This window comes from Perca fluviatilis, chromosome 18 (assembly GCF_010015445.1).
Source record: "Perca fluviatilis chromosome 18, GENO_Pfluv_1.0, whole genome shotgun sequence".
NCBI lineage: Eukaryota > Metazoa > Chordata > Actinopteri > Perciformes > Percidae > Perca > Perca fluviatilis.
The window spans coordinates 16,655,645-16,719,973 of record NC_053129.1 but is presented as its reverse complement, the minus strand read 5'-3'; the positions used below and the strand labels follow the sequence as shown (position 1 = coordinate 16,719,973).

At 40.6% G+C, this 64,329-nt stretch overlaps 1 protein-coding gene and 1 long non-coding RNA gene across 4 annotated transcripts; one reads left to right on the top strand and one right to left on the bottom strand.

Annotated features, from left to right (window-relative positions):
• The first annotated feature begins 3,656 nt into the window (after positions 1-3,656).
• Positions 3,657-8,939, top strand: LOC120547094. Its single transcript, XR_005637030.1, has 3 exons — positions 3,657-3,730; positions 5,460-5,519; positions 8,496-8,939. It is a non-coding gene; the product is annotated as an uncharacterized LOC120547094 (long non-coding RNA).
• Positions 8,940-33,895: 24,956 nt separating this feature from the next.
• vegfab (vascular endothelial growth factor Ab) lies at positions 33,896-48,388 on the bottom strand. 3 transcript variants are annotated; one of them, XM_039781919.1, is made up of 8 exons: positions 47,694-48,385; positions 45,762-45,804; positions 44,477-44,673; positions 43,760-43,836; positions 41,034-41,066; positions 37,853-37,927; positions 36,116-36,259; positions 33,896-35,701 (listed from the first exon to the last, which is right to left on the bottom strand). In XM_039781919.1, the coding sequence occupies exons 1-8, from the start codon at positions 47,745-47,747 to the stop codon at positions 35,680-35,682; spliced, it is 645 nt and encodes a 214-aa protein (XP_039637853.1). In that variant the 5' UTR covers positions 47,748-48,385; the 3' UTR covers positions 33,896-35,679. The 3 variants fall into 3 exon arrangements, with proteins under 3 accessions (XP_039637853.1, XP_039637855.1, XP_039637854.1); XM_039781921.1 differs by lacking the exon at positions 37,853-37,927 and having other exon boundaries at positions 47,694-48,383; XM_039781920.1 differs by lacking the exons at positions 33,896-35,701; positions 36,116-36,259 and having other exon boundaries at positions 36,693-37,927; positions 47,694-48,388.
• Positions 48,389-64,329: the final 15,941 nt, after the last annotated feature.

Below are 64,329 nucleotides of genomic sequence, written 5' to 3'. Positions count from 1 at the left end.
CTGATTATGTATTCTTATGACGAAGATACATAATGATTTTGTACAGAACTTAACTCACAGATTAGTTTGCATAATGTAAAGAGAATAAAGACAGAGGGAAAACTTAAGCGTTTACCCAACAGGAACAAAGGTACACATCCATATTTAGCCAGTAGATGTCAGCGCTGCTCTTCAGGCTTCATGGACGTAACAACACAGGTCTTCCACTCCCATACGCTGCCAAAAAATGCAACTGCTGAAGAACCACAAGGACAGTCAGCCGATTCGGCTCAGTCCTTTATCTCTCTGTAATGATTTCCTCTCCTCTGGCATCACCTTCTCCCATTTTCACATGCACAACAATATATTAACTCTTTCTATGCTTGAGTTTGTCCTTCATTCCCCTTCCCCTCCTTTTCTTTTTTGTATACATCCTACCTCCTCATCTTCATTCCTACCCTCTTTGTGTCATTGTGATAAATCCTGTGCATGGTATCGCCTCTGACTTTGGCCTGAAAGCCCCGTGTTGGTTTACACACAGTCTCAAGATATAGGGCCTACAGTCATACAGTCGCATGTGCGTATGACATGAGGTAACACACAGACACACACGCACACGCACACGCACACACACACACGCACACACGCACACACACATTTCAGGCCCGATCAGCTGTGTGTGTGTGTGTGTGTGTGTGTGTGGGAAAGATTATTTTTGCCTTCCTTTCTTTCCCTTTCAGTCGTCTCAGATATCCATTGGCTGGCCGAACACGACGCATCTCTCACTGTCAAGGTCCCCGCCGCTAGGGAACATGACGTGGGAGAGGAGTGAGGGAGTTATGATAGAGAAAAAGAGAGAACAGTGCGAGGATTTGAGAAAAAGAGGCAGTGGGGGCTGTCAAAAGTCTATTAGAAGGTGCAAATGAGCAAAGGAAGGGGGGAGTGTGAGAGATGAAAGAGAGTGGAACGAGTAAGGGAGGGGGGTGAGACGAGGAGTGAAAGCGTTCCTGCCGATGCTCACGTAGGCCCACAGCTGCAGAGAGGCACAGTTGCCACTCTCGTCTTTGTGCCCCCCCCCCCCACAACACCAGCACCCCTCATTCAAATCAGGGGTTGATCCCCCCCTTCCTTCGGGCCAACACACACGTAGTTGTCACGCTGTTAGTCACACTCTCTGCCTCGCGCCTCTAAAATCCAACCCAGAAGAAAGGGGCACTGGGGTGGGTAGGAGGCAGACAGAACTTTGCATATAGGTCAGAATATTTACATGCTCTCAAAGGAGGCCATACACTCTTAACAGCTCTATGGTGCTGCCACAGAAAAAGAAAAGTAATTGATCTTTTGTGTCTGGCTTGGTATGTAACATTTACATTCCTGTTTGGCATTGTCACTAAATTTTTGTAGAACAATGTCTCACATGCAGATACATGAGTCTTGAAGCCTGTGAGAATGTTGACAGCACAATTTCTGCATGCTCAGACATACACAAAACACTGGTGTGCCCTTCAGCTCTTCCCGATGACATCATCACTCCCTCCTGGTGCTGCCTGTCTAGTTGCCGAGTCATGACATCACAATCTCAGTATCCGATCCAAAGCCTACACAGCAATCTCATCCCACTGTAATGTTCTCTTCCTCTTTCACCCCCACAGCTGTTCAATCCATGAAATAAATAGCATTAATTCTTCTCACATGATTTTTCTTTGCCAACAGACATCCTATAGAAAACACTAGACATGTATGGAATGGAGCAGTAACCACAGAGCCAGTGACATTGAGAAAAATGATTTAAGGTGAACTGTGTAACAGATATATAATGTGTTAAAACCTTTTTTATGCCTTATGCTGATATACATTGAGACACTGAGACACTGCACTCTATGTTTAAAAAGCGAAAGGGAATTTCACCACTGGATCAATAAAGTCTCATCTTTATCCACTTTAAAACATCACAGATTATTCATAATATTTTGTATAATTAATATGAATATGCAAAGTAACTAAAGCTATAAAAAATAGATAAGTAAAACGTACAATAGGCAAGTAGGAGAAAATTAAAATACTCAATTAAAAGTACTTACAGTTGTATTGAAGTAGCCTACGGCATTGTTGTAAAATGTTTGTTTAAAGCACTTGAATAAGAAATTCATGTTGTTTAGTTTAAAACAGTCTTAAGGAAATTATCAATTATAGTGTGATTAAAACTCACTATTTACATTATTTACAGTACTTGATTTCCAGCTATGTGAAAAGGTACACAACCTTATTTGTTTAACAGTAATTTTGTTTTACTGCGAACCATCACAGGAAGTGCTTTTATTTTGAAGTAGACTACACGGAAGTTGTCGGTTGTGTACCTAGTGATGTGACAACCGGCTCTTTTACGCGAGTCGGTTCAACCGGACGGTTGTTGGTTGGCGAACCGAGTCTATAGATTCGGTGAACGGTTCACGTGCCTGCGGCTGCGGCACCCGGCTACTCCCGGTCTCGGCAGTAGCCGGGTGCCCGCCCGGTCTGCTCGTGACAGCCTGTAACATTCACTTCTCTAACATTTAACTTAACATAACTAAGATAGCATGTGTATTTGTGATGCACTTCCCAATCAATAATGTGTGAATTTCCGAACACAGTCACCTAAGATGCATCAGAAACAAGGCTTGGTTAATAACTCCAACTTGCCGAGAACCGTTAGACAAACCGTTTGCTTATATACTCGAGCGGTTGTTAACGGTTACATTCGGTCTCGGCAGTAGCCGGGTGCCCGCCCGGTCTGCTCGTGACAGCCTGTAACATTCACTTCTCTAACATTTAACTTTAATATCTATCAAGATAACATTACATGTATTTGTATGTGATATAGGCCTAATACATTCCCCTTGGTAATGTAGCATATGAATTTCCATCAACACAATTCTAAAATGCACGAGATAAAGGCTTCTGCTATCGGTTGATAAGTCAAACTTGCCGAGAACCTAGACACCCGTTTGATTACATAGACTCATGCAGTAGCCTACCCTCGGTTACGGTCCTTACGGTCTCCTTGTGACAGCCTAGCCTAGCTACCATGTAGCAACATTCACTTCTCTAACATTTAACTTAACATAACTACCAAGATAACATGACGTGTATTTGTATGTGATGTACTGTACTTCCCCATCGATAATGTGTAAATTGCCGTGAACACAATCCTCTAAGATGCACCAGAAACAAGGCTCGGTTAATAACTCAAACTTGCCGAGAACCAAGACACCGCTTGATTACATTAGAGTCGGTTGCACGGTAACATTAGAGTCTAGCGGGCCGACCGGTTGCACGGTTACATTAGACTCGAGCGGCCGACCGGTTGCACGGTTACATTAGACTCGAGCGGCCGACCGGTTGCACGGTTACATTAGAGTCTAGCGGCCGACCGGTTGCACGGTTACATCATGGGTTACATAGCTCATTTCCTGATTGATTCTACCACCACCACTCCAGTCCAGTGGAGGCGCTAATGAGCTAGATTACAACACACACAGTAGCAGAAGAATACCAGCTACACAACGGCCAACTGCCGAATGAAGTAAAAGAAAAAAACAGGAGTGAGTCGGTTCATTGACGTATGGCACTCGATTCTCCCGGCTCAGTGACACGAGTCGGGTTAATTAACCGGCTCTTCGGTCAGTTCGTAACACTATGTGTACCTTGTGTACTCTTGCTAGCTTACTGAGATGCAACGTGATGCAACAAATACTGTCTATGGATGCAACATGTCCGTCAAGCTAAGTTGCTCACTTTCTTGTTTGTAAAACTGCAACTGTAATAATTATTACCGTTCATGACAGAAACATATTGAACAGTAAATGGTCACAGTAAAAGACAAGAGTTTTTGGTCGTCAAGCCATTCCACTACAGGCTCTCCACGGCTGATAAACTGCAATGATTTACGTGTAAACAAGCCTAAACATTAATTCCCGACATGTTTAAATCTGTCAGCGGCTCGGACACACTGCTGTCCACACCACGTACCGTCACCTGTTGGGACACAGATGTTATGAAATAATACTCACGGCTTCTTTTCCTGTGAACAAATGCTTCGCGGTGTTAGGAAATTCTTAAAAAATGTTGCGTTAAAATGCGTTGTAACTCGCGTTACTGAGATTGTAACGGGTAATAATATTACCGAAATGTAATTAGTAATGCGTTATATTACTGCGTTACAGCAAAAAGGAATACATTACTGTAATTGCGTTACTTTTGTAACGCGTTACTCCCAACACTGGTAATATGTGATTTAAAGGCAGTGTTAAGGCCGGGACACATATAGCCGACGGGCGACCGTTGACAGAAAACCCCGTCGATATGATCAGTCGCGTCTCCGAGGTCCAAAAAACTGCCACAGAACAGACCAAAAAGACGAGAGGAGACGAGACGTAATACATCTCCATAACAGCAGGCGGCGCTAATCTGTAATGTTGCCCAAGAAATGAAAATCGGCAGCTGATTGGACGAACGCGTCACATGGGTTTGTTTTCTCTTTTCGGATATTGAGAGCCAGACTGTCATAGCGGCCGTTCAGAATACGATCTCATATTGTACTAAAATAGTTCACTGAAACGTGTTTCTGAAAACATTTTAAGCGAGAAATAGGCCATGCAGTTGCTGAATCTGTCTTCATTTCAGCTCAACAAAGGTCAGTTTAAAAGATTTTCCTCAGTCACCTCATTGCGCTCGTCATTTCCGGGTGAGTCCCGATTTCCCTGCCGCCGACCGAACATGTCAGGTCGGCCAAAATGAACGCCGACAGCCCCCCAGACGGACGACGGCACGGGACACATTGAACAGATTTGAGTCACTGACCTCGCCAGACTGTCCCACGGCCGATAATCGGGTTAATGTGTCCCGGGCCTTAGCTTAACCACATCAAATCACGTGAACTCCTGTAGAGTCAGAGGCTGCAGAGACGGCAGTTACTGCTACTCTGCTAAGCTATGTTTTAGTAGTTTTATCTAGCCTACTGTTCTTTTCTACATTCTTTATGATTAGATTTAGCGATACTGCCTTATTCATGTAGCAAGGACTAAGACGTTAGAGCACCACAATGGGTTTTTAAACAGTACAATTGGGTACATTATAGCTATGGCTATCTAACTAGCTAGCCTTATAGCCAGAGTGCAGTCACTGCAGTTTGGTTTTTACCTCTGTTTTCTACTTCTTGCAAATTCTAAATGCTGTTTCATTGTAATGGCATAATAACTTATATATGGTAAAACAGATGTGGAATATTGGTGAAATATTCTGGTCACGCAAATGTAGTTACTGTTTTTTGGCTTGGTAGGGCAGAACTAATAACTGCACCATTTTAATAGGATATTTTATTGCTTTAACCAACATAAAAGCAGATGAGACAGAAAACAGACCATCCTGCTTTTTCTCTTCAACATTACTGTTTAGAAGTCAGTTATATTTGCATTACGCATTGATTTGTCATTTCCTGTTAGTGTGGATTTCCTGCAGCGGTTAAGACTGGACACATTCAGCAAACATGGAACATCTGCAAGGTATTACTTAACAGGGACTTCTCTTCTGCCCTTACCTCTCTGTCGCAGCTTTGACGTCTTTTCCTTCCTCCTTTTACTTGCTCATGCATTAGGCAAAGGCCAGACACCTCCTCCTCTGGCCACAATTGCTTACATTACACACTTTCTCTTCTGTGTGACTGTAGCCTCTTTCCGACCAAGTAGTTACAGGAATGTAGTTATAGTAACAGACCACTTCTAAACAGTTCTACTAACAACTCTCCCCCCAAATTGTTTTTTCCATTTGCATTTGCACTGGCCAAGTGGTCATAGAAACTGACCTTTTGTTAATATAACAAACAGAAATCTAACCACCACTATGCAGAAAAGGGAAAAGACCCTGCCCTGAAGTAGTAGCTGAAAGAGTTACAGGAACTGCGGCCAGAGGAACTTAATAATCCCCAAATTAGTCTAGTCGGAACACGAGAAAAAAAGGGTTCTAGGAATGTTATGTTCTAGGAACTGCAAAAATCCCTCCGGTCGTAAAGCGGCTTATGTGACCCATTAAGCAAAGGACAGTGTTCCTGCTGCGGACTCACTAGTCATGTTTCCATCAACCTATTTTTATGCGTATTTTGAAGTATCGCATTAGAAAATGTTGAAAGAAACGGCAAAATTCGAAAAAACGTCCTCAAATTCGCAAAAGGTTTTTACGCACGCTTGAGGTGGTTTTTGCCTTTTTCGAAAACGAGTTAATGCGAAAATGGGAGATGGAAACAGCTTTGCCGAATAAGTTGTGACGTAGTGAACATGTAACTCACATGACTATGGTCACGGTATCCATCGGATGGGGGAAGTATCGGGATATGGGTCCCATCCAGTGCGCTGTACACTTGTGGCACAAGGTGCGTAGTATAGTTGCAGTGCGCTATAGCCTGTGCCTCAGCCACGTCGTGTAAATTGACTAATTGGTTCAACAGCTTAAATATGGCCCTGCACACCGTGTAACGGTTGTCTTGCTGACACCAAATGTGTCTGCCGCAACCCTGTATTCTGCACAGGTGGCAAACTTGTACAATGCTACCTCTCTCCATTTAACCAAAGAACTTAGCTTCTAAACTCTTTGATTTAGCAAGCCGGATTGTAATCTACAACCATGCATAATGTCAACAACAAATTTTCTTCTTTGTGACATTTTAAAAGTTTGCTTAAAGGGGCGATAGAATGCCAACTCGAGTTTACCTTGTCATAGTTGAATTACGACAGTTCGGTGGGTAAAATAGGCATACATAGAACCTCAAAGTCCCATTGACAACCCTTTCCTATGCAAATTGCACAATTTGAAACTGCCGCTGAAAACGGGTGAATCTCAACAAAGCCAGTAGTTGACGTCAACTCAGGTGGCTGTACCTTATTTGGCTCTAGTCTGTATCTTTTTCACGCCCCAAAATTTACATACAAACCACTGGTCTGAGACCAGCTGGTGTTCTGAATGTTGGTTGCGCAGATCTTAGACACTTTATATATTGTTCGTCTGCTATTTCATTAATAAATTCCCTTCTGAGACTTTTTTATGCGACAAATCTGTAGAGCTCAAATATGGGCCGTTTTACTAACATTGATGGTAAATTAAAAATTTGGTTTGACTGTGTCGGAGTTCAGATGCTCCACAGATGCGGTTTTTCGAAGTTATAATGCTCCACAAGAAATTGCGGGCGTAACAAGCTCGCTGACTCGCTGTCTCCCCTTCTGGTCAGTGCTGCTGTATATAGGAGAAAGCAGAGAGGGGAGGGGCTGCTCCGTGTGTGTGTGTGTGTGTGTGTGTGTGTGTGTGTGTGTGCTCGTTGTAAATCAACCAATCAGTGCGCAGCTCATCTAAATATTCATGAGCATACCATATAAGGGAGAAAACCTCTCATTTCATTCAGGGCTATTTCACAGGGTTGCATTAGGGCGCATAGAACAGCACCCGGGCCATTTTCAGCCCAACCAATGTTACATACCCTATTTGGAACAGTGTGAAAAACCCTATATAATCATTCTATCACCCCTTTAAAATTCACTTGACAATAAGATGGAAACATGACTAATGTGTGATTTCTATCCAAAAGTACTGGGGCATTAAGTTGATTTGGGTCCGGACTCTGGACGTCCGCTGGAGGTTATTCTGTTCTGTTCTGGGCTGTTACAGCATAGGGTGTCCTGCTGGCTGTATGGAGATGCTGTTGTTACAGCTGGAGTTAGAATGTGTGGATATATGCTTGTGCACTAGTTAGACATTAATAGCCAGGGGATTGTGGAAATATGTGTGCATGATGGCAAATATGTGTCATGTCTCATCTGTCTCATCACTGATTGAAACCAACATGACGTCAGTGCAAAACCCTTTCATGAGCTAGCAGTTTATACCTCCAGGTTTTGATGTGTGTCACCACTAAACCTCATGTGAAATACTTCTGTGGTTGTGATTTTTATGAATGAATGTCTGGATATGTCCACCAGTGGTTGCTGTTGACTCAGTAAAACAGACGTGCCTGGTAACAGTTTCCACGGCGCTGCTGTGTACGAGGCAGGCTGCACGTTGCCGAGGCGTTGGGTTCGCATGGCAACTGGCCAGGCTGTCAGCAGCCTGTGTGGGTCAAAGTCAGAGACTGCAGCCAATAGCCTACTGCTCTCTCCCTCTCCCTCTCCCTCTCTCTCACTCTCTTTCTCTCAGGCAACACACACACACACACACACACACACACACACACACACACACACACACACACACACACTCCTCTGTCATGGTCTCATTCTTTCCCTTTAACTCTATATCTCCTTTTCCTCACTTTGCGCACACATTCACACATGCTCATCCTGGTCTCATGTTCTCCTGTATACACAAATCTCATGGATCCCACTGTGAACTGTGACCCCATTTACCTTTCTGCAGACACACTATAGGCCTACATCTGTTAGAGTGTGTGTGGTCACCCCATTCCCTCACTGTATTCCTCTGTTCCACCCTGTCTTGAGGTTTTCTGTGTCAGATCCCAAAGCCTTTCTGGGCAGCGGAACAAAACCCCATCTTCCCTTTCACTGGCTGGAGCAAAGCACAGCCAACACAGCAGCAGGATTTGGCCCGCATCGGCTTCAAGGAGAATGGTTGGAAAGGACTGGAAAGAGCAGGTGGAGTTCTTTGGCAAGTGTGTTTTGCTGGTATGCATGTGAGTGTGTGTGTGCATGTGGCAAGGGTCACACTAATAGAAACTTGTCAGATTTCCAGCAGATATTTGATATGCATTCAAATGGCAGCAACTTGGAAGGTAACATGATGCCATTTGAGCCGCTGCTGATAATGCATCTATTTTTGGGTAAAGCCCCATAATGAAAGACAGCATGATGCTCTAGATACTTTGACTGACAACATTAGTTTGCAAAAGGAGTCACGTGTGGGGGCAGCCCATAAAAATAGAGATGTGATCGGTCAACAATGCTTTATAACCTTTAGACTGGCCCGGTGAATAACAATGGGCATGATTTTTATGTGCTATTTTTTTGTGTGTCTAGCATATCCTTTTTCTGCCTAACCCTCGTAACGATTGTCATGTATTCTCTTTCAGCTTGTCTCTTGTGACCACTTTTGCCTGCCAGTCAATCTGTCATTTGTTCGTACAGTAGCACTGCCATTAACTGTCTGTTTCTAAGTAAAGGTGCCCTGAAGAGGAGGTCATAGCTTGCCCTCAGCTGTACTTTGTGTTTAGTGCTAATAAGCAAATGTTAGCAAGTTAACACTTATTACACCTGCTAAACAGTAGCATGTTAGCATGCTAATGTTGCTAAAATGCTAATCGTGTATATTTTATCGTTCATTGTGGTTTTTAAATGTTTCATAGTTGTCACATACTATACTGAAAAAGTTAACATTTTATGGAACATTGGAAAACAAAGATTATTCAAGAAAAGCTAATGCTTTTGTAGTCAAATTCTGGTAGGCTATTATAATAAAACACCCCTTAGCTGTGATATACAACATATTATGGCATGAACTATTGCTTTTATCAAGTCTGGCGTTATGAAAGTTATAGTCACATTCTGATTTAAATAGATTTGTATTAGATTTAGACGTGATAGCAGTGGTATGTGGTTATCACAGGTATGAACCAATCAGATTGCTTGATTTAAGCTATGATTGCTTAATTTAAGCTACGATTGCTTGATTTGAGCTACCCGTTTTATAACTGACTATTAACATTATGTTCCACAGTCAGGTCATTGTATAATCAGCTGTTAGGAATCTTAACAGCTTCACTGAATTTCTGAGGACACAATATTCCTGAAGCTAGAACACAGTGTTAAAACAAACACACACACACACACACACATACATACACACACACACACCACACCTCTCTTTCCACCTTTCTCTTATCAACCTACTTCTTCCCTTTTTTTTACGTAACAATCTTTGTGCCAGGTAGGTCAGTCACAGCTTGTGAATACTGTGCTGCCTGGTGAACACCCCCCAGGTCCTTAAATCCATGTCATTTGGCTCACCGCTGGCTGGAAAAGATCAAACAGCACATGTGGGGCTGACCTTCAGCCCAGCGTCCCCACCCCCTGCTGTGTCTATCTCAGCAGCCATAGTACGTCTAAACATTAACTCTGGGGAATGGGGCACAGTTTAGTCTAACGGAGCTGGTGTGTGTGTGTGTGTGTGTGTGTGTGTGTGTGTGTGTGTGTGTGTGTGTGTGTGTGTACACTTGTGTGTGTGTGGGTGGGTGAGGTTTAGGGTCTTAATCACCTGTTGTTTAAGTCTATATGAAGATGTCTGAAAGGGTACAAAAATTCTTTTAATGTTATGTTTTGCAATCAGAGTAAAGACACAGAGGCAGGAAGAAGAAGAAGAAGATGTTGCTGCCTGAAATCCATAATCTCTGTCATAATCACTTACTTGCAGTGTTGGTGAGAAACAGAGTTCAGGGGGCAGAAAGTACCTGCTGTACTGATGCAGCCCGGCCAGAGTCCTTCTGGCACTATCGGGCTGATATGCACTTGCAACCGGGAGCCCACCTGTGCAGTGGGCCTCACATCCACATGCTGCCACCTGTAGTATGGGACTTTTTCACCAGTCAGTGTGGTTCACAGTCTCGAGACTGACGTGAGCAGCTGTTCTTCCAGTCCATTATGAGCACAGTTGAAGCTTTGTGTGTGGCAAAGAAAAGAGCTACTTGTCAAAACTGTGACGTCAAAGTCCCCTGCCCTGTGTTACAGTGTCAAGAGAGATTTTGGGTCAGGTCATAGTTATGTGTGAACGTTGTCACGTACGGCATTGTAAATTACTCATGGCAGCATTATGTCAGGCAAGTGCACGTTCAGGTTTGCTTTATCTTGCTGCCTCTCATTCTTATATTGCATGCTGTTTGCCAGAAGAACTGAAAGTACACAGATGAATAATTTGCATTGAGGTATAAGCTCAGTATGTATGCACCTGCTCTACCCACTGAGCCAACCCGGCCACCACTAAAGCAATTTTTTATTGACTATGTTTTTATATTGTTTAATCATATAAATTCAGCTGGGTGTATGCGTTGATATGACCTCCAAGGTTATTTGGATTTGCCCCATGACCACTGGGGGGCGGTAGGGTATTGCCTGACCCATGATGGGGGGATCTGATCCCCAAAAACTCAGGTGCTTTCGCCTCAGAACCCACAGAGCTACACATCCGCTGACTGAATGAATGGCATTTGGAGTCACGTAAATTTTAGCTGACCTTGTCTCCAATCCACTGCACCTATGAACCACACTGGAAACTCAATCTGTTAAAGTTTACAACACTAATGCTGTTTTGGGCTCATTTATTCTTCTTTTCCCCTCCTCCATACTGTTGAAAAATCTGTGGGGATCAAAAGTGTATGGTGGTGTGAGTGAAACGATTGTTTCCTGGAAAGTCAGCAGTCTCTAGTCAGAGGGTATGTTCGGTCAAACACACAAACAGGAAAAGAGTGTCAGAGGACACAAATGAAAGGCAGAGATTTAAGAACTAGAGGACAACAGTGAAAGATCATAGTCTTCATCCTGGGAGTCCATAAATCACCTAGTTGACCCTCTGACCCTGTTGTAACACATGGACCGCTCTTCCACTTCCAGTGCTTGGTGCTCAGTCCAACAGTAGCCACAGTCCCTGATAAACCCTAATCTCTCACCTTGATATTTTATGCCACCCAACAGCTCATTCTAACCCCCTCTAGCACTTTGAAGTCCTGAAAAGAAGCCATTGTTTATTTCAGAACGGGGCGGGAAAAGAGATCTGCTGATCTGCCACTCATGTGAATGATATGGAAATTTAGGACATTGGAATTTGAGTTTGAAAATGCCCTAAAAAGGAATAATAGCTTGGATATGTACGACTTTCATGGATGTGATTTGTGGTGGCATGAATGGAAAGATTGTTGTGGCAGGATTTATTGTGGTTGTGTGTGAGAATTTAAAAACCAGGGGCTGAGAGAGAGAGATAGAGAGAGAGAGAGAGAGAGAGAGAGAGAGAGAGAGAGAGAGAAAATATGATAGATTTCATTTTTATCTGATGCTGTGTTTTCTGCTGTTACAGTCTGCTTGCTGTGTATGCATGAATACACACATACATACATGCATGTGTGCTTATAGTATGTACACATTCACGTGAAGAGCTTTGCTTTCAACACTTATGGAAAATACGGCTGAAAAAAGTCACAAGACTACCTTTGTTACTAGCCAGTGTCAAATATTTGACTTTGTCATCGCAGCCACCTGTCCCTCACACTCCCTCACATGTACGTACGTACGCACGCACGCATGCACGCACGCACGCACGCACGCACGCACGCACGCACGCACACACACTTATTATGTAGGATGACACAGCATTTAGTTACAGTATTTCCCACAAGACTTTGGTTTTGTAATACATTTCTATAATATGCGTCAGAAATAGAACGAGAAAGTCTTGAAATCATTTTCCTCGTTTCTGGAATTGACACAGCTCACCAAACCTGTATTACTGTAAAATGAGAAAGGTCTTCAATGTCTGACATTAAAAAAATAAGAAGTAGAAAACAGAAACCTATTAACAATCAATAACAAAAACTTAAAAAAAAAGAAAAGACATATCTATTAAATAGAAAACGATAACTATATGTTTACTTCTCTGGGTCTTGTGTTATTAACTAACCTACCGACATGAATCTCACCAGTTTGTTTTTTGCTACTTGAAGTTTTTGTTTTAAAGCTTTTTTAAGGGTCCAGTAGCATGAAGTAACCACAAAGTCAAAATAACATTGGATCAGGAAGGAGGCTAATAGTTTCTGTCCAATACAGATATCAAGTTCTGGCATTAATCTTGTCAAGTACTAATCTTAAATTTAGGCATACCCACAACATGCCGAACCCAAAACCTTACCCTATACCTTAACCAAAAACCAAGTCTCAACCACCAAAATGTAATAGTTTTCCTTGTGGGGACCAGCTGTTTGTCCCAAGAAGGGACGTGAGTGCCCATAATGTTGTCTTGACTTCCCTGAGTATTTTGTGGATTGTACTTATAAGAATTGGCACTTACCTCATGTAACCTTCCATTACTGTAGGCAAGAGCTGAAGCTAAACACATGATACATTAACAAACATTACACATTCAAAAGTAACTAACGTACATGACATAATTTAATATTTATATCCAACATCTTCAGTCAGCAATACATCAGATTCCAGTTACACGGACGATGACGATGATGATGATGACCACGAAAGTTTAAGGCCTGAGCCAACTCCATTACCGAGAACCTGGGTATTTTAGACAGCAGCTCTCACCACTGTAGAATGTAGATAAACACATACCATTTAAGTTCCCTGTCATAATCCTACAGTCAACAAACCTTGCCTGGCAACACTGTCCTGCTAGTTTACAATGCTAAGTCACAATTACAGTACCCGTAATTACTGGGTTACCTCTCTGTATGCATGTGTGTGTCTGTGTATGCGTGTGAGTGCGCATATATGTGTTCCTGCCTGGCTATGCCACTGTCTGCAGGAGAAAGTGGGATGAGGATGTGGGTTGAGGTAGGTGGAATCCCTAAACTGCATTACTGCATGTTTCTCCTCAAGCTATAAAAAGTATTTTAACTATAGGATGTCTCAAAAATAGTATAAAAGCTGTTGCATACAAATAAAAAAGATTAGAGATCTTATAGTGCAACTGAAAAAGCATTGCAAGGTGAAGAAATGACAGAAAGGTTTAAAGATTTCATATAGCTTACTGTAGCCCTCTTTCGAAGAAATAGTTAATGCTCCACTCACTCCATTTTTACTGCCACAACTCAGAGTTATATTTGGCCTGCGTTAATCTGCCTTTTTGTAACTGTCCTTTTCCTTTGGCCTTGCCAAGAGATGGAGAGAGAAAGTCTTACAGCCATGCTAGCAGCCATATGAGGCTGCACTTACTACAGTGATGATTGGAGCTAAATCCTAATGTTGCTAACATTTAAACAATGACAGTGCTAACATGCTGATGTTTAGCAGGTATTATGTGTATCATCTTAGTTCAGCATGCTAACATTTGCTAGTTAACACTAAACTGAAGTACAGCTGAGGCTGATGGGAATGTCCTTAGTTGTGTAGGCATAAGTGTCGGATACATTACAATTGCTAGATGAAAAGTCAGGGGATTACTAAAGTTATTATAATTAATCCTGTCGCGAATATGGATGAAAATTAATGACAATCCCTCCAATAGTTGTTGAGATATTTAAAGCTTTATTGCGTAACATTTTGATATTAATAAACATCCGTTACATTCCAGATATTGCCAAATTAGAGTTGCTACAAAGATAATTAAGACTATCAGCTCCACATAACTCTCTCTGTATTTCTCAGTATGACTATGTGCAGAAGATTGTGTCGTCCGGCGACTTTCCCGCGCCGAAGCTTGAGTGAATATTATTACCTCTTCTGAAGAGTCCATCATGTTTTTTAATCCTCTGTGTCCTCCTTGGCTAAGTAGCAACTGCATGGAGGAAGGGTGGGGCGTGTGCACAATCACGTAAGGTTTGTATCATGTGGACGCGGCAACAGTTTTATTGTCATTACTTAGATTTCCTCATGGGGGCGACAGAAACAACGCACTATAGCTCTAATTTAAAACCCCAAATGTCAACCACATGGTGGCCGTAGAGGAAAAATCAGGGGATCACAAAAGTCAGTCAGCTTCATGACCACGAATGTATTTTCAAAAATTCACTTCAACCTATCCAATAGTTGTTTAGATATTTCAAAACAACACTGTTCACAGACATAGAGCCACATCATTAGTGTGGCTAATAGGTGGGCAACTTTTCAGACTTTTTAGGCCTGAACACACTAGCCTAATTTCTGCTGCTAGGGGTCTTTCAATTAAAACAATAACAAAAGATGGACTTTGATGGCGCTGTGAAGTAGCGTGGGATCATGGGAATGGTTGTCTTCATTGTTAAACAACCACCATTCACGTCACTTTTATTCATGTTATGTAATTTTATTCTAATGAAATAGCTGCAAGTAATGCTAGCTAACGTAATGTTAACTTGCAAACTTACCATTAGATGAGTTGACTACCCATACATACTGTAGCTAACGTTATGTGGCAAATTCAATGGTGGGGTAGCCCTTGAATTTGTACCTTTGTGCTTTACAGAGACCGCTTCGGCAACAGAGCGCACAGCAACAATCTTGCTCCATCATGAGTGAGCAATAAAAACAAAAGTAAACAATAAAGTTAGTCGCCGGCTTCCTTCCTTACTCTCTGACATATCATCTGGTGTTTCCCCAGAAGTTAGAGCAACTAGAGGGAGTAAAGTAGGTAGGTAAGTAGAATTTATTTATAAAGCCCCTTTCACAGATAAAATCACAAAGTGCTTTACAATGACAAAAAACGTACAAGAGAACATAATCTATCTATAAATTGCAGGAACTGTCTGTCTGTCTGTCTGTATGTGTGTTATGCGCATATCTCTCGAACCGTTAGTCCGATGGATTTCAAACTTGACAGGTGTCTTGCTCTTGACGTTGTTTGGATTAGAAATACAAAATATATCGTTAAATATATAGGTAAAAGAAGCACACAGTGGCTTTTGCCGCTCAAGCCACTGGCCACTCCCCCTCTCACACTGAGGACCAGAGAGCAGCGGAGCTTTGGCAGCTAAAATGTGACATACACCTCAGACCCACAAAAATGTGCAAAGTTGCACTACTTTGGACTGTCTTTGAATAAACAAACGACAATTCCCGAATTTAAGGACGTTTCAGAATTCCACACATGCAAAGCACAACAAGCTACAGACAACAAGTGCAGACAGAGCGTGATGCCACTTATAGGCTGGCTAACTATCTTATAAAACTAGACGTATCTGTGTATATGTGTGTCCGTGTTGGGGGGGAAGGTAACCTGCCCATCACACGCAGGCGCCATATGCAGAACGCTTTAGAACAGCGGGGGGACTCTTTTCCTGCTATTGTATTAAATTGCCGTGAGCTGGCAAAACATCACGTAGCCTAATCTTGGAGATTATTCCTTCAGAGCACTGTGCAATGCGAGAAAATCTCAGAGTTGAACCGGGCAGACACATCAGTTTTCATCAGACTCACCCTGGGTTGGGTTAATTAAGTCTACTGCTAACTTACAACACTAATAACATTACCATTGCCAAAATACCCCCGCGAATCAAATCTCCTACTTCACCGTTAACCGTCAAGCCACTAAACCTGTATGGAAATGAACACCTCTGCTTAAGTGTTAAATGTGTTAATGATCATACAACACAAGACACTGTCTCTCTCTCTCTCTCTCTCTCTCTCTCTCTCTCTGTCTCTCTCTCTATCTCTGCGCGCTCGCACACCCCCATCGTCCGGTTCTGGTGGTTGATTAATGCAGATAGGTGCTGATTAGCTCTCATAACGGGCCAGTTGGGTAGCGCACTGCCATGAGTATATGAGGCTAATGTCTGATTACTCCACATTTTCATTGTGATATTTTTGTCATTACATTCTGAATCTGCAGTCAGGTAAATATAATGGTACGTCTTCCTCTAATGTAGAAGTAGCCTACACTGTAAGTCAGTAGTAGGCTATACAGGGGAGTTGCATATTAAGTGGTTTGGGGTCCTTCTGTAAGTAATTTTGGGGTACAATTTGGTTTTGAAGAATTCTACAAGCAGCAATACCACAGGCCAAGTAATCGCCCGTTCCAAACAGGCATATTTTCAACGGGCACTGCACTAGTACTGATAAATACAGAGAGAGTTTTGTGGAGCTGATCGTCTTAAAGCAACATTATGTAACTTTTCCCGCTTCGGTTCCCCTACATTGGAACCAGAGTGATAGAGAAAGACAGAGCGGCAAAACTCCCATTGGACTCCGTTGTACGCTTTTTGCCGCCTACTTCCGGAGTATGCAGCCTCGCATAGTTCCAAACAATCCATTCTACGGTGTTGGACATCATTCATTTCCATTGCTGGCCGTCAAGTAACTTCTGAGGTAAGTTGATTAAATAGCTACCTCTTTTGAATTGTCAACTGTCTATATTTTATCAGAGGCCCTTTATGATGCATATACTGATCTTTATTTGTATGTGCACAGGGTAATTATATATATTTTTAACATGGTAGACGACCAATTGCCTGCTAGTACATATTAAACACACCATCACACATACAAAAATACATAATAATACATAAACTGCAGACAGGTCAACCAAATGCCTGCCCAGAATGGTAGGTCTTTATCTGATTTTTTTTTAAGTCAAACAGCAGACCATAAGGGAGGAGGAAGAGCATTCCAAAGTTTTAAGTGCTCAAAAAAGGACTCAAAAGCTCGATCACAAAGTGTCTTAAGCCGGGTGCATGGAACAGACAGTAAATTGAACATATTGTACCTAAGGGAGCGACCTGAGGAATAAGGGGGAAGTAGTTCAGCTAAATATGCTGGAGCCTGATCGTGCAATGCTACTGTGGCCGACAGGGGCAAACACACTGCAACTTAAGAAAACACATGCAAATAGACAAAACACAAGAAAATTAAGAAATCATCTTCATTAATTTGACAACACGTGCAACATTTAGCAAACGCGCTGCAAATACACAACACAACCAAACACACAAACGCGCCGCAAATATAGAAACGAAATGAAAAGCACACAAACCCCGAAAACAGAAAAACGCTGCATCCAGTTTACACAACGATGATTGACAGGCGACCAAATGAAACACATCATTACCTTGAATACATTTCTCTGGGTTTGAACATTGTTGGAAACATTTGGGATAATGTACACCACACAACAAAATATACAACATAAGTTTAGTCGATTTTAGACATTTTAATGTGGAAATAGTACACAATGTATCTTTTAAAATAAAAGATTGTAGGTAAAACAGTAATGGAGAGAGCGTGGAAGAGAGTAAGAATGCAGAGGGCAAGAGAAGGATGCAGAAATTGAATTATTTCTCAACAGTGCCAGTAGGGTGGAGACATTATTTGATTTTCGATAAATCGATAAGGAGCTAAACGAGCAGACAATGACAGGACAAAAGAACAACAGTGAAACCAATAAAACATCAGTCATTGCAGGAAGTGTGTTGAAGGATACATAAACTCTGGGGTGATGTATTTTTAGTTCATCATTAGGGGTAAAGGAAGAAGGAAGAAAAAATGGTGAAGATTCAATTTCATGTTCCTGCTCTTGTCTCCATGTTCACCATGACCTTTTACTGTATATTCCCTCTTAATGTTAACACTCCCAGTGACATTCTGTGGCACACACACTCACAGAGACAAGGCTATAAATTATGTGTGTTTCTTCCTTTTTTTTTTAAATCTTGCTTATGTGCCAGGGAAAAAATGTAAATGAAAATGTGCGCATCTACACGACTGGTTTTTATGCTGGGCACGACAAAACCTGCTTTCGACTTTTAGCCCACACACGTAAATGCACAGCGGGTATGCTTTACACGCTTAAACATCTGTTATTAGACCTGCATGCAATCATCAAACAAATGCACCAGAGGCTGTTAATGGCTGGTGTAGTTGGCAGAGTTGACGCTATCGTCAATGCCACGAAACTTCTGCCTCTCCCTGTTTCGCTTTCTTCTGAAACCTGAGAAGCAACATTGACATTATCGATGTGCAGAGGAAGGAGTAATACGTGGGTTCCCGAAAAACCAAAGCAGTAACACCTGTCCGACACAAGAGTGTAGATGAACCTCTGTGCATCTGTTTGATACAGTAGCTTCCTACATGCACCATTTCCTTCTCATACTGTCAGAAACCTTGGGGAACTGCCTCCCTGTGAATCCTAGCCTGAAGTTCTACTTCATGGTGGGGTTGATAAACTGCAAGACCTGTAGCTCACCCACTTTGGCCTCCAGAAAGCACCTGGTTTGTAGTTGTGTGGTCAGCGTCCGTTAAGCTGCCAATTGGGAACACATGCCATTCCTAAGAACTCTGCGGGACTGGGGGATCTGGTGACAGCGGCTCTTGGCTTACAGATAGTCGATGCTAAAATGAGATACACTTAGGGGCAAGCGAGTGGAGGAGGGGGAGTGTGGGAGGAATGGAAGGTATGAGAGGGAGAGAGAGTGGGCAGAGGAACGAGAGAAGGGTAATGTGTTGCTGCAATGACCACGTGTCAATGAGTTCATGTTTATCCCTCCCACTCCTTGGTGAAGTAAGACGGGTTCTTGCTTTACTAAATCTACACTGGTACCTTTTCTTTATTATCTCCCCTGCATAGAAAGGGTTAAGATTAGGCTACTGGCTTTCATCTCCACTTGATTTAACATCGTTTATACAGTCTCTGTACACACTGCAGGAAGTGAAATCCCATTAGGGCTCGCTGGATTGTTGATAGGTTGATTACATTCACAGCACCTGACATGCATTCTTAATGGGAGCATGTTGTCACTAAACCTGCCTTGAAGGTACACTTCACTGTACAAGGGTAAAGCATACACATGTATACTCCCACAGGTTGAAATGAGGAGGAGCTGTTGAATACAAAACATTGACTTTAATGAATACTGTATGGATTATACACACTTTCACTCTCCAGCAGGTGTTTATATTTAAAGCAATGGTTCATTCCTTTTCAACTTTTCCGTGAATTTGATAAATATTTGATTTAGTCTTGGAAACTTGTGCGAGTGTGTGTATGTGTGTGTGTGTGTGTGTGTGTGTGTGTGTGTGTCCTCTTATCTGTCTGTCCTTGAGCTTGAGCCTGACAGACAAACAGGCAAGCCTGCAAACAGGTAGTATAGAAGCAGTCATGCTTTTTTTTTCAAATCTGCAGTATTTCTTGGATATTTCTCCCACCTGCTGTATGTACAGGAGAAATCACCACGCAGAGGAGATATGTTTCACTGTGCAAGACGGACACATCTAGCAGGCTTTCACAATAAAGGGCCAATACAACAATATGACGAGGGTGTCATGACAAAGCACTTTTCTTATACAGTAGAAGCAACACATCCTCCAAATTAAACACATAGTTTGCCATTCCCTTCAGAATGACAACACATAAGCATTTTCTGATTTCCAAAACTATAAATAAAATGTTTTTCTGATCTTACCTATGGATAAACCCTATGGTTTTGGCACAAATATAACTTGGTTAGGGAAAGATGGTGTAGTTTGGGTTAAAATTACTTAAATAAGGTTAGGGCATAATAATAATAATAATAATCACCTTGTTAGAATTGGAGTGCTGGACATATTTTGAATTTCTGTTATATTTAAGTTCTCTCCAAACGAGTTCACACAATGCTGATTAAGCCTATCGCCGGAGAATACTTGAGTGCACCGAAAGTGATGCAAGACAAAGGTTTTGCATTGCAGGTCTAGGGTTAGGAAATGGTTATGGTCATGGGTAAAACAAACCAATGTTTACTGGCAGTAGGAAACAAAAAGCGGTCTCCAACATTTTTTTGACCCATCCAACCAGATCGACTGCCTCCCTCTGCCGATTTTGTGGCTCTATAACAACGTCACATCCACTTCCTTCATTGCTCCCGCCGTCGAGAGTTATAAAAACCATTTCCATTAGAGGGCTTAACTAATATTTATGTTTTTGGGCATTTGCTGAAACAACGATAGGTCTCGCATTGCCAGATCTCCACAGCGCTGCAGTATGGTATGGCTACACCACCTATCTTTTCTGCGAAAGAGGAAAAAAACAGGCCCTGCCTTGAATGTATTTCTTTGAAACAACTCTCCTGAGCGCCCCAAAAGCGGAGATAGCGAGAGGGGAGAAGACAACATTGACAAACAACAACATCAGCCCTCCTTGGAGCGATGACAACAAAACATAAAAGCTATATTTCCATCATGTCTTCCACATTGTTTTCATTTGTTTGATGTTTGACTGGTGCTCAATTCATTGCATCATGGCATGTATAATAGCATCTGTTTATCTAAATGAACCAACTGCTAGTATTTCAACAAGTCCTCCAAACCATATGATGATAGAGGTTGTTTATTCCTACCCTCTAATACGACCCATAGGAGCGTTTTCCGTTCATATATCTGAACCACAGAAGGTAGCGGTAATGGTTTTAAACACGCCGTTAACGTTGTAAAGCGATTGCAGTTGGTTACGTTTAGGCACAAAAACTACTTGGAAATTGTGTTTATTAGTACATTTGTTTAGTTACTGCACGTGAGGCAGAATGTAATGTAGTTCCGTTTGTTCCATAAAGTAAAAAAACGATTAGCCATTTACTTACTGTATATTTTCAAACAGGACCTAGGTCTCCTGTCTGAAAGTCCTGTGTTTCTTTGACCCATCCACCACCTTCCTTCCTCTTATATGGAATTTGGCGCTCTTATAACGCATGCTTTGCTCCCACCATAATTACCGCGGCCACTACAGGACGCCACCACTATAACTGTAATATGCGTTGAGTTGCTGCTTGAACAAGGGAGGACAGTTTCTAATGATCACACATGAAAACAGGCATTCATTTGCATTCTCTTTTGCCAATTTTCTGGGAATTCATTTACAATTTGCATTAAATTTGGATAGAAACTTTCCCTGTGTCTTCACTCCCACCTAAATCACATAACAAAGGAAGTGTACCTTCTTCAGGGAGACAATTGGACCTACCTGTTTCCATCCAAATGATAGTGCCCCTAAAGATAACTGTAACTACTACTTGTTCCTCTTTGGCTGGCAGGTATCAAACATACTTTTAGTTTTCAGTTCATATCAGGGCTTAAACTGCAGGTAACCTTAGCAACATAAGTTGTGCTGCATGCTAGGTTTCCAGTTAACTCACCTGTGAAACAGATCTAATCATGGGTTAAACTGAGTCCATTCCTGTGATGCAACAGTTTACTCTGTGATGCAGCCAATTCCCCTTGTGATGTAACAGTGTGTCGAATGCTGCAATAGTTCACTTGGCGATGCAGCACAGCAGATGGACCTGTGATACAGCTTTTTGTCCTGTTCTCTCATGCAGTGGTGGTCCTTGTGATGCAAGTTTGTGTCTTGTGAGGCAGCAGTTGATGTTGTGTTGCAGCGGAGGGCCTTCTGACACAGCAGTGAGCTTTTCAAGTTAGCACAGGTTTGAGTGATGGGGTGCTGGAACGGAATTGGCAGTAGCTATCAATCCATGTATGTGAAAATCCTTAAATATGGCCCACTAAGAAGATTACACCTAATCCACTTAAGATTTTAGATTATTACCCTAATGTATAGGCAAAATACTGTATGATCACAACATGATGATGACATAATGTGACAAGGTCACACATTATGTGAGTTGTGTTAAATTGTGAATTTGAACATGACAGTTTTCATCTACTAAGTGAATACAATTACAGCTAAACACATATAGACAAACCAATTTTTATAGCTGAGCATAACCATTTAAAGTGCTCATATTATGCTTTTTGGCTTTTTCCCTTTACTGTGTCCACCGCAAAGGAACTTACCATCTCCAACAGAAAACACTGTTCACAAACTGCTCCAAACAGCTCTATTGTAGTCCAGCCTTTACTTCTGTGACAAACGTGCATCACTTTGTAATATGTTATAATACTTGCCTAGCTGCTAGCGTGGCAAGCCCTCATGCTCTGCAACTGACTAGCTAGCAGTGCTTAACTAGGTACTGTGTGCAATTCCCAACAAAGATGGAACAGAAGTGTGATGCCTCACTCGGTAGCTAAAACAGAGAGATCAATACACAGGTTGAAAAGAGGAGCTGCAGCAATGTGCATTACAACAAAAAATATAGTGTTTTTTGAAAATTAAACGATATAAACCTATTCTGGTACAACCTCTAAATATAATTAAGAACCTGAAAATAAGCATAATATGAGCACTTTAAACACACCCTATCCTTAGACTCTCAATTTGGATAAGGAAAAACTCCCTAAAGAAACCTCAGGAGGGATCAGAGTAGGGATCCGTCCTTACGTGCAATAGATGTCTTGTGTACAGGCTAACATAAATTACAATATGGACAATTAGGATTACACAATTATTGTAAACATATACTGTATACACAAACAGGCTTCAAATTACTGACTATATTGGGGTCACTCTAAAAATAGAGACCTAGACCAGATCTTGCATTTGAACATTAATGAGAATGCTACTGTACATTTTTAGACAATGATTTTACTTCTATTTTACGCTTGACCACATAACTTGAACTCACCATTTCCCTTTCCCCTGACATGCAATTTGATGGACTGGCAAGCCTCAGCGAAGTGAAAGTAATCACATGTAAATGATTTACGTGGCCAGAAATAGGCCGATTTCACAGAGAACATGCAGAGAATGTCTTAAGCTCACCTTTTACTGGCCCCTAACTGCTAATCTCTCAGAAATATCTGCTGCTCCTGGACACCGTGTCTCTGTGCTACACGTTACCAACCATTAGCCATGGCTAATTAGCAGCACGACTGGTCAGCGTGTACAATAAAACAATGAGGCATGGCTGAGAGGCATGGCTTCTAGCTGTTATACACATTATGGTGTGTCACATTTTTAAAAGCAGCCATTAATCATGGATAGCTAACGCACAAGCAGAACACTTGTCTGAAGCAGCAACCTGACTTTATTGCCCATATCATGTTGCAAATGCCTTTGTGTCCATATGTGTGTAGGTACAGGCCTTATTTTTTTAACTATTCAGTGTCATTTTTAAACCTATTTTTTTAATTAATCAAAATAAATAACAGTGGGTCTCTGAATGTCCCAAGAGTTTTCCTAATTCATTATTTGAATAACTTTATAATTTGTGGTGCATCATTGCAACTGATTATGCTATTTAAAGGTCCCATGACATGGTGCTCTTTGGATGCTTTTATATAGACCTTAGTGGTCCCCTAATACTGTATCTGAAGTCTCTTTCCTGAAATTCAGCCTTGGTGCAGAATTACAGCCACTAGAGCCAGTCCCACAGTGAGCTTTCCTTAGGATGTGCCATTTCTGTGTCTGTAGCTATTGAGGAGAGAGGGGGGGGCAAGGTTTGCTCCTTATGACCTCATAAGGAGCAAGATTCCAGATCGGCCCATTTGAGCTTTCATTTTCACAAAGGCAGAGCAGGATACTCAGGGCTCGGTTTACACCTATCACCATTTCTAGCCACAGGGGGACCATAGGCAGGCTGGGTAACGCATATTAATGTTAAAAAACCTCATAAAGTGAATTTACATGCCATGGGACCTTTAAGTTTAGCTATTACTTACATACAAGTGGATATTGTCACACAACTTTTCAATATAATAGATTAGGTCTGTTTAGTCAATTTTGCATTTGTACACTTACAGTGGCAGAAACTGGACATTTCAACCATTTATTCTTTACCTGTAGCTGCCTATTTTAATGGTTATCTCTGACATTATATTTAGCTAACTGTTTCAACTGCTTATAAATTACTTGGAATCAGCCATTTATCCATAATGGTTTATTAGTTTCAACTGTTTGTTCAATTATTTCTAGCTAATAATTTTAACCATTTATCTGTTACATTTTTAGCTTAACTATTCAGCCATTTATCCATTACTGTAATCTAACTTTTCTAACTGTTTAAAAATTATTTTTAGCTATTTCGAATGTTTAATAGTTACTTTTAGCTATATGTTTCAACCATTTACCAGTTACTTTTTGTTAAATATTTCAACCGCTTATCCATGACATTCAGCTTAAGATTTCAAGTTTTTATCCAGTAATTTTAGCTTTATTATTTCAAGTGTTTAAAAAATAGCCTACTTTTAGTTTAACATCTAACTCATTTTTAAATCCTATTTGGTTGTTCTGTTTCCTACACTGTAAACGCAGATTTAGTTGTAATTAAACTTTATTCATTATTATTCGTTATTATAACGTTATTCTTTCATGTTTTGTTAAAAACCATATTCATTACTAAATCACATTTGTTGTTTGTAATAATCAGCTTAAGTATGCAGTGCACAGATCTTAGCAAGTAGAGATAACTAAGGATGTTAAGTTTCTGTATGGGAGGGGCGGGGTCATTTGAACTGTTCTGCCTGAACCGATGCAAAGGCTCATGGGAAAAAAAATATATGTTCTGAACGATTTCTGTCCTAGTTAAAGTGTGTTTTAATAATGTTCTGTTAATATAATTTTAGTTTTGTATGGTTGATTTAGTGTTAATGTTTATCTACATTTATTGTCATACCATGACCGAAACCAGGGTGGGGACTGATGGGGTCTGGGCAGCGAGAAAAGCATTCATTATCATATTACAAACTAATAACTTTCCTGAGTGAAACCCTCCAGCGGTACAATACATTGGAAAATTACAATGTTGTATGTGTATTGTTATCCTTTCTGTTTTTATTAGAACAAAGTTAACTTAAAGTTATACTGTCATAAAGGAAAATGAAAAATATTTATGTCAACGAATTATTGCTTTAGTAGTGACAAGTAGCCCAATGTATTATATTTGTTGTGTTTCTTTGTATGTTTGAGCCTATAGTGTGTAGTTTCTGTCTCCCCCATGAGGAATTCTAAGTAATGACAACAAAACTGTCGGGGCGTCCACATGATGCAAGCCTTCCGTGATTGCGCCCCACCCCCACCCCTCCTCCATGCAGTTGCTAGTAGCCAAGGAGGACACGGAAGATTAAAAAAGCATGATGGACTCTTCAGAAGAGGAAATTATCTTCACTCAATTTTCTGTGCGCGAAAGTCGCCGGACGACACCAGCATAGCCATACTGAGAAATAAGAGAGATTTTTGTGGAGCTGAAAGTCTTTGTAGCAACTCATTTGGCAATGGCTCGAATGTAACGGATGTTCATTAATATCAAAAAGTTACACACTAAAGGTTTAACTTTACATGCTTATTTTAGACAACGTGACTAGAAAAAAAATATTTATGTTTACTAATGATTTTTTAGTAATGACTACTAATGTAAACTTGATTTGTCTACTGCATCAACTTACTGCTCTGTGTTAATACAACTTGACCTGTTAAGTCTCAACTTGTGTAAAAACTTAAATGGTTTAAGGCAACGGGTTTTCACGCAAAATTATAGTAAAGTCAACTAATTCGGGATAACAATCTTTCCATGTACTTTGGAAACTGCAAAAGTACCCCCTGGTGTACCCTGGTGTACAAGTACCCCCTTGTGTACAAGTACCCCGGGTTAGGAATCACTGTTTTAACCCAACAGTGAAATACCAGCACAGTAAGTGAACTATTGGTGAAATATTATCCAGTAAGAGTATGCGAGAGAGACAGGAGTTTGGTTCATCATGGGAAAAGTCAAGGAGACACTACACTGCGCAGCATGTTTATTGTCTTGGGCAGCGGATGCCAGTGAAATGTTCTGGTCAAAGTTTGTTGCGGTCATTCCGAGGAGAAAAAAAAGATCTCTATATCTGCCCTGAGGGACTAAGATCCAGATCTGAGTCATAGAGGAAGGAGAGAAAGAGCAAGAAGTGGGATGAAAATAGTATAAAAGTAGGGAGAGGTTGACTAAGAGAAGGCATCAACTTTGACCGAATGACTGCAGCAAAAGCTCAACTTTTGTGACGTGGCAGTATCACAAGACTGTCAAACACAACAGAAAATCTGGAAAATGCAACCTCTTCTAAGAGTTACCTTTAAAATAGATGGCACAGATATTAGGGAAAATGCCATCTAAATGAAAGATAAGAGATACACATCACATCATTTATCACTTTTATGTTTCTGTAAAGCACCTTGTGAAGGAGTCGACATGTAGGTCAAATGCTATGGAGGGTGGAGATGTTAGATTTACAGTGTGTGTGTGAGAAAGAGCTAAATGTTTACATTGTGGAGGAGTCTGCAGTACAGAATTGGCGAGTATTTATATAGGCCTGTTATGCACATTTTTCTTATTTAAAACAAAGTCAAGCAAAATGTTATTTATAGTAGAGTCATCTTCATACTTCTTCAGAAATGAGCAATGGAAAGGATGAATATAGGCTGCTTATTTGTATTGCTTCCACATTTATAAATGAACAAAAAATAGCATAGATATACACTAATTGTTGCAGCAAAATTGCATAGTTGTTATTGAATTTTAGGTTGATAACAGAAAAAAAGATGGCAGCAGAGGATGGATGTCGCTTGTTAACACTGAGTAAGATATAAGAAGTCAAACAATAACTTGCACACATGCACGCACATGCACAGTGATGCAGTCAGAACTCCCTTTTGGACTTTAGGATTATAAGAGTCAAGTTTCACTAGGAGAACATTCTTTTATCCAAAACACTCCTTATTTGCCAGCATCTCCAACCCTTTAATCTTTTGGGTGAATGAACGAGTAAATCAGTGTTGTTCTTTAACTTAATCCTAAAATGGCATGCTTTTTAATGTCGGCTTCCTCGCCTGTTTTCTGAGTGATTTGTGGTTGATCAGGAGTTTGATAGTTGTGCCAAATTTTAACACTGAGCCCTTGTGGATTCTCTAACAAGGCCGGGCCTGTCCAATACAAGAACACAACACAAATCCAGCTCCTTTCTGCCTGATCTGCAGTAATTCCCCCAGCTCACATCACTTCCTCACTCGCAGATATATACAGCAGAAGTCTTTCACAACTGCAATGCCTTCAAATTATTTTACAAAACAGCTAAGTGGCATTGTAACAACTTGGATCAATTGGATTCAAACATACTCAGTCAGAGCCCTGCTGTGTTTTTGAGCAAGACACTGAATCCCTCACTAGTATTCCTGTTTCTACACTCGATCCTCTATGAGCAGGGGCAAAGTGAAAAGATCATTTCCATAAGGAGATTGATTACATATCACAGTTGTTAGAGAGTTTATTCCAAAACATGTTAATAATAATAGTAATTTTGGGAAATATGTTTACATGGTTCTTGGCCAAGAGTAAAATGAGAAGATTGATTCCTATGGCCCACAAAATTGTCCGGCACTTAACCCCCCCCCCCACAACATGTTCTTTTTACACATTGTTTTCCGTATGGATTAAACAACCAAAGCTGAGAGACTTGAATAGGGCAGACAGAGGGAGAGGGGAAACAGTTTTAACCAAAAGAGGACTTTTATGGTGTCCAACTGATAAATAATGTCTACAATTGGCAAGGACATTAATACACACACAACACAAGCTCTCTCTCATGTATGCCTGATAATTTGTAATGCTCTGGTAATGAGTATAAGCTGGACTACACCCATGTGAGGGGTGACAGGGTGCAGCCAGGCCGGACACACCACAATAGATCTGGCCGATGTGCTACAGAAATGCAGATGTTTGAAGATATTTTGTTTTCATGCAAATCTGCTGTTAAACATAGTTTTCTTCTGCATTGAGTATTAAAGCGGTTGTGAATGGGACAGGAAAAAACTATTGCGTCTTCATGTGAGCTTCTTTCTGGACTTACCTCAGTTTCTATATCACTCCTTATCTTTTTCTTTCATTTACACACATGCAGATGAATGAGGAGACACTTTATTCCCTCTCAATCATGCTCTCCTCCATCCCATTTTTATCCTCTTTACTTCTCCCCACTCAGCTCAATTAGTCTCTTTTCCACCCTGTTCCACTGATCCCTCTTTAAACTGATTTCAGTCTTATTCTCCTTCCCTCCCTCCCTCCCTCCTTCTCCAGTTCCCAGCCTCATGACTCATGGAGGATATTTTTCAGTGTCACAATCAGTCATAAATGTGTGTGAATGTAGATCGGAAGCCTTTAAGAAGTAGTACGTGTGAGTGAGCACATAACACGCCCGACTGCACTGCGGACACCCATCGGGCGTTGGTTTTTGCAGAGTCGTTGTTTCTCACTGTATACACGTCAGCAGTGGGGAGTGATTTACCTGCCTGGGAGCACGTCCCCTGCCTCAGGTCTAATCACACCTGCTTCCATTGTTCTACGTGTTCACTCCATCCTCCTGCGTCTGCTCACAGTGTTGTAAAATCTGATCTCTTTCCGTGTCTGTTTGGACCTCAAATCTATATTACATTTCTCAGTAAGAGAGACATTGCATCAATTCTTTGTATGTCTGGATTCTAACGCTACATTAGGAAAGATACCTGTGCATTGTGACTTGAATCCTTTTTGTTTGTTAAAGAAATTCACTAAAACCTTTAATGACCCTTGTGGTGAGACAAAGCTGGGGTGTGGCATGGGAAGCAACATGCCAACTGATATGGGCAAATTGAATAATGTGAAAAAACACTTGCTTGGTCATTTCTTTTTAGCATTTTATTTTCATTTTTCTATTTTAGTGTTGCTTTAATCATTATTATCATATTTGCAATAGATTAAATAACTTAGTGTACTGAAAGTTGCTTAGTGACTAGTCTATATCCTTCGCGAAGTTCCACCAGATACATGTGTTTTCTGTTTCCTTCCGCTTTCTTTGTGTTGGAATTTTAAATTCGGTGGATTTATGAGGACTATCAGGTTGACTGGTCCTCAGATCTCTGCATGGTAAATTGAGACAACTAGCTAGACTATCTGTCCAATCTGAGTTTTCTCTCGCACAACTATTTTGCAGCGGCTCTGTGTGGAGTTTTGCACCGCCCCATGATGATTCTGATTGGTTTAAAGAAATGCCATTAAACTGGAACACGTTTTCCTCCCATCCCAGAATGCTATGTGGAGTAGCCAGACCCTCCTTCAGCACGCTTTGGAGTTTAGTGACAAACCAACAGAGAATTATCGCACAACAGTTCCCTCAGTTTTGCAGAGCGTTTTAGCAACTTTCAGCTCAGTGTTTTGGTTTTACTTTACTGTTTTGGTTCAGTCTCACCGCTCTCATCACTGTTGTTTCCAGCCGCCGCAGGCAGTTGGATTCAGCACAAAGCTCGTAAAATCCCATTGTTTGCTACAGCACCAAACAGCAGACAGACAAAGACAGCCTGATCTCACAGAAATACATGCATTACATGCATTACGCTGTGGTGGTGGTGCCACCACGTAATCTGTTAAAATTACATGCCAGCTCCATGGAAACAATGCCAATGGAAAGTCACTTAGGATCCCTTGTCGTGGTGGAAACACATATTCCCTCTTTCAAGACAGTCCTGTCTTAAAGTCTGCAGTAGGACGAGGAGGATGGGTGGGTCAAACAAGCATGGGATTTTCACCCAGGAGACGGCTGTTTGTGTCCAGCGTTTTGTTTACTACTTACATAGGCCTTTGTAAGTTAAAGTTCATAACTTGCTTAACTTATGTCACATAGCCTACATAACATACTTCATTTATGTACATAACATAGCCTATTATTTGAACCCAAACCACAATCTTTTCCTAAACCTATCCAGGTAGTTTTGTTGCCTAAACCTATATTGTTTCTGTGGTGCTGGAATGTAATTTCAACACATTATGTGTCACCACCATGTAATGGCGTGAGGTTGTGGTTATTTCACGTATTTCTGTAAGGTTGGACAAAGACTAGCTGGTGAACACAGTGGAGCATTTAGCAGCTAAAAGCCTTACATTCAATACACAAACATGGATGGACACGAACATGACTCTAAATCAATGCTAATGTTGCTCTGAATTTGCGTGTTTGAGTGTGTGAATAGGTAAATGTTTGCAAACTGTGATGCCCCTTTTGTGTCATTTGAGTCATTTTGCTGTTTACATTGGGGGTGATATGCCTGTTTCTCTACCCCTTTAAATATTTTTAATGATGGAGTCTAATCACCAAATACTCTGTACATTTCATGTACATTTCATATTATGCTTATCTACAATAAATATTTGCATATCTGCAACAAAGTCTCTCCTGATTGAATTAGTAGCAGGTTGCATGTTTTATTGTGTTAATTTGTGGGTCCAGCTAAAGGTTAGTTTTGGCTGTGCTGTGCTCATCTTAAGAAGCCTCAGCACACCAGAACCAGGTGAGAAAATGTTTTTAAGGTTACATAAAAAATGGATTAATGTACTTCTTAGTTTTCCATAATAACACTGTAATTATGTGTCTTAAAGGCTCAAAACTTAACTTCTTTGGTGGCATCACACTTAAAAACAATAAGTAACACCCCCCCTCCCCCAACCCCGATGCTTTTTACATGTCAGCATCCTAAACAGTCCTAACGGATGTTAAATCAACACAGTTTAATGGACTAGACAGACTGCTAGCTTGCTCGCTGGGTTCATGGGTTCCTGCTAAATCACAGATTAGACATTTTTTGACATTCTTCGGGGTGTTTTACTCAGTGAGGGAGGCCCCACAATTTACAGGGATTACATGGTGTGCATTATATTTAGGTATGCATAAAGAGCATGACACAGGGAGAGCCCAGCAGAGCATTAACGCAATGCAGGAGCTAATCCAGCAGGAATCAGCAAGCAAGTGGCATAAGAGGGAGCGAGTTTCAAAACAAACATGGCCAAAGAACCATATCCTTCAGTTAATCTACATTCATAAGGGTTAGATTTGGGTGAGGGGCCTAGAACTCAGCTACTGCTGCAGTGTCACTGAAAAAGTCACTAATCCCATGTAGCTGAAACTGCTCTTCGTCCTCCCTGAATGGGGACCTGAAACATAATAACCTGGTAAAATGTTACAACTACAAAGTTTGTTGTAAAATACATGCGCTAACATGCCCCAAAACTGAGAATTTCTTTGCCAAGAAAACTGTGAGGTGGCAGGCAGTGCAGACCAAATGCCAAAATTGGAAACATGTTCCAGGGACCTTTGTTCCAAGTTATTTTTATGATTATGTTGGATGACTGTTGGAAAAGTAGCCTGGTCCTACCAGACTCTCGTACATTTCATTTGTACAGAGAGTCTGGCCACTCTCCATTGACAAGTGTTAACTTTCTTGAAGGCGGGTATTTTGTTGAAGTTTAAAACTACTGGATCTGCCCAGAGCCACTCTGGATCTGCCATAACCAATCGCTAACGTTTGACCGTGACGTATGTCAACAAGAGGGGAGACCGTCAAGGCTTACCGTGTGTTCATGGACATCGGAAAAACGTCACCATTCACGTAATGTCCTGTGGGAATCAGAGGTGGGAAACTCGGGCTGGATTTTGATAACCGAGTTCCGCAGTTGGTGACGCGTTGTTGACAACTGACGTTTGATGGAGGCGACTTTGGTTCACTGAACATATTTCAATGATAATAAACTGTTTATTGTGGACAAATGCCTCTGCCAAGAAACATACACAGACATAATATGTTTAAAATTATTCATAAATAGGCCTATGTATAAAAAACAACAACAAATTATCCGTGTCTTTTCCCGTTTGTTGTCCTGCAGATAACACAAACAAACACCTGGCGATGTGCTGTTTAGATGCTCGCATAAGAAAACGGCAGAGAATCAGAGAATCAGAGAATCCGAGAATCCAAGAATCAGAGAATCTTCTGTTATTGTGGCCTCCATTTTTTCACACACCTGATGCTCTAGGCTACGGCCAACCGTTGGTGGCAGTCATGCAAAAAGTTGTTATGCCAAACGCCAATATAACAGAAGAAGAAGAACACGCATCCCGACCATGTGAACGCTGCCAGTCGGAAAAACAACGTAACCAGGGGGGCGGTGCCTGTTATTCCAAAGTGGCATGAACGCAGCATTATATTTAGCATTATATTTAGCATTAGCATCGCTAGCGTTAGCCTTAGCCAACTCCTTCACCACTAACGGAGCAAGCTGGAAAATCAAACTTTTCCCGAACCCCGTAAGGGAGGAGGGCCACAACATCATGGCCACCAACACACCTCAGCAAAGATTGTTCTTGCTCGGGCTTTAACTTCTGGATATTCGGCAGTGTTGCCACAACGGACCGAATGGCTTCGCTTGCATCTTTCTCTGCCACAACTCTAGCGCACGGCCTCAACGTCATCGTTCTCAGCCACTCCCTTTGTTCGCTGATTGGACTGCCACAAATTTGGTTGGAGAAAACCCAAGACTATACCAAGAACCCAGACATAGTACTGAAGAGAAATGAAAATTGAGCGAAGTACGAAGGTACGTAGGAGGGCGGAGCCAGGCTATTGGAAAAGTTCTCATCATGGAAAATGACCAATAGGCTGATGCTGCAGTGAAACCAGAATTTCACTCTAACGAGGCAAGCTGAACTGTTTCTTGATGCAAGTAGATATCACCTCATTCGCCTCATTCGCCTCGCACAGATTTGATCTAGCTGAACGATGAACTTCAAAATGACTCGGTGAGATTGATCTGTCAATCTGGAAGCATTTATTGTTGTCATCCGGGACTCGTTTAAATCATTTTATCCTCTAGTTTAACAATTGCGAGGTAAACGGTAAAATAACCCTTTTCATTGTATTAATCTAGAAATGTGTGCTTGGATGTATTTGATTGCCAAACAGTGTTTTCATAGATTTTGTTGCATTGTGTTAAGCCAGGTTCAACTTTTGTTCTGGAGCTCTCTGCGTCGTGAACACCTTTGCTGTGTCTACACAGTGGTTTCATAGAAATGAATGAGGGGGTTGCACTGCAGATATCGTTAATGTGTTGTTATGTAATGCTAATTTTAATGAGCATTCAAAGTGGAAATAAAATTGTGTTTTTATGCGATCATGGCAGAGATGGTCCTACCCATAGCCCAAGGCGTTACTTGAGTCCGACTCTCTTACGTAGGATAACTGTTCTCAACTTGTTCTTGAGGCTTAAATCTAAAAATTATTTTTTTTCTGAAAAACCCAGCCTCCCAAACGTGGTTTGAATCTGATGAAGACGTTTAAAAAAATGTGTTAAACTTTGTTTTTATGACTCTTTTCTCAGTTACCATTGCCAAAACTAACCAAACTGCTTCTGTTGTGCTATTCTACTAGTTAGTTGTTTTTTCTTGATAGATTATTTTGCTGTGTTTTTTTTACATTAATAGTGATCACAGTTCTCAAAAAACTTTTACTTCCAGCACTCCTTAATGGCTATCTACAGTTAAATTTAACAGATGAAATTACTGCACACTGCTTCAAAGTGCCATTTTATTCATAAGGCTGAATAACTGTCTGTCCGTCATGAAAAGCGTGCGGGTGTTTCTTATTTCTCTGTTGTATTTTCTTTCAGATTACATTCTGCAGGGATTCTTATGTGTGAGTATCAACTTGTCGCACAAAAACATGGAAACCTCATGTTGCCTAATTAAACTTCTTGAAAACACAGCATTCACAACACAGCAACCTTTTCCTTATTTTATATAAAAACAATATAATTTGAAAATAAATATGCTTTACTGTTTTACATAGACACAGAAAACATGTTAATAGTGAAGGAGAGACAAAGAGAACTAATAATGATGGCTCTAAGGCTGATGGCAGAAAGGATGCAGATTGTTATCCAAATTTAAAACATACTACTTAAATACAACTTACTAACACACACACACACACACACACTCACACACACACACACACACACACACGCACACACACACACACACACACACACACACACACACACACACACACACACACACACACACACACACACATACACAAACACACACACACAGATACACACGTTAAAATCCTACACAGTACCCACCCCCTTAGATAAGAGGGGTAGAAAAATCCAGAGATGTCATGAGTACACCAGAACAAACGATCCATTTAGGGAATGTTAACAAATTTTCAGATTTTTTGTTGATGTTTTTTGTTTGTTTCGTAGAAAAGCATAGAGTCTCCATGCTGAGAATAGCCATCAGTCACACACAAAGGGGAGATAGGACTGCCACAGGTACATAACACTGCATATATAAATAGACCAAATTAAATATGGGTAGAAGACTGAATACTGAAAAATACTCTAACATTATAAATTATCTAGAATGGACTATGGCATAAAGGGATATTAAGTATGTACACGTTCAGAGAAGAAGATATGTAATCAATAGATTCTGTATTCAGTTAAACCACCACTAAACAAACCACTTTGACCATACTCTCTCCTGAAAAAAGGAAACAAAAAATAATTTAAAAAGCACTCGAAAGATTTCTCAGTACATTTTGTGAGGCACAGTTTTTCAAATGGAATCAAACTACAGTATATGATGTTTTCAGTGGTTTTCATGTAGGACATAGCAAAACTATATTGACAACCAGTATCCCTTTAAAAGAACATATGACATTATCAGAGTCTCTTCTCCATCAAGCTGATCCACGTCAGTCCTGCATTTCCGTACAGGAACAAATACATAGAGACAGATTCAGATGTCCCAGTTGTCCTGCTGTTATACTCCAAAAGCAAAAGTAGACATCGACCGATGATAATCCATCCATCATTTTTGAAAGGAGAATGCACTTCCATGTCCTCTTCAGCCTCGCCCGCTATTTTAGCCGTTAAATATATCTTAGATTGAGAGGTTTGCAATTTTATGATTGACACAAAACCACAGTAGAGATCCAGTGAAGTAATTGCATACAATGAATTGACAACAAGACTACACCTGCATCGCAAGCCTGTTAGAAAATGCTAAACCACATGGCGGCAATTTGCTTTTAGTCTAATGATGGGTTTAGTTATTTGTTTCTGTAGCAGCATAACAATTCTGTACTTTTTTTTTTCTTTTATCATGGTCTATATACACACAGATATACAGTGGGAGGAAACTTCATTTCAGTCTTTCTTAGTGTTCTCTCTCAAGGGGAATGCTTTCCATAGAAAAGACAAGCTTACGGTTCAAAGGTCAAAGTGCTGTGCTGTGAAATATCTCTAGAATATTCCTTCATCTTGTACATCTGGTGCTGCCACCTCTCTCATCTCCTTGGCTTGTCACATCTAAACAAGAAGGGAAGCATAAACAGTTATCAGAACAAGAAAAAAACAGGCTGTAGTTAGGAGTGTCCTCTTCTCTCAGACATATACACACATAAACACAGAGAGCCCAAGTTGTTCTGGCTGATTAGACCTCTGCCCATGTTAAAGGTGTGCCAGAGCATAGATGGTAATTTCTTACGTCACAAATTTAATCTACCAAAAAGAATGATAAACATGCCATGTGTCCTGCCCTAACAGGTGCAACAGAGCTAACTGGAGGCTCAGGAAGATGTCAATCAGTTTATACACACTCACATAGTCCTGGGAAGAGGTCTAATGAGCCAGTATAACTGAAGGCCCTTTAAATGAGGTTTTCTTACTTCTGGAACAGAGCAAATTATATTCACTTTGGCTCTCTTAAATGACAGCACTTACTTGCAGGTCCTCTCGTTGAGCTCTAGCTGGCGTTCTTTACAGTATTCGTCGGTGTGTTTGCAGGAGCACCGGCAGGTTGCGGGATCCTGCACGAACAAGCGCTTCCTCCTCTCTGAGCAGTGATCACAACATGGCTCACAAACACTGGACAGAGAGAGACAGAGATTGGAAGGAAGAGGGGGAGAGAAGATGATTATCACAGTGTACCATTACCACCCATAAGAAAGGTCATCCTTAGGGCAACCATTTTGTACGCTCCAATTTGCTTTTCTAAGCCACTCCCCGACAAGTTGTACTGCATGTGACAGTTGGGTAGTATTGCATACAGGTTCCCACAGAGCAGGCAAATATTCAAGCAGTAAAATTAACCTCCCTGGCGCCCCCCCCAAACCCTACCGCGTGGATTGGGCCGCTTACAAATGCCTTGTATGTGATCAACATGCAGCGAGCAAAGCTCTGGACCGGTTCATGCAACACAAAATGACACAGATGGCTTTGAACTGCCCGTCAATGACCTCGTTCTCACTTTTACAAATGTCAAACTCTTATTAAAGAAGACTCAAGGGTCTGCTTGGTGCTCCGTCGAGACATATTTCATTTTATTGAGTGAAAACTGCAGACTATGATTCCAACAGAGAGACATTAGATTATAAGAACAGAGGCTGAAAATTGACAGATGAAGGCTCAGATACTCCATTTATATCTCAATGTACAAATAAAAACACAGACATGTATTTTTTCACAGTATGAGCTCTGAAGAAACATGAGATCATCTTTATATTATTTTTGAATAAAATATGGGTGGTTTTGTTTCAGAGACAAAAGCAGGCAAAGACACAAAACAGGAGTTGCTAAACAAGTTGCTGGTTTACATATCCCCAGTAGCAAAAGAAAAAAAAAAGACAAAGAAAAGTCAATAGATAGCCATCACTCATATCTTTACATTACATAAAAAGTACCAGCATTATGCACAGGACAGCACAACCTGTTTATAAAGATGAAAAGAACAAAGGGTGGAATGGAGACGGGTACGAGACACAGCAAAGCGGCACAGACTCAACACTGAACACAAGGCCGTGATTACAATCCTGGTGATTCCAGCACAGATACCACAACAGTTATGAGCCGGTCTGCAAAGCAATGCTGGTGGAGCTGTGATCTTGTTTCAGTAGAGGGTTCAAGTAACAGCTAAGAGCCAATCTGTTTATTCCTGCTTATTTAAACATGTCCATTATCAATCAGAAATCTAGCTATCTGACAAGATGTTAGGAGCAACTCAAGTTTCTACTGTTTTTCATGCTACGCTGCTATATCTCATCCCCACCATCATCCCAGTCTCAAACATAGAGAGTGGTTTTCTTGCAAACTGGGGGCTAGTAAGGTTTGGGGGGATGTTAGATGGGTATTTTGACAGGTGGCGATGGGTTATGGTTCATTTCTTGTGATATGGGATTTGGCTGGCAATGTCTGCTGTACGTCCCTGGTTATCGCTGTAAAGTTTTGCGAAAGCTATGTTAGCAAACATGTTAGCAAACAGGGCAACTTAGACACTGATACTCTGGGTATGTAAAACATGACTGACGAGACAAAGTTAGGACAATACACAGAAGCAACATGCTAATTGATGTGGCTAACGGTGCAAATTAAAAGGGGCAAATGAGCTCTTCCCAAATGAGCTTAATTATGAGAAGCGCTACACTCAGATGCAGGTAAGTGGAGAAGGCGGAGCTGACATACGCATCGTGAATTGTTTTGTTGCGGTTTTTCTTTCGTTTTCTCTTTTGGCCTTTACCCTTGCCTTTCCGGGATTTTCTGCAAGAAAAAGAGGACAACAACGCAGAGAGATGCCTGAGAGACTGAGTAAAGAAGGACTGATGTGTGTGGAAAGGCCTAAACTGATAATTGGTTAAAAAAAACAACTGATTATTAACAATCTTTTTTTTCATTTCTTTAAATCAAACAGCAATAACACACAATATTCATTTAAAAAAAAATTTTTTTTTTTTTTTTTTTTTTTTTTTTTTTTTTTTTTTCTCTAATAAAAAAAAAATATTTTTAATAAAAAATTAATAAAAAATTTTTTTTTTAAAAAAAAAAAAAAAATGTTATGAGAAAGGTGTCTGTATTGTTCACATGGGAGATATCTAAAATTACCAATGCTTTTTCAGTAAGTGATAATATGAGTTCAAAGTTTGCAGCACAAAACAACTGTTGAAATGAACTAAAACATTACATTTAAATGTAAAACTAGCTTCATTGTCCAACCAACAAGATTTCTTTTCGTCAAACATACTGTGTGCGGTTAATAGTTTGAGCTTTGGCTTGGCTGTTCTCAAATTTCCAAGGTGGATTGAGGACAATGAACTTGGACTTCACCAAAACTGCATCTTTCAACCTATCTGGGTCAACTATTTATGGCTGATTCAACTTGTATCAGACCACAGCAGGACAAGCCTGTAAAGCATACACCTAGAGTTTCACAGGTGCAGGCTAGATTGCGTGTTCAAAAACAAGCTGGGTTTTACAAGCTTATGTTGTCTAAGACGTATACAATTACACCGAAAAGTTCTGGAATACCCAAATAGAAATGTTGCGACATGTCTCTGTGGACAAGCAGAAGAACTGCGTAATAGTAAAACACTATTTTTACTTCACCATGATTAGTTTCTGGCCCGAGCTAGAATGGCATAATTAGTTTATGTGTATGTGCTCAACACAATTATAGGGTGGGACCTAGTTTATAGCCACGACGTTTATCTTCCAGGATTGCTCCATTGCCGCCAGAAATTCCGCTGGATTTCACTCTTTTCGGCCGGATGTCCGGTACCTTTCGCTTTCTTTGTGTTGGCATTTTAAACTCCTGTGGATTTATGAGGACTATGGTTGACTGCTCGTCAGATCTCTGCAAGATAAATCCAGACAGCTAGCTAGACTATCTGTCCAATCTGAGTTTTCTGTTGCACGACTAAAACAACCTTTGAACGTACACATCCACCAAAACAAGTTCCTTCCTGAGGCTGTTTTGCAGCAGCACCTGGTGCTTAGCGTTGCCCATGACGATTGTGATTGGTTTAAAGAAATGTCAATATACCAGAGCAGGTTTTTCTCCCATCCCGGAATGCTGTGTGGACTAACCAGACCCTCTTCTGCAGCGCTATGGAGGAAGGTCTGGCAAAGCGAGATCTAGCCACATTTCTGACTCCAGCACTCTGCATATTAGTCCATGATTTGGTTATAGTGTTCGCAGGAAAAAGTCAAAACCTAACTTTATTTTTTAACCTGTTTTTAAACCTCTAGCTGCAGGTTGCGTCTTTAAGGGCATCTTCATGATCTCATAGTTCATAGTCTGTTTTCTGCTGGCAATGATAACATGTTTTCCTGAGGAAAAGGGAACGCTTAAATCCAATATTGCCACACAGACTGTGCTGCTCTGGTCTTCTTCTTCTGGAACGTAGCCTACATTTAGTTTGCTGCACAGGTCATGAATGGACCTGGCTGAGTCTGTGTAAATATTGGATTTGCATGTCAATAAAAAAAAGAGAGAGTCTGGGAGGCTGTAACGTTACTTGGGTGCAGAGGTGCTTTGAGCAAAATGCTAACGTCAACAAAGATGAGACATGATGTTTAGTAAGTATAATATTTACAATGTTTACCGTGTTAGCATGCTAACATTTGCTAATTAGCATTAAACACAAAGTGCAGCTGAGGCTGATGGGAATGTCATTAGTTTTGCAGGTATTTAGTCATGACCAAAGGAATGTTGACCTAATGATGGATCAGGCAATCCATTCAATGATGCTAGGTCGGACCGAGCTGGGACTGGATGAAAAATATGACGAAGTGCAGTAATGATGGAATAGGGTGTACTGTAGCTGCTGTAAATGTAGCAATTTCCTGTTTTTAATTGTTCAGAGATCAGTTGAGTTTCACTGTCGACCTTGACAGTTCACAAGTTTCCCAACCTCCGCAGGATGACTCACCCTGACAGACCTCCAGGGACCTGTCACTACTGAGAGGTCAGCGACTGATGATAAAACTAAACTTGAAAGCATAAAAGCATCAGAAACAGGAGTTGAACGACCCTAAGACTATCACTATGTAGACGCACGCCACCAAAGCCGTACTCGTAAACAGTTAAGACAAGGTTAAAGAGGTCTCAAAACTAGCTCTTATCTATATGACAGACGATCTGACACAAAACCAAAATACAACCAACAACCACAGCGCAACGGAGAGATAATAACGACTGCTTGCAGGAGGAGAATTAAAAGAGTTTTAATGACGCTTCACGCTGATTTCTGTTCTATGGGAAGAGAAGAACACTTAAGCCAAGACCATAAACACAAAAGCTTAACCGGTCTTTAAAAACACTGTTATCTATATCAGAGCGGCCTTTAACAGGAGTAACAGATGCTAAGTGGGATGTAAACATTAAAGAAGAGAGGAGAGGAACATAAAGATGAGATAGAAAAGGGAGGAACAGTGTAAAGGACAGGAATAGAGAGGGCAATGGCCTCATCAAGTGTCACTCATTCACCTGAGTGGACTGAGCTGGTATTCCCCACGTTTATCACCTGAGAGCTGCATGCTAATCTCAGCATGACATGGTCTCATGTAGTAGCTTGTCTCTTGCTTGTCTTTTTTAATTGAAATATAATCAGTGTGGAGTGTTTGGTGTGGTGTTTGAGTGTGTCTGTGTGAGAGAAAATGGAGAGACAGAGGAAAAAGGAGTGAGGAAATAACAGATGGATAAATTAGGTGAGAAAGAGCATACGGGATAATGTCAGCAAGGCGGTGAGCTGCAAATGACGTGAGCAAGAGTCTTGTTTGCAGGGGAGGAAAAAGATCAAATCTCAAGTCCCCATTGTTTCCCTCTGAAAAAAAACCCCAATCCACGCAGAAAGAGTACTGTACTCACTTTTCTTTCTGTTCTTTCATTTCTTTCTTTAACCTGAAAGGTAAGGACAAAACAACATGACATTAGATCACAGCATGCCATAGTTACCTGGCAAACAAATACTTATCAAGATCAACAGAGACCAGAGGCTCATTATCAGCACAGGTAATTTTTCTCTAATCACGTTACATCACCGTCCTTTACCAGAAACTGTGATAAAACTATGTTTCACTTTCGCACAGTAAAGGAAGCAGATTTGTTGGGAACTAAAGCAGTGCACGCACTCATTAACAGGCACCCAAAGGGGCATGCTCCCTGAGAGATATACACACACATACAAACAGGACTACAATAACAGGCTGCCAGTTTTGGTTCACTTCTCGTCCATGATGTGACGAAACTTGTGATAACAGCATGTGGAGCAATACGATTGCTGGCACACTCTGGAGACAAAGTGCCAAAAGTGTTAGGAAACAGTGTATCGTTCAAAAAGGTCATAGACACACAGCCAAGTTTCAATTTGAAATACTGGTACAATAACTACATCAATATGCTGAATAAAACATGAAAATATATGTGTGCATATACATAATTGGCCGATACATGCTATATGTGGTACTGTGAATCACCTGCACTGAAATCTATTAAGGTATATGGAGAGGTAAAATAAAAACCTTTACTTAGGTAAAAGTAGCAATACCACAATATAACAAAATCCTCAATTACAAGCGCTGAGTACTGAAGTTAAGTATTGAATTAAATGATCCTTTAAGTACAAGTAGAGTAGCTTTAACAACAAAATGTACTCAAACATCAAAAGTAAAAGTACTAAATAGGCATAATGACCCTTTAAAGCATGTTAAATTTGATTATTGTTACTGATGCACTGCATGCAACACTTGAATGTAGATGGTTACCGGCATAATTGCTTCACATTTTCATGAACTCAAACCCTGTTTTTGATACTTTTATATGGTAGTGATTCAGCATGTAGTCCACCGTTACTGTTTGTAGTTTTATTTCATTGATATCAGACTCACTGTTAATAATGCTGCAGCTCTATGAAGTTACTACTAATTGTTAGCCTGACGTGGTCCTACTCAGATTCTAGTCAGAATAACTTCCCGACCTCGAATTTTGTGGGCGGGGCTAAGTTCGGCTGGCATCCAGGCTAACTAATTGTAGTACTGGCGTTAAAGGTTCCATGGCATGCAAATTTCACTTTATGAGGTTTTGTAACATTAATATGCGTTTCCCCCAGCCTGCCTATGGTCCCCCAGTGGCTCGAAATGGTGATAGGTGTAAACCGAGCCCTGGGTATCCTGCTCTGCCTTTGAGAAAATGAAAGCTCAGATGGGCCGATCTGGAATCTTGCTCCTTATGAGGTCATAAGGAGCAAGGTTACCTCCCCTTTCTCTGCTTTGCCCTCCCAGAGAATTTGGCCCACCCATGAGAGAGAGACATCATGGCTTTCAAACGAGCAAAGTGGCAGTTGGTCAAGACCACTTTTATTTACTTGGTGATCTGTTAATAGCAATTAATGCATGCATACCATTTCCAGAACAATACAATGAAGTCAAAAATTTAAAACAGCAACAAATAGATTGGATACAGCATCTAGGATTTGATGAAGGTGCCCTAAAATGTTACAGCTACATGTAAATGGTTTTACACCAAAGTATTGTGTCATCACAGGCAGTAGTAAGTTCAGGGTGACATTACTTTATAGTCTGACAGACTGCTGCAGCCTCACTGAAAAAAACACAAACATATTTCAAATTTGATAACTCAGAATAGAGAGAGAGCTTGGTCCTCGGCCAATTGCCCTGCCTCCCTACAATGTTTGATTTGCTTTTTAGATTTCCAATAAACGTGGGAGGATGATGCATGCTGCTGTGTCACACCTTGCTAATTCATTTTACAGCTCAAATCTCAGCCACCATAATAATATGATATGATGAGGATGAAATCTTTACTTTTTCCTTGTTTTACTTTTGGGAACCATCCGATTTTGTTTGTGCATGTTGAGCTTAAACACCAGCACAATGAGAACATGTTACTAATTTAATTTAGCTGCACTTATCTCTTTTTACAGCTGGCTTTAACAGATTATACTGCTGCCTATCAAAACAACAGACAATAAAATTTCCCTCGGGATGAATAAAGTATCTATCTATCTATCTATCTATCTATCTATCTATCTATCTATCTATCTATCTATCTATCTATCTATCTATCTATCTATCTATCTATCTATCTATCTAACAATCTGATCCACAACATAAAATAAATCATTGTACCATAAGTCTAACCAGAAGAAGTCAACTTACTGTGACTAGAGGCCACAAAAAGGACACACAGTACTTATCTCCGAGATCAATAACTAAAGCTATCAAACCTATGTCATTCCAGGAGTGACCTCTACATGCCACAGAAGGAAAACAAAGGATTAGGTAGCACTGTACTCACAAATGTATCTCCTTTACTTGAGCAATGCGATGGAATGAAACTAAAGCAATATGGAGGATATGTGCTGGGATGTGCTTAAATGTCTTTGTAAGATCAGTGAAGAAAAAGTAGCAATGATAAGACAGGAATCCAGCTTATATGCATCTGTTGAATATGTCAGAGGCAAACAGAAGACCAAAACTTTACATGACGTGTTTGGTTGGACTCTGCTCTGCCACACAGCGGTTAGTATTTCATTCACATTGTGTGTGTTTCAGAGTGTGTTCAGGGTTTCTTACCTACACTCACATGCGCTGTGTTCTGTAAAACTCATGAAAATATCATTTTGTTGCCTTTGGGGTTTTATTCTTTTAATCTGTAAAAAAAAAAAAAAGAAGAAGAAAGAGAAATCGTCACAGATTTGAATGACATATTAAGTTGATTTATAGTATTCCTTAACTTTTTGTCCTCAGAGTTATAATTCACACTGAGGATGAACAAAAGGGTCACACAGAGAAATCACTAAGGTCCAGATGTAATCATTCAAATTCTGTTTTTCATATTAACCCAAGTGAAAGAGGATCGACCATGAACTGAGATGGAGAGTTCAAAAAGATCGTCACCTTCTACTAGAAATGACATTTTTTCACCTCTCACTGATCCAAAAGACAAACTGACTCCTCATACACAGAGGACCAAAGGGCTGAAAGTGAAAAAAGGGCCAAGTATATGATTTTTGCCGAAAGGTCACACCTGAGGAGCCTTTGGGCAAACAGCAGGGACACTTGGGTTGAGCAGTAGGGCTCTGGACCGATCAGAGGGACACTTGAGGAGCCCATGTGCCCCTCTAGTGTGACATTTAGGCAAAAATAAAGTATAAATCTGTCCATTTAGAGCACACACACATCCTGGATAAATAAGGGTTTCAAAAGGCAAAAAGGGTCACTCCCACCCCTCTGAACCCCACTGCACAAAACACCAAAAGTATTGCTGTTTTAATAAATAACGCCGCTCACCTCCATTGTTATATTATAGCTGGATGTTGGCATGCACTGCAGCATCTCATCGTTGCAGCAACCGGCGCAACGAGTCAACACCACGCAGGACGGGATGAAGATGTGCTCCACCTCCTCCGGATACTCCTGCAGAATCTCCACCAGCAACTCCCGAGGCTGACACAAACTCTTGTTGTACACCTCCATTAAAGGGATCACTGGGAGACAGAGTCACAGTGTGCAAGGGTTATTTAAATGGCAGCGGAGCTTTAGTCTACAGCACTGACTCTTCAACACTACAGTGCTGTAACAATAATACACACACCTAAAAGGAGAAGTGCATTAAAAACGCTGGCAGGCTCACAGAGGAGTCACAGTGAAGGAGATTAAAACACACACATTCATGCACACACACACACACACACACACACACACACACACACACACACACACACACACACACACACACACACACACACACACACACACACACACACCTTACTTTCTATTATTGCATTGAGATGCACTTGGTTTATAGAAATGTACCTACTTTTAAACACACACACACACACACACACACACACACACACACACACACACACACACACACACACACACACACACACACACACACACACACACACACACACTGACACACGCAGGCAATTTTTAAAGTACTCTATATCTAGCTGGACCCCATCTGCTGCATCAGATAAATGCTGGACTTGAGTGTTACCCCATTTTAAAGCTCTACTTTTGCCCCCATTCAGTCTTAGCAGGAGTTCTGCTCTTGAGAAAGATATTAGCACACAGACAGACATCACCTCCAAAATATCACTCAGAGCCTAAAACAACCTCAGCCTGACAGCCCTCTGGGAAGCCAAACCAAATATACTGACACTGAACAATATCATGAAGTACAGCTTCTGATTGTCCAAATTAGATTGGGCAATGCTGGAATTGTGCAAAATGAAATTTTGGGCCAAGAGGGTGAAATTCCATTCTATAAAAGAGTTTGGTCTCCATAACATTTCCCCAGTTTAACCTCAAACAAGAAGGAATGTTGTCCAGGATGAAAACGTCCAAGAGTTGAGATTTAAGGGTGAAACTGCTCTCATTTACTAAAAGGGGGAGTTTTGGGGAGATACATCTGGTCAGGGTTAAACTATGCCGTTGTCCACCAGGAGGCGATAATTTCCCTTTACTATCAAGGTGAACCTCAAACCGGCCCTTTTCTATTTGGCTGTGTGCCAACAAGGGAGCCCAGATCAGGCTGTATTCCCACGGTGCCCTGTGGGACACCTACCGTCATGTGGACCTCTTTCTGTGGCCTTCGGTATGTGGGCGCTCTGCAAGGAGGAAAAAAGCAAACTGTTAGTAACAGTAGATTGTGCAAAAGCTCATGAAACTGATGCCCTTGCCCTCTACTTATCCACAGTTGCGCAAACATGTATTTACATTTTGACATTTCTGTTGACCGCTGACAGAATATGAAAACCACATAATGCATCTTATCTTGGCCTATATAATATAGGGGGGCAATGAGAGTCTACTGCCCATACTATGTGTTCTATAAGCATTTGAAAATAACATTATTGTAGTATATATGTGATGTGTGAGGCCTTATATGGCCATATATTTGACCAAAGGTAGGCTACAACGTGACAAACAAGCTGACATATTTTACCACATCAGCCACGTGACAAAACGTCATAAACGTTTGAATTACTGTGTTTTTGTGTCAGTTATCAAGCCTTTAATGTGATGCCTCCGCCGCCTCTTGGCAACGCGGATTAATAACTGTCGCCATTAAAACCGGTAAGAATGTTAGCCTTCTACTTTCCCTCACAGGGGGTAGCTGTCACCACACCACGGACCACAAAGGATTTTGGCAACTTTCCATCCGTGCGCGCGTTACCCACAAGTTTTTCTCTGACCCCCCTCACACACACACACACACACACACACACACACACACTATCTCGCTCGCTCTCGCTCGCTCTCTCTCTCTCTCTCTCTCTATCTCTCACGCACACATACATAGGCCTACAGTCGCGCGCAACTCGCGCAATATCTCGCCAATATTGCGTGAGACCTGGTCCTGTATCACCGGCTCAAAATTAAGTGAGTCGGTGAAACTTTTTTTCCATTCCTTAATGAAAAGTAAAAAGAAAAAAGAGTTTGGCTGTGGGTGTCGCAGTCCCCACCCCCTTCCGGTGGCGTGAGAGGGTCCAACCTTGTGGGCTGAGAAACCCCAGCCCCCCAAAACACTATACTGTATTAATAATGAAAGGGTGACAAGCTGCGAACACCGGCCCCTAAACCGATGATAGTTCGAGTGGTAAAGAGCAATTGAGACAGCATCCTAAAACTATTCAGCGTGCACTGGGGGGCTTAAGCTGTCATTAAATTAACCAGTTAGATAAATAAACACTTTACTGGACTCTGGAGAGGGAATATTTCAATAACTTAGCTGTGAGATGCCCGAGAGAGAACTATGTAAAACATCATTGCTATCTTGAGGAGGCAAATTCATATTAGAAAAAAACCTTCAAAGTCCAATCATGTTGCTGGAAAAAATGCAGCCTCCTATTGAAATGTGTTTTTTTTTCTTCCACAGGGAAACCTTTGCTCAAAGCTTCCCTGGGTACACTGCGCTTGTTTAATGATTATATGGAACACGATTTAGTGCGCTCTCAAACAGCCAATTATCGTGTCAACCTGATTAATCTGTATGATTAATGACATGATAAGGCTGTTTTTTTTCTACTGAAACTGATGAATAACATTGTTAAAAGTAGGATTTCTTCTTATTGAACCGTCTCACTGCCAAGCGTTAACCTGCTCACATGTCCTAATTCAGAACGGAGCCACTGCGCCTTTAAAGCGTAATAATATCTCCAAGGTGGTTTAAGAGCAGGCCTGCAATCAACCAGCGTCAAACTTCACAACATTATTTGAAAATCCTCACATATGCCGCATTTGCAACACAAAAAGCGCACCACCCACGAGTGTGTGGGTTAGGTGTATATAGTGTCGGCTTGGCGTAATGGCTGTTGTAATCTCCCCAAAACCACTAAACATTTCATCTTGTTTAAACACGAGCGATGACCTAGCCAGAGGAAAGGCAAGGACAAACTACACATTCATGACCAGTGACTACATTACAATAGGTCGGTTGATGTTTTTTTTTTTTCTTCTTTTCTGTCCAGTTTGCTCTCAGGGACACTTGACTCACCTTGACAGCTGACAGCGTCAAAAATAATAGTGTCAAACTGTCAATAAAGTTCATGGTGTTGGAAATCCAATCCAAAGGCAGGCGACGTTTTAAAATCCAAACATGAAGTTTACAACAAGTACAACAACAACAACAACAACACAAGTGGACAGGCTAAAATTTGTCTAAATACGGGACAGGGGGTTGTAATGGCAAATCCATGTTGGTCCCGGGGTCGGAGCATACAATCCTTTGCGCATAACTTCTGCCTTCTCAGCTATTGCCAATGATTTTCAAGATATCCAGAAACACGAGAATCCAAGACGCAAAACGTCTCACATTGTTCCTCAGCAGACCTTTATTTTCTTGCACGGGGATAGCAATCCACATTACAAATATAATCCCATGCTTGTTGCTCCAGCCGTTTCCAAGTATCTGTCCATTGGAAACTTGTAGGCTACTCCTGTGTGCTACTTGAACCAATGGACCAGGATGACGTTCAGTGAAAAAGAAAACCGCGCTGAGAGATACTCGTCCCACAAAACATTATCTATTTGCACTGGCTTTTTTTTTCACTCCTCTGTCACTGCGCTGCGCTCTAAGCAGGTCAGCTCTCTCCGTTAGGACATACGCGTCCGACACACTCCGTACTGTGGCTGTGTGTGTGGCGACTAGACTGGACGTGGATGATTGGTGGCCATTATAACAGGGTAGGTGTGTCCTCTATGGGCTGATATATGCTACAGCACTCCGAATTTTTTTTCCCAACGTTTCACCTAAACATCGACTCATGTGACCGCATCACCAGCAAGTTATTAAAAGCTGAGTTCAGAGGCGCCAGTCTATTTTTATTTTTTATTTGAGAAAAGGGTTGTGCATCCTGATATTGTGATTGTGGTACTTTATACTAGTGTCTCCGGCTGAAATATCACCCGCTCTTTACATGCCTTTAATCTATTTCTTCATCACATGTCCTGTGCGTCTTTTTAAAGCCCTGTCAAAGATGCCAAATCTAATAATATATAACTGTTTGGGTTATTATTACTCGTTATGGTTTATATACAGACCTAGTTGTAGCAAATTAAAAAGTCTATTTCCTAACTCATTAATTTTGAGGAAATTACACATTTTAGCGCACAGATACAACAGACAATTCCACATCGGATGGTCCCTTCTGTGATTTTTAGCTAAACGTGTATCCCCCCCTGCTAAGGTTAGAAGCCTACACCATGATATTAGGGCAAATATGTCCCAATCTTCTTACTCGAGGATGTGATGCTAAATTTTCACGAAACCCAACTTGAGGGCCAGAGCATGTGTGCCCGGCCACGTATGCCTATGCGTCTCTGTGTATGAGTGCGTGCGTGCGCCGTGCAACGTTGTCGTCAGTGATCCACCGCGCAGGTCACTGGTGAGTTGCATCGCGCCGGTCAGTGCGCGCCAGCACGCACACCCTAATGGAAAGTAGGAGCCTAAGCGTCGTGACTTCCTCCCTGTTACTTCACTGACGGAGAATGGAAGAAACCACCTGACCGGTCAGGCTCAAACAGCAGCAGCTGAAACATCCCCGCGAGGAAGAGGGGGGCAATGCAGAGTAACAGGGAGTCAGAGAGTGACAGTGAGGCATCTTCACACAGCTCCTTTATAATGATTGTAACCTTGCTGATAATGACGATGACGATGATGATGGAGATGATGTAATTATACACAACCTCTTTCCAACATTGGGTTCGCGTAGGCTACGTGTCAGTGGCGGGGAGATATTCCTATAATTTACTAAAGGAAAAGCCGGAATAAAAAAAACTCTATTACAAGTAAAAGTCCACCATTATAAATTGTGCCTAAGTAAAAGTAAAAGTGTTAGCAAAAAATGTACATGAAGTATCCAAAGAAAAATTAATCACTATGCAGTGTTGTATTACTGTAGTAGTAGATTATTATTATTATTATTGGTGCATTAACGTGTAAACAGTAAACAGCCTACTTTATGGAGCTGGTTGACATGGAGCTAACTTTTACTGCTGATAGCAATGCATTGCATTTTATAATTAAATCATAAATTGTGTATGTAAAATCTGAAAGGTAACTAGTAACAACATCTGATAAATAAATGTTTGTGAATGAAGTGAAATATAAAGTAGCATACAATGAAAATACTCAAGTAATGTACAAGTACCTCAAAAGCTGACTTTAGTACATGACTTTGATCAATGTAGCCTACTTAGTTACTTCCCACCACTTGAACGTGTTGAATTCATTCTGCTGGAAAAGGGGAAATTATTTTTTCCTCTGCTTGTTGTTGGTTAAAAGTTAGAAGTCATTTTAAAATTCAGCAGAGGCTAAAGCTTACTAAAGCGAAACAATGACATTAAGTCAAATAAAGGCTTATTATTTAAATGATATCCTAAAAAGTAAAAAGTCAAACCAAAAAATAACCAAAACTTTAAAAAGCACTTCATGGGTGTGTAAAATGTGGAGGGCCATTATCTCAAACAGATATTGTTTTATATATCTCCAAACAATCTTATGTAAACTGTCTTTATTTAACAAATAGATGGTTGAAATGCTCTTTGAGTTACTATGTCTGTAGTATTTCCAGATATTATCATTTGTGCTTGTGGCCAGGGTGCGAACTGGGGAGCTAGGGGGAGCTCGGCTCCCCTTAATAAGACATGGGCTCCCCTGAAAACGTGATTTGTGAAATTTTGGGGGGGTCTCTAAAAATATTGACAATGTGTCATTTTGACGTGCAATTTCAGTTTTGTGTAATGTGATCATCGTGGATTATAATGTGTAAAACTTCAAAAATATAATCCATGCGTGATGGTGATTTAAACCCAATTCACTTCAATAAAGAAAACTATACATGCTATTCTTGTTATGAGCATCAAAGCGTGGCGGCGCTGCGGTGCAAATCCAACTCATGTTTAGTAGGCTACATGTTAACTCAAAGATTCGTAGAAAAAATATAAACATTGGAGGCCATTAATCGGTGCGCAAAGTCCTTGAAATCCATTCGGCAGTAAGCATCATATAGCCATGGCAAAAAGAAAACAAGGCAGTATAATTAATTTTGGTTTTACTAAGAAACTGTGTAGCGATGACGTTAATAGCACGACTAATTCACCTGCTGCAAGCCCTGTTAGCACACCTCCCACCGGGGTGACAACGCAAGAAGAAGCTGAAGAAATAATGTCGTCTCTGGCTGAAGATGATCCTAACCCCCCCTCTCGCTCCTCTCTCCCGTTAAATTGGAACAGCCAGCAGTGGAGAGCCTGGAATAGCCCATATACATGGCTGTTTGTTAAGGATGGAAGCTTGGGGTGCGTCGCTAAGGTCTAATTGAACGGAGGAATTCTGGTATTCTTCGGTAGCCTGAGTACCTTTCACCGTTGTTCATGTGAAATCTCAAAAACAGCCTGATGCTTTGTTTATATATTTGTGGCTGGCTGTTTGCCCTATGTATTCCTGTCGATAAAGTATGATAGGGTAAATCCTGTAGTGCATACACTTGTAGCTGTTATGTATCTTTGTAAGTCATTGTAAGTTGCAAGCGCACGACCCCCCCCGCGTGGAAAAAAAGTGGGCTCCCCCGAAGGCCACGGTATAGTTCGAACACTGCTTGTGGCAGCTCCAAATAGTAGTGATGCCCTCTGCTGGCCAATACAGGACAACCAATGTTGTGTCTTCCTCTAGCACACCGACAGATTGATAGCCACCAAGGAAGTGGAAAAGCTGATAAGTATGAACAGTAATAACACAGGTTGGCAGCTATGTGCCTGACATATTAGGCTTGCTTGCTGCAACTCATACTTTACCGTGCATACAAAATGGAATGAGGGGGGAAAAAAAGAGAAAAAAAGAGAGACAATAAGACTTAACAGCAGAGAGTATTGAGGTATGATGAAGTAAAAAAAAGCAGAGAGGCAGAGTGAGTTAAAGATAAGAAGAAAGAGAGCTTTGAGGAAGAGAAGGATTCGGCTGTCATGTAACCGGAGCAGTCCTGAGAGGAGTCCCTTGGCTCGGTACCCATCCGTAGTTTAATTGAAGAATAACACTTGGGTTCATTAATGGTGTCACCAAGCTCCTGTTTCTGCTGACTCAGAGTGTGTGTGTGTTTGTCTGTGTATGTGTGCACACATGTGGGCAAGGTTGCAGTGGATACAGTGCATGTGTGAGCGAGTGTATCCCAGTTTGTGCTGACTACAGACATACACGTGTAAAAACACACACACACACACACACACACACACACACACACACACACACACACACGTTTTAATGAAGTGGTCCGTTCTTAAAAGTACAACTAACAGCCTCCCCTGCATCCATCTGCACATTGACGCACATTTGTAAACGTCATCATGGTACCAGGATGTCAGGGTGATTCATGTTTGTGCAGAGGGAACAGTCATTACTACAGCAAACACTCAAGTCGCTACTTTGTCAAAAATTGTCATGTTTTGAGAATGCATTTTCAGCGCTTACCTCAGCAAAAAAATATATTGTGTTTCCTGTGACGGCTTCACAATAAAAGCCACCCAGTGTCCCACTAGTTGAATGCTTTTAATGCGAACTTGTACACTGTAAACCCAGATTTAGTTGTAATTAAACTTTTTAGTGATCACTACTTATTTCACGTATTGTTAAAAAAAAACATAATCATTACTAAATGACAGTAGTTGTTTGTATCTATAAATAGCTTAAGTATGCCGTGCACAGTTCATATTAAGCAGAGATAACCAGTGGCAATTCTAGGGTCTGTTGTGGCCCTAGTCAAGAATTCCTAGGGGCAACTGTGGTTGCCTCATTTTCAGACATTGCTGTGGAGTGAAGTTTGTCAGCCCTCGGTGGCCCCTGGGGCCCCAAGCAGTTGCCTGGCTTGTTAAAGGTCCAGTGTGTAACGTGTTTAGTTGTTCATTATCAAAATCTGTGTTGCCCGTTCACAAACTTGTCCTTTTTCATGAATATTTACCACCACCATCAATTCCAAGTATTCCTTTTGGCTTGAAATTTGCATTTGCATGAACTGGGGTAGACGCTCCATATTCATGTGCCATCTTGAAATACGTTAGCCGGTAAGGGACATACAGGACATACTGCTCCGCCTTTCGCGTTTTCGCTGTCCCATGATAAACTCACAGGTGCTGCTAATGCTGCTAATGGGTATCGTAGCTTCCCGGCTATATATATATATATATATAATTATATATATATATATATATAATATATATATATATGTATATATATATATATATATATATATATAATTATATATATATATATATATATATATATATATATATATATATACATATATATATATATAATTATATATATATATATATATATTTATATATATATATATATATATATATAACAAATGATTTCTTTAGAAGTGATAAGTAGCCTAACATTTTATATTTACATTTCTTTGCATGTTTAACTTAACATGCTTATCTTAGAAAACATGACTCCAGGAAAAAAATAATTTATTTTTACTAATGATTTTTAGTAATGACTACTAATGTAAACTTGATTTGTCTACTGCATCAACTTACTGCTCTGTGTTAATACAACTTGACCTTAAGATGGTTTAACGGGTTTCCACACAAATTTCTAGTAAAGTCAACTAATTCGGGATAACAGTGTAGCAGTTAGAAATGTTCGGTTAGTATTAGCAATAACTTAATACAGATCCGATATGGCGTGAACAGTAAACATTGAGGCCGATATGAATGAGATAAAATTTTTGACAACATACTGCATCATTTCCTGTGAATCCCTCGAAAGGACAGTTTTAATCCAGCACAAGATTGGCTGACTTCGCCACTGACAATGAAAACTACTATATCATATTATCAAACAGTATAAAACCTTTTAAGCATGATTTAACCATCGTCATTTAAGTGCAACTTGCAGTGCATCAGTAGCAATAATCCAAAACTAACATTTTTTAAAGTGTCATTCTGCCTATTTATCACTTTTCATTTTAATGCTTGACTACTGCTTTAGTTAAAGTACTGGTATTATTGAATTCAGTATGTCTTCCTGTAATGGTAAAAATGCTGGATGACATGCATGCATTGTTTTTTGTGAATCCCTTGTGCATAAGTAAGCAATTTGGATCCCGTGCCGAAATGGAGGACCCCGCCACTAAAAATGAAAATCTTAAGGAATATGACCTTAAAGTGATGGTTCGGAGTAATTTCACCCTAGGGTCCTTTGCACCATGATCTCGAGCCAAACACCCCCCCCAGAAGCTTTTTTCACCTGGGTCGAACATTGGGAGCGTTAGCGTAGCGTAGCGTTATCAGCTGAATAGCTTAGCGCAGAGGCTAATGGATCCGAAGCGTCTCTTAACATTACCCCACTAATAATGCCCGAAATGATACCAAACGTCTACAGTAGTACAAATAGGTTATGCACTCATAAAACGATGGATTGTAAAATTTGTAAGTACACCAGAAGTTTATGTAAATAACACTTGCCTGCTGGCTTCTGCTCTCTGCTGCTGCTGCTACTGTTACTACCGAAAAAAAAAAAAAAAAAGGAAAAAAAAAAATAGCCCAAGCTATTAATCTCTAACGCTACTCTACGCTAACTCTCCCAATGTTCGACCCAGGTGAAAAAAGCTTCTGTCGGGGTGTTTGGCTCGAGGTCATGGTGCAAAGGACTCTAGGGTGAAATTACTCCGAACCATCACTTTAATTATTTTGTTTCTATTGTGCTCAATGGTTCATATACCTAAATATTTGGGGCCCAACAGCTTATCTTTGCCATATGTGTAGTCAATAACGAAAGTTTTTGACTATGTGCAAGAAAGCACAAATTAGTCAAGTTTCTTGATTATCTATCATATAAATACAACCCTGAAGTTCTTTGTGATTACAGTTTATTTTACTGTGTGTGCGTGCATGCATACGTGCGTGTGTGTGTGTGAGTGTGTGTGTGTGTGTGTGTGTGTGTTTGTGTGTGTGAGCATGTGAGGATGAAAGTCACATTGTTTAAATGTATAATGTAACAGAGGCATTCCATACCAAAAGTCCAATGGCTGACTGCCACACTCTTGTATCACCTGGCGCCAAATAACACATTCTTCCTCTCTGTTCCCTTTCCTCCTTTCCGCCTTGTACACTCCCTTTTTTAAGAAGTGAGTCTTGGCGTCTGTTTGTCAGAAGTATAAGCTGCTGGTAAGCGTTTGGAAGGGAGTGATTTGCACAGCGAGTTATCGGAATCGGCTTCTTCACCAACCTTATATAAATTGTCCAGGAATTAACCTTCAACTGTGTGGTCAGATAATGTGTTGTGATAACATTCCCTGTTAGACACCATGTGACCGAGCTGCATACTTGTGTGCACATTTACACACACAAACATGCCTGAAACATTAATGAGGTGTATGTGAATGTGTGTGACCTGTGTCACAATGTTTTGGCTTCATTATGTAGGCCTACGTGCAAAAGAGTGTGTCTCTCAGATAAGGGAAAAAATAAAAAATAAAATCTATTGTTACAACTTTTTGAGGAATATGGATGTGTGTAATTCACTTTAATGTGACTCTTTGTGTCTTATTAAATCCCAGGGACAAAACAACTCTATGTGTTTAAGTTACCATTTGCCAAATGTCATTCCATTTCTCACAGAAAACAGTTGACGCCCATTTGGACACAATGCGGCACAGATGACTTCACTCACTCTTGATAGTGGAGTTATAAATCATCAGCCAATCAGTGGTGCGACCGCTGACCCTGCCCAGCTGTATGGAGCGTGCCGTACAGAGGCAGCACACATCCACCAGACCTTCATTAACCTTCGCACGTCCTCCTCCATCCTGCTCTCTTATTAGGATGAGCAGATAAGTAGAAGCTTTTAGATGAAGTAAGAGCTAAAGTTTAACTCTCTCTCTCTCTCTCTCTCTCTCTCTCTCTCCTCTTTGGTTTATTTCCTTCGGCCAGTTCCAGTAAGCATGTTGGCTTTTGTGTGTTTGTGTGTCTCAGTCAAGCAGTTCAAAGAGTTCATAAGCCTATTTGGTCAGCGAAGAAGAAAAATTAAAGGAAAGAGCTGGAGAGAGAAAGGAGAATATATTGTACTTTAACCCAACAAAAGGCTAGTCCTGTCAACATTGATCATATTTCAATATGTTGGTACTGGCCCTGAAGGACCACATGTTCAGGAAGTCACACAGCAGAAACAGGCAGATCTGGGAGTTAGAGAAGAAGCAGACAAGCACAGTGTGGATTTAGGTCAGTCTTCATGAGTGAAAATCTACAACTGCTTACTTCAATATTTGGCTCCATGAATCCATGTTTCTCTAATTTTAAAGTGTTTATATTGTGTCTATGCATTTGTTGATGTATTGTTTAACATTATGTCTTGGTGGCAAACCAGTTTCCCATTTGGGGATTAATAAAGTTCATCCTATCCTTTTCTATCCTTTCCTATCCTATCCTAGTCCCCTTCCATGACCTTTTTCTTCCAAGAAAGAAGAATAATTAAGCAACTAATCAAAACTGTAAAGCTGTAGCCAGTAAAAACAAAACAATAAGCTGAAAGATGCTCAAACACTTCATAAAGCTGAGGGAAACTATGGAGTCATGTAAAGATTCTCTGTGGAAGTGATGCCTTTCACATTACATGTATTCATTTTTTGTCCCATTGTTGATATAAAAATGTTGATAACTGCAGCTTTAAGGTTTGGGATAGATTGCTCATGAATAAAGAAAACCAATGTTGATGGTTGGTTGGAGACAGGACACAAATCCTGGTCACTGTTTGTTCAGACTTATCTCATTGTTTAACATTTCTTCAAAGTGCATCCATGAGCTTGTCTCTTTCTGTCTAAATAGTACCCACACAAGTAAAATTCCTCATTGAGAATACAAAGTAAAATCTTATCCAATCCTAAATGTCAAGCCATTTAATGAATGGTATTTGCTGTTGAGGTTTCAGCGCTTTTATCTCTCGGAAGAACATCTCCCAGGTGTGTTTGGGAACTCTCTATTAAAGTCACTTTCCTTACGCACACACCGTCTTATCTGTATGTACCTTTCATTGTGGGACTGTCACAACTCTCCCATCCTGGCCTGTTGATGACCACACAGGAAACATCACAAACACAAACACAAACAGCACTACTCCTCACAAACACTGACCCGTGACCCCAGGTTTTGACCTCAGGTTAATGCATTGTGAAGCTGAGACAAATGCCAGCTGATTTAACAACCTGAATACACCTGGACCACTTGAAACCTCTAAATTTAGCAAATCACAGACTGCACCGTGTCACAGGATACTTTCCAACCAAAGAAACAGTCCCTGTGAAAACAGTTGCCAGTGTGTGCTATGGATTATCCTGAGTAAAGGAGACACTGTTTCTGGACCGAGATGTTTCCCAGACAATGACTCCTGATGGCTTCGGTGATCCCCTGACTTTTCATCGGACACCACCAACAGCTCAAATGTTTTAATGTCTTGAATATTTTTGTGTATGACCAAATGCCCTCAAAATTACAGACATTCAGTCTCATCTGTACTTTGTGTTAGTGCTAATTAGCAAATGTTAGCATGCAAACATGCTAAACTAAGATAGGGAACATTGTAAACGTTATACCTGCTAAACATCAGCGTGTTAGCACTGTCAGTGTGTGCATGTTAGCATGCCGATAGCCAATAGCCGATTAGCATTAAGCTCAAAGCACTGCTGTGGCTAGCTACATGCATGCTCACAGAGCCGATAGTCTTGGTCTTGGTCTAGTCATATTTCATATGTATTTTTTCATTGGGGTGAAGCATAGACTGTAAAGGCACACATCTCAGAGTGGTAGGCTATATCTCAAAACCTGGGCAGAAAAAAAACAACTACAAACAACAAAATAGCTACTAGATGTAATAATTAATTAATGTATTTATTTATCTATTCATATTTTAGTTAAACAGGCCCTTTAACTAATAACTACTTGTTGCTATTCATTTAGCCTCCTATGTAATGATTAATGTTCAACATGACTTGACTTGTGTGTGAATGAGGTGGGTTTTTCCATGCAGTTCAGCAGCATGGTTTGCTATGATCTGTGTGTGAAAATATGTGGCGTTTTTCTTCATTTTATTACAATTGTAGCTGCGTCTCAGCTTGTAATGTTACCCTCAATCTGAATTTGTAACTATTACATTTGCGTGCTGAAACCACACGAAGAGTAGTACTGTAAGGAATGCACTCAATGAACCACAAGAGTTTACTCTCCTGCCATCAAAAGGGCCTTACTCATAAAATGAAACACAGTCCACAATTGCATCATAAACCTCTTGATTCATAAACTGTCTCTGTAAACTTCACAGTGTGATGATACCCCACCAAAAACACTTTGAGACACTTGTATTGCTTGTTAACAAATTCTGGGTTTAATGTGGCATTAATGTGAGAATGTGAGGTGTAAAGCTGGGTATGTTGTTGAAACATGTTTACACTGCTTCCTGCGGTGATTCAATAGATGTGTGTGTGTGTGTGTGTGTGTGTGTGTTTTTTGAGTTGGAATGAAAGGTAATCAAAAGCATGAAAATTAACCTGCAAGGTAAAAGAGGCAGGTAAAGTACACCAACCATCCCGCTCCTCGCCCTGGAGAAAAGCTATTCACTGCATTCCTGAGTGTGAGACTTAATACACACACATTCAATATAATGACTAACACATTCACGTGCACATACAGACACATAGACATACATGGGCACCAATCCCACACCACAATCCAAAGGGCAAAGCTGAAGACAATGTTATTTACAGTGTGACACATTGGGCAAAGACCAACTTGTACATCATCAAAACCTTTATACATATTGCATCTCTACACACAATGTTGCATTAGACTATAACGATATAGCGCCACTGCCTCCAAGCAAGAGGTTCAGCCCTTAACCATAATCACAGCATAACACATCCTGCCGATAGGATTGTGTATGCTGTTTTGAACCCTGTAATTAACAATGAACATGTCATCACACAATTTGTCAGCACATGCTCACTGCCATGTGTTCGATCTGGGTTTGTTAAGACACTGAGATCAGGAGAATTACCTCTTCCATGAGTCATTCTGTTGATGCTGTAAAGTAAAATTCAAACAAATTGATGGGCCAAACACACACACACACACACACACACACACACACACACACACACACACACACACACACACACACACACACACACACACACACCCAACTTAGGACAAGATTTCCAGCTGTCCCTACAACAGCGCGCAGGCATAGCCAAATTAAAAAGTGATCAAGATAAGTTGCATCAGAAGTTAACAAACTCATGAAATCTGTAACTGCCTGAGCGTTTGTGTGTTTAGTATGTTTAGGTGGGAATCGTCAAAAAAACAAAACACTGCCAAGAAACTCCTTGCTACTACATGTACTTATCAATCCGCCTATGGAAAAAAAGATTTTCAATTCTTTTTTTACAACAATGAAGCTCCTTTTCTCTACACGTAATAGATTAACTCAGTTCAAAAGTCAAAATTCACAGTGGTCATTTCATTTCTCCACTCATCTCCAGTTCTAATCAGATTTTCCCATGAGCACCAGAGATGTATAAGTAACAAAGTAGAACTACTTACTACTGTACTTAAGTACTAAAAGGCTGTATCTGTACTCTACTGGAGTATTATTTTGTTCTCCTACTTCCACTTTTACTTGAGTACATATTTTCGATGAGTTTAATACTTTTACTCCGATAAATGTTTTATGTGCTGCATCGTTACTCATTACTGTTGTGAATTCCTCAAGCTACAGAGACTGTGTAGGTTACAGTGTGTGTAGTTACGGCTACGTTAGTTAATAGCTAATTACGTAAGTTACGTAAGAAATCCCCGAGATCGCGTCGTGTTTCTTTTCATTACGGCGGTTGGCTGTTCATAAGTCAGAGACGATGTAAGTTTGTACTCTTTCTATTTAGCTATTGTTGCAGCAGATGAAGCTATTCCTGAGTTGTTCTAGTCTGCAATGAGTACTGAATGTTAACCGTTTGACCCTGTGATGTGAAGCTGCTAGTTTATCTGTATTTTGCTAGCATGCTTACGCTGCGTTCCAGACACAGTTTTTAGCCCGTAAGTTACGACTTCCAAGTCACGACTCACGACTTGGTAGCGTTCCAGGCAAAGTCACCACAAAACAGGGTGACCGCGGGTCCTTAAAAAGTCTTAAAAAGTCTTAAAAAGTCTTAAATTACTTTCCCTAAAAATAAGGCCTTAAAAAGTATTAAATTGTCTTAAATTCAGATTGGATAGGTCTTAAATATGTTTGTGTCATGCAACCGCGAAAATGCAGGCAATCTGTTCTGCCAGCCAGGTCGAATATTTTTTACGCAAGGTAACCCCATTTGTACATGACCTATCCCCTGACCAATCGGCTATCCTAACCTTAACCTTAACAGAGGTCAAATGCCTAACCGCTACCAATCAAGCTGCTTCGTGGGCGGGTCTTGGCGTGGCCATAGTCAGTGGGATTTGCAATTTCGCCGCATACAGGTAATACAGCAATGGTTGATAGCCACCTAGAAACATGGTGAAATGGAAGTTCAGTTACAAATTGCTTGAAAAGAACAAGTATTATTGGTTAAGGTCGGTGCCTGGGAATGTTTATGAAGCGAACTCCGTTATGCGTCGGAAGAATTTCAAACTTGGTAAACTATGTACTACGTAAAGGCTCGCCAGCAGCCCGTAATTGCTAGTTTCTGCTACACCATTTCTACCGCTAGCAACGATGTCAACGCTACAATGCTGGATGTTAGGATGGGAAATCCACAGCCAACAATGCCAGCTGACCGCCGAGCAATTGTGGCTCTATGCCAACAGTCCGAGCAGAGGTGATTTGGGTGCTGAGGACTGTGACAAGCCACAATTCCTACAGGTATAATGACGGGATTGAAGAAGCATTCAAAGCAATGTTTCCAGATTCGGGGCTTGTACAGTCATTTACCTGTGGAAAGGACAAGACCAGATACGTTACGCTAAATTTGGACTGGCGCCATATATCAAAAAATAACTCATTACCTAAGTCCAAAAATGCGGTGCGTTTGTAATTATGTTCGACAAGACACTTAACCAGACAACCAAAAGCAAACAACTGGACTTGCATGTGCTTTATTGGTTAAATGACAAGTGGTGCTCATAAGTTTATGAACCCATGATAAGTTGACTAAAAAGAGGAATACAAAAATCATCTTTTGGAAATTGATCTTAATTCCTTAATTAAAAAAAAGTAGGAAAAGTCCAACCTTTAAGGACACCAATTTTCTTTGTGAATAAATAATGTATCGTAAATAAATAAATGCCCTTCCTTAAAATACAGGGGGCTACAGATACAATGCATCCTGATAAAGTTCCCTTGGCCTTTAGAATTAAAATAGCCCCACATCCTCACATACCCTTCACCATACGTAGAGATGGGGCACTTTCAATAAAATCATCTCTCAATCAATCAAACCAGCTATGAGGCTAACTGAAATAAAACCATGCCAATCTCTAGGTATGGTGAAGGGTATGTGATGATGTGGGGCTATTTTTATGAGCAGCACTGTATACTATTTATACATATTGGCAGGTAAACAGCAGACTCTAATACCATTCTAAAACTCAATTTGGCTGTTTTTACTTCATTCATTTTAATTTGTCTAATTAACATGTAGTGCCCTATCCATAGTTGTTATTCACTTGACAAATCAGTAAAGCTTAACTATATGATACACAACATACAAGAGGTTAGTTAATAAATATATTTATGGCACACTTACTTTGAAATGCTGAAGTAGATCCTGGGCAGTTGCATGGCCCATGAACTGCTCCATATAATCTTGACTGGACATGGTCATTTAATCAATAATGCACATGCAAGTCCAGTTGTTTGCTTTTGGTTGTCTGGTTCAGTGTCTCGTTGAACATAATTACAAACGCAGTCTTAAATTTCATTTGGAAGTGGTCTTAAAAAGTCTTAAATTTAACTTGTTTATACCTGTAGCCACCCTGACAAACCCTTCTAGCTAGCGTTAGATAGTGGCTACCTAACGTTGACGTTAGCTATCTAGGTTACTTTACGTTGCCTATTTATGTCTATTTATTTCTACTTATCACTGTTAATAAACGGCGTCTGTACAGCATCAAGTTGTTGTTTATGTGTGTGTGACGTCAAAAACTGTAACTGGGAGTACAACGATCTGGTACGAGTTCACGAGTAGTAAGTTACGGGTTTGACTGCCGTTCCAGGGTTCTTTCACGAGTAGAAGGTTGTGAAAACACGAGTTATGGGTTGCCTGGAACGCAGCATAAATTTCCACTGTACATCACACATGTTACTAGCTAGTGTGTAAAACTTTTTTGGGGCTTTAATCGTTACTGTGCTGGAGAGGATGTTCATTTTACTTGCACAGTGTGATAATTGTACATTTTATTTCAGTATTTGTTAATAAGATGATTAATGACCCACTGTTATATCAGATAATAGTAGTTATAACAGCTGTGGCATTAATGTAAATTTTTTGGGTTTATTTCAGAAACTTCCTTCATATATTCAGCAATGTACAGCTTGTGACTGCCTGTAATGCACCATCTTACTACCAAGTAAAAAGTTGAACTCCACCTGGTGACTCGTGCTCTCTGATAGGAGCCCTGGAGCAGCTAATACACATTATCCAGCATTCACAGGGTTAAAATCCCAACAGTTACAATTATAAAAATGTTATGAATCATTCCAAACCCACATTATCACTGCCAGAGCGGTAGATGGCTCTGTCACCAGGTTTGATGAAGCTGGCTCATCATTGGGCGAATCAAGCGATCAAGCTGTCTAATAAGAAGACCGCACGTGCTCCCGTTCTGCCTTTCGCCCTGCTGCCTGCCTGCATTGAGAACACTTGAGCTTTGTTAGTTGTTTTTTTCGAGATGGAAGAACCAGAAACACCACCTTCAACTTTGAGTGATCGTGGCGGTGAGGGTGAGGAAGGAGACCACCCATGGCCCTACTTAGACTCCATGTTTTCATTTGTCGGAGTGAAAGACAATTCATATAGAATGAAGAGCCTACTCTGCCTCCCGAAAAATTGCGAAATAATGGCCTTCAAAAATTCACCGTTGAATTTGAAGACACAAATATAATACACAAATGGCACACCAGCTTGAGCTATCAGTAAGCGCTATCTAACTAGCTACCCGCGGTTCATGTCATGCAGTGTTGTAGCCTACATTCCTGTCCTTGTACTGCTGCTACAGCCAAAGGAATTGTGAGTGACCTTTAGGCTAAACACTTGAAATAATATATATAACTATATGATATTCAAACTTTTGACTGCTTTCTTTAATAACTACATAACACAAGACTTGTACTTTTACTTTCAGTACTTGAGTAGTACATTTTAAAATAAACTACTTGCAGTACTTAAGTACAAAAAATGTTGAATACTTTAGTACTTCCACTTAAGTGTGGTGCTTAAAGAGCACTTCTACTTCTACTCTAGTCGAGTACTTGAGTAAAAGTACTTGTACTTTTACTCAAGTATGGGTCTCTAGTACTTTATACATGTCTGATGAGCGCCCACACATTTCTTCTCCAGGAGCCCACACTTTCTCCATGGACAACATTGTCTGGCCCTGTGATCCTGGCGGCAACAATGGACGCACCCAATGGGTGGGTTAGTGATGAGATAATGATGAAGCTGGGAAACTGGAAGCCTTTCTTGTTCAACATCCATTTTACAGCTTTGGTTATTTAAAAGCTCCTTTATTGTCATCACTGGAGTGATTCTGGGAAATCCTCGCCTTCGATAAAAATAATAATTCCCCCCTAAGAAACATTAGCATTGTGTAATATTGTTAGCATATTGTTCTGTAATCTAATTAAAAAATGATTTCTTTTACCAAAATCTACAGATTTCCCCTGAGCCGTTCGAGTAATAAAGATGATTAATGACTAATTGCTGGAAAGTTTGTCAGCCACAAGGCCCAAATCCTGAAGAAAATTACACAATCTTAGAAACAAAACATGGATGAAACGTCTCGGCTAAAACATCTGTTTCAACCTAAAACTGAAACTGGAAAGACAATCTAGTCATCCTGGTCACACACAATGCTATTGTTTTAGTGTAATAGAGGAATTGGGCCAAATTCCCTGCATTATTATTTGTACTTGAGTGACTTGATAACAAGTTGAACTTACAAGACTGTGTACTGTTTAAAGAGACTGCGCAAGAAACATCCAATCACCAAGCTTAAGAATCTGCTATGTGCGCAGCTAATGACTAAAAATTACGGTGTTTGGAAAACTGATAATGAATCCGGCAGCTTAAATCAATTCACTTTTGGATTCTGGGTCAATTTTGGATTTGTTCAGCAACTACTGCTGCATTTGCACTGCATGGTACGGCCCAGCTCGTCTAGACTCGCTTGGAACTGTTCTTTTTTTTCAATTTGCAAAAGTTGTGTATAGTACCTGGTAGCTGGTACTTTTTTGGTACCAACTCGGTTGAGGTTCCAAGCGAACTGAGTCAATACTAAACTAAAAGGTGAAGAGTGAGAATCTTCACTAGAATCGTCACAGGACCTCCTGCTCCAACCAAGCTACCACTGACCGCAATTTTTGTATTAATTCGAGCCAGATTTAAAAGAAATGT

What these genes read in the sequence shown, in the direction of transcription:
- vegfab (XM_039781919.1), bottom strand. Translation starts at nt 47,747, where the DNA reads ATGAACTTTATTGACAGTTTGACACTATTATTTTTGACGCTGTCAGCT. An exon ending in TGACGCTGTCAGCTGTCAAG is followed by an intron (nt 45,805 to 47,693) that starts GTGAGTCAAGTG and finishes TCCTCCTTGCAG; the next exon opens with AGCGCCCACATACCGAAGGC. An exon ending in AGAAAGAGGTCCACATGACG is followed by an intron (nt 44,674 to 45,761) that starts GTAGGTGTCCCA and finishes TCTGTCTCCCAG; the next exon opens with TGATCCCTTTAATGGAGGTG.